Source organism: Periplaneta americana, chromosome 9 (genome assembly GCF_040183065.1).
Source record: "Periplaneta americana isolate PAMFEO1 chromosome 9, P.americana_PAMFEO1_priV1, whole genome shotgun sequence".
Lineage (NCBI taxonomy): Eukaryota > Metazoa > Arthropoda > Insecta > Blattodea > Blattidae > Periplaneta > Periplaneta americana.
This window is the reverse complement of record NC_091125.1, coordinates 93,458,463-93,530,551: the sequence shown is the minus strand read 5'-3', so window position 1 is coordinate 93,530,551 and position 72,089 is coordinate 93,458,463. Positions and strand designations below refer to the sequence as shown.

General features: G+C 35.6%; 2 protein-coding genes and 2 long non-coding RNA genes across 4 annotated transcripts; 2 read left to right on the top strand and 2 right to left on the bottom strand.

The window, feature by feature from the left end:
- The first annotated feature begins 10,129 nt into the window (after nucleotides 1-10,129).
- LOC138706257 (uncharacterized) lies at nucleotides 10,130-14,051 on the top strand. Its single transcript, XR_011333936.1, has 2 exons — nucleotides 10,130-10,319; nucleotides 12,323-14,051. It is a non-coding gene; the product is annotated as an uncharacterized lncRNA (long non-coding RNA).
- A 14,795-nt stretch (nucleotides 14,052-28,846) lies between these two features.
- On the top strand, nucleotides 28,847-31,544 carry LOC138706250 (U-scoloptoxin(16)-Er13a-like). Its single transcript, XM_069835322.1, has 4 exons — nucleotides 28,847-28,921; nucleotides 29,439-29,553; nucleotides 30,706-30,841; nucleotides 31,120-31,544. Exons 2-4 carry the CDS (start codon nucleotides 29,448-29,450, stop codon nucleotides 31,217-31,219), a joined length of 342 nt encoding a protein of 113 aa, XP_069691423.1. The 5' UTR covers nucleotides 28,847-28,921; nucleotides 29,439-29,447; the 3' UTR covers nucleotides 31,220-31,544.
- An 8,493-nt stretch (nucleotides 31,545-40,037) lies between these two features.
- Nucleotides 40,038-48,807, bottom strand: LOC138706256 (uncharacterized). Its single transcript, XR_011333935.1, has 2 exons — nucleotides 48,672-48,807; nucleotides 40,038-42,102 (listed from the first exon to the last, which is right to left on the bottom strand). It is a non-coding gene; the product is annotated as an uncharacterized lncRNA (long non-coding RNA).
- Nucleotides 48,808-55,169: 6,362 nt separating this feature from the next.
- LOC138706253 (U-scoloptoxin(16)-Ssd1a-like) lies at nucleotides 55,170-62,510 on the bottom strand. The gene is made up of 3 exons (XM_069835327.1): nucleotides 62,403-62,510; nucleotides 60,824-60,956; nucleotides 55,170-55,538 (listed from the first exon to the last, which is right to left on the bottom strand). The coding sequence occupies exons 1-3, from the start codon at nucleotides 62,503-62,505 to the stop codon at nucleotides 55,445-55,447; spliced, it is 330 nt and encodes a 109-aa protein (XP_069691428.1). The 5' UTR covers nucleotides 62,506-62,510; the 3' UTR covers nucleotides 55,170-55,444.
- Between the last annotated feature and the right edge of the window lie 9,579 nt (nucleotides 62,511-72,089).

Below are 72,089 nucleotides of genomic sequence, written 5' to 3'. Positions count from 1 at the left end.
ATTCGCCCATACGTGCTACATGCACTGTCCATCTCAAACGTCTGGATTTAATGTCCCTAATAAATGTCAGGTGAAGAATAAAATGCGTGCAGTTCTGTGTTGTGTAACTTTCTCCATTCGCCTGTAACGTCATCCCTCTTAGCCTCAACTTGGTAACTAGTATCTAAATTTCAATTCCCTGAAAAATTTGCCAATGATATAAGCCCTGATCACATATATCAGATTGGTCATGTTATGAAATGACAACATATGAAAGAGAAAAACCACCAGGATCGCCACTGTTGAAAATTAATTTTTCGGCAAAAGCCGCTAGATGGAAGTACTGCTGCAAGCTATAACTCCATGCAGTTCCATCAGGATTATAATAAGACTTCTTTTGCAGTCGCTAGATGGTAGCATAGTGAAATTAATAAGTTGTCTTGAAAGTGCATTAGGCTGATCAATCTTTTGTATGTGATCAGGGATATAAGGAAATTGTCACTTTGTAGATCACACAGCTCCAGCTATAGATCCGAATCTTCATCAGTCGGTTATGATTCCATAGGGCTTTAAACAGAAGAAGTCTGATTTGTACAAGGTGGGGCAGAAACGATTTAAATTTCGCGCCATATCGCCATGTTTGTAGGTGGCGTGCCGAACCACATGCCATTCGGTAGAACGGTTAATAGTCTTAATTAACAATGAAACGTTGATCGAAAGAGCACAAGGCATTTTTAGAAAACAATGATTCCACAACGCGTCTTTAGACGACATTTGAAATTGGAAGGAATGGAAAGATTCCTATACGCCAAACAATATTGAATTGGGTCAGACAGTTTAGAAGTACTGCTTCTGTTGGCAACAAACGGCCTCCTTCGTCCTCGAACAATGAGAGAACACCAGAAAATGTACGAGTGGCAGCCGCATTTCAGCTCAGTCCTCAGCGTTCTTCTCGTCGCCATTCAGTCGCCCTACACTCAACGCCTAGCACTGTTCGACACATTTTGAATGAGGATTTGAAACTCCATCCATTCAAAATTAATGTTTCCGCAATATCCCATGTCTCGTTTCGGGGATGTTGCTTGGCCCCCGCGCTCAACCGATTTACCGGCATGCGACTTTTTTTTCTATGGGGCTACTTGAAGGAGAAGGCCTATGCTCACTGTTCTCACTCAATTCAAGAACTGAAGGATTATATCCGAGAAGAAATCCGAAGAATTCCAGAGAATGTGCTGCGTAAAGTCATGGACAGTGTTAGAGAACGTGCAGAGATCTGTCTAGCGTCGAATGGCACTCATCTGAGTGACATATTAATAAAGTGACTTTGGACAATTAGGCTTTACAATGTAGTTTACCATAGTGTAGATAGTGATAATTTAATTTGCTATTAAAGTTATCTTTTTCAATTTACTAATCGTCTAATTGTTTGTAGTTCATCAAAAACCTTGTAATAAATTCCTTCCGAATCTATGGCACATATTTAGAAAATGGAGAAAAATCAGCACCTTCACATTATAGCTTCATCGTGGAGTAGCATTTTAAATGTTTCGTGTCATTTTGCTTTTTCCAAAATGAAACAATGTGACTCACAACTAAACTCTGTGATGTTCTGTTTCTTACCTTGAAGTCTCAAATTAAAAATGTTCAGAAGTTCAGATGTTCTGTAAGATCAGTGAGAAAAGCTAATATGCACAATCACTCAGTGTTTTGTAAATTTTGTTCGTAATTAAAAATTTAAATTTTTAATTGAGGTAATTTCTTCCTGGCGTTAAAGAACTAGTTCAATTTTTTTCCGGCACTAAGCCAACGTATTTCAGAATATTAGAAAATATCAGTGTAGCCTACATAACATCTAAGTTTTTAATAATTAATTGTACAAGTTTCGGTGACTTTGTGTTAGAGAGGACCAATTTATTGTCGAACACGGGTACGGATCTGGCCCGCGGACCTCTAGTTGGACAACACGGCTTTAGATGAATGAATTCTACAATCTGGTAGAACACCATAGGCCTAACTCATAATCAGTTCAAATGGGTCTGAATTATAAACAAACGACTGTAAACTGAAAGGTTTAGGCCCGATTGTATAAACCATTTAATCTTAGATTAGAGGTTAAATTGATCCTTGTTTTAGCTGAACTTGGAATTTTGTGTTGTATAAAGTCTAATCTGAGATTAATTTGTCTCAAACTAAAGTCAAATTTGACTGAAGAAATTTCTCCGATTAAGTTAGATGATCCAAGTTCAGTTATTTCTTTTCTGTTTGAAATATATGAGTGACAGATTGTGCAAATCCATTATTATTAATATTAATAGCTATGGTAGGTACATTTACATATATTTCTTTCAATTTCTTGCCTTAATACACAAACAATCTTATATTTTATAAGGCTCTATCGTATTCAGCAGTATCAAATAACATAACCTATAATTATATTATGTTTATAACAACCATTAATTATTAATGGGTATGATGGGTACATTCATAAATTTTCAAATTCACTGTATTGCTAAACGAAATTTGTCGTTTTATAAAGCTTTTTTATGTTTAGCAGTATCAAACACCATAACATGATAAAAACTTGGAGAACAGTCAACCTTCTTCTTATTGTCCGCCATTATTTACATTGCAAAAAAAAAACAGTGTTCCAACAGAGTGTACGGAAAGTCGCCAAAAAGTAGTTGTAAAGTCGCTAGATTTCTCATTATCAACAAAGAAAGATTAAATTTTGTCACTATGGGGTGCTAAAAAGGTCACTAAATCCCTATTTAAGCAATATAAAAGTTAAAAGAAATTGTTGTTGAAAACGAGTTAAGTCGCTAGATTGGCAACACTGAACAAACCTGTGTAACAAGGTCCGCGCATCACGTATTTCACCTGTTTATGCGATGTTGCCAAATCCTTTTCACATGAACTTAGATTGCATTTGAACGAAGGTAATTTGATCGCAGAAAAGTTTTGTACAATAGAAGAAGTGTCTGAACTCAGTTCACTTTTAAATCTTCGATCAAAGTTGATCTTTAGTCAGGGAGCTTTATACAATTGGACCTTAGTCTCAAAAAATTATGGCTGTCGCGAATAATTACGGAACCGTGACCAAACCTGTATACAGTATGTAGATATCGACTATGGTCTTCCCAGATAGGTGCCATGTGTATATTGACGTTCAAAGATATCTGATCCTACTAATCGGTAGTGTTCCATAATTTGTTGGTGTAAGTGTGGCTTCTTTAGTTATTACTTCCATGAACAGATGGCGAAGATAATAGTCATTGTCGCCATTCGTACATAAATATACCCGCATAATAATAATAATAATAATAATAATAATAATAATAATAATAATAATAATAATAATAATAATAATAATAATAATGCTTTATTGCCAGAACAAAGATACATATTGATGTTTTTTAATATAAGAACTCTCTAGCACTCCCAGAAAGAGTAAGTTACATACTCGTGCTGAGGGGGTATTCCACATAAGTTAATATTAAGACATTTTATTGAGTAACAGAGTAAAAAGTAATAAAAGAAAAAAAGAAGAAGAAAAAACAGATATCACAGTAATTTAACTTTAAATTTTCTCTGTTAACAGCAATTTTAATAGATTTTTTTTTAAATAAGGTGCATTAGCAAATTGTATGTTTGGGAATTTATCTATTATCATGTTATAAAGCCTTGGACCGAAGTTGCTACTGTGATTATATGCTACAGTTGTAGTACATTTAGGAACTGTCAAGCATATGTTGTCTGATCTTTTGGTTTTATATTTATGTGAATATGAATTAAATATGTTTCGGTTTTTATGTACGAAATTCAGTAATACATTGTTATAAATTTGATGGAAGTCAAATACTTTTCAATTCTGAATACAGCAGCTCTGAGGGATAATCAAGAGGTTTATTAAGGCATAATATTCAAATTCAAATTTCAAATTTATTTACAATTTACATTTGAATTGAATACATATGAATAGATACCCGAAATGAGCATATGCTCGTGCTCGGGTACAGTCCAGTAGTCTACATAAATTTTACAGGGTTCAATTAATAATGCTGATGATATAAATAATAGTAACAACAACAATAATAATAATAATAATAATAATAATAATAATAATAATAATAATAATAATAATAATAATAATAATAGTGATAAAACAAAAATATTTGCAATAATAAAATAAATACTAAGACGGATAAAATAAAATATAAAACCATTAGCGAGAGTTAACACAACTTAAATAAGCATATAATAACCGAAAAAAATGCCAAACTCGAAAATCAACAGAAAAGTTCGTTGTATCGCAGACGACAGCAACCGCCATATTGACATTGTGTTGTGCATTAATGGTAGTAGTGGGGAGCTGAAAGTCTACGTAACTGCCGTTCTCTTCTAATCTTCTCGTAAAATCATGGGAAGTTACTGCTGAAAAAACAAAATGTCTACGAGTCAAACTGTTCATTATTACCAGGATAAATACAAATAATACTGAAATATATTAATCGAGTTTCAGTAATAGATCTCTCCTTTTGTCCAAGAGGTATCATATCAAAATATTTTATGAATGGCGGGGAAAATATAAATTTCAATAACTTTCTAGTGACAAGATATAGCGACAAGTACAATCAAGTGTATCTGTGGCGATGCTAAGGAATCATTTATTGGAGATATACACTGTTAACTTATTAATTAAGAAAATGATCTATTTATATTTATTACAACGTTTTATCTTATAGGGTACATGCATCAGATAAATACAATAAAAATTAGTACCATATAATGCTAATATAGAATTTAATTTTTCATCCCATTCTACTGATTGTAAAACAAAACTGGGCTTAGCTGGAAACCGCTAATATTGTAAATTATGAGAATAATTTATGCTTATTCTCATAATCATTTTACCTGACACTTTTTTAGCCGACCCAACAATGGTGTCACCTGTTGAGAACTAGCGAAACGCTTTCAAAATGTGTCAATTTTTTATATCTTTGGTTCTGACTGATCCCGTTGTTGGAAAGTTCACTTTAACGATCATAAAATCGTAGGTAAGATAACTTTTAAAGTCAGTGTACCTACGCCAGTCACAATACTACATCACGCCGGCACAGTTTTGGATAATATTATTGTAATGGTGTGAATACATTTTTAATGGAGAGTAATATTGAAATAATGGAAGAAAACGGAAGAACCTCGATAGAAGCTCTCAGGAATTTTGGTTCTCCATACCACCTGGATTCAAACCAAAGTCTGCCGTCGTTGTAAGTTAGTATCTACTCTACTAACTGAGCTACCAAGGTTATTAAGCTCCTTAATAAAGTAACATTTAAGGTTTGGGACAACAAACAATCCTGTTCTGCTGAGTGATTAATTTATAAATAAATAACGTATCGCATTACGAATGACTATTTTAAGGCCAATTCGTGAACGTCAAAATACTTAAAATATTAATTACTCACTGAAGAATCTTATGAATTCCTGTTTGTACACTGAAAATATATTCCTCAATTGTGCAATACCTCTCTACTCTTGAAAACAAGTGTACAGTTTTCCTGAAAACAACCCTCATCCATGTACATATATAAGGCAGAACCACTTTCCCAAAATTCAGACTCGCTTCGCCACTCTAACAGTGACCATGAAGGCTAACGTAGCAGTAAGTACTTATTTGATTTGTTTTTTGGTTGACATAGCAGCGAAGTTTGTAAAGCATGAAGTTACACGCATACATTTGTATGCATAATAATAAGTAGGCTATATTATATAATGCTGCACGCATTGCATCCTTCACCTGACATAATCAGGAACATTAAATCCAGACGTTTGAGATGGGCAGGGCATGTAGCACGTATGGGCGAATCCAAAAATGCATATAGAGTGTTAGTTGGGAGGCCAGAGGGGAAAATACCTTTGGGGAGGCCGAGACGTAGATGGGAGGATAATATTAAAATGGATTTGAGGGAGGTGGGATGTGATGGTAGAGACTGGATTACTCTTGCTCAGGATAGGGACCAATGGCGGGCTTATGTGAGGGTGGCAATGAACCTCCGGGTTCCTTAAAAGCCAGTAAGTAAGTAAGTAAGTAAGTGAGTATTATATAATATATATGAAATATGGTTAGTAGTTTTGTAGCTTAGTCAACTGCCCCAAGAAAGGTTGGAACCTCATAACGGACACGAAGAAGGCATCACATTTGAGACAACTAAGCCAGGAGATAATGGGGTAGAGTGGCCAGTTCCTTTATTATATGTATTTATACAGAAAGTTTATCAAATCCATTCATGAGTATCAAATACTGTATCGCTGATTGCTAGTGTTGCTACATATCTAAATATCGTCGGTGGTCTATTGGTTACGATTGTTGCCATTTGGTACAAGTTTCGAGGGTTCAAAATCGGTGAAGGACCATGCATTTTTAATAGCGATAGGTTCCTTCAGGAATTAAGTATATCTAGGGATCTCGTGTAACAGATTTATAGCACTGTCCCTGATAGAGGGTTCCAGGAACCATTTTCTGAATTCGCAAGTTTACCTTCTTTATTTTTCTTCAGACAACCATGGGCTTCGCCTTATTTGCATTTATCTTAATCCCATATTGCTCACAGCTGTCATTTAGCTCCACTAGCATTTGCCTTAGTATCATCTCCCCTTCTGCTAACAAAGCCATATCATCAGAAAATCTTATGCACTTTATTCTTCTTCCTCCTACTATCACTCCTCCCATGTTCTGAAAACAGTTCTTCAATAAATCCTCCAAGTAGATGTTGAAGAGGGTAGGTGATAAAGGGCATCCTTGACGTCCTGCTCTCCCTATTTCACTTCCTTCTGACATTTTTTCTCCTATCCTGACTTTGTTCTTTCTGATGTGAGTGATTAAATTTCACATCCATATAATCAGCCTGCAAGACGATCGTTTTAGCCCAGTTTGCAATTGGGAAACGTAAGACTGTCATCCGAGTGATCCGCAAAACTTACGGTAAAAATGCGTGAGTCGATTTCGACAAAACATTGTATGCATGTGCTGGGTTGCAAGAAAACAGACCTATAAATAACGTATTCCTCCATTAGTTAGTGCACCTTTAATAGTGGATTGTCGGGTTGCAAAAGAGGAATTTAACGGGCCGCAAGTTATTGGATCGTTAACTAAGCATCTTTGGATTTCATAAGTGACGCAATAGGACATGAATGAATAAGAAGTGAACATCGACTTCTTGACTAATGTGAGGAATTATTTTCATTGTTGTCAAAATTTGCAATAAATTTAGACTAAGACGAACCAGAAAGAAATCAGGAAGAGAAGTTTCAGTGAGAAAGATAAATATGGCTATTTGTTATTATAAATAGCGCACGACTGCATTAATTTTATAGAAAATAAAAAGACAGACTACAGAGCACATAACCTCGTCATCAGAGGATGAACTAGAGTCGGTAATAAATAATAACTTCGCTATTCGAAGAATTAATCAATAAATAAATAAATAAATAATCAAATTACCGTATATCGATGGCTAAGAAGAGATACCTCGTATCTACAAGAATGGTAATTTAGTATAACTACATTATTATTATTATTATTATTATTATTATTATTATTATTATTATTACTATTATTATTATTATTACTATTATTATTATTATTACTATTATTATTACTATTATTATTACTATTATTATTATTATTATTATTACTATTATTATTATTATTATTATTATTATTATTATTATTATTTACGAATCGTCCAAGCTTCACTACCAAAACAGAGTATAGGTCTGGCCAATGTTTTATAAATTCTGGTCCGCGTGTGTTTTTGTACTGAGGTTGGTTTGAATATCTGATTAATTATCCCCATTGCTCTGTTGAATTTAATAATTTTCTCATTCAAATCCTTTTCTTCTTCATATGAAATTTGGTAACCGAGATAACTAAAATTTTTGACTTGTTCGATGATCTTATTATTGATGCATATTTTGCTACGGACTGGTTCCTTTCCTAAAAAAAGCCATCACTTTAGATTTGTCAGTTGAAATTTCCATATTGAAACTTTCTGCCATTTGATTAAAGTTGTAAACCAAACGTTGTAAATTATCTTCTGAAGTTGCCATAAACACAATATTATGACATTATGAAAGAACTGCAGATTGAACCGATTACGGAATACCTACAGAAATACAGACAAAACTGGAGATCACATGTCATCAGAATGCCTCGTTCTAGAATTCCACGCCAAATTTTAAATTACCATCCTGTGGGCAAGAGATCCTTGGGCAGACCGTTCAAGCGTTGGCAAGAGACCGTAACGGGCCACTAGGCCCTATACATGCAAGGATGATGATGATGATTATTATTATTATTATTATTATTATTATTATTACTTAGATTAACTACATTATTATTATGTTCACAGAATTGGACAGTGTACTGATATTTTGTTCTCGTATAGAAGATCTTGCAAAGAAGAAACATATATACGTTTGTCTATTTTGAGAAAATAATTTCTAAACATTTTTTTTATTTACCTGCAAATGTACAGATACGAAGTATCACTTTTTAACCATCGATATGCAATATTATTTTAATATCGTAAGCATAGGGCTTATAATACAAATATCGCATGCCTGAATCTCATACAGGTAATATGATGAATCAAAATATATAAACTACTCGCCAATACACGAAATGTACGTAAGATGACTGCCTAACGGAGGGATAAATATTATTATAGGAGGGAAATCAGGTCTCTAAGTTAGTAAATCCTTTAACAACGGATCAATAGCACTAAAGATGTTTCTTGCAACGCGTCTTTCGAACTTATTCGTCCATTAGCAGCTAACGAATAAATGCGTTCTTGCAACACACTAATATTATCTCAAATTGAAATTACAAAATATAGACCTATGGTAATTTAGAATTAGCTAATATTTTTGCAGGAACTACTGTTTCAATTATGTCGCTATTGTTGCTATGACAAAACAGCAATTTAAGGTATTCTTGAGAGTGTTAAGATGTAAATTCGTATGAATATAGATGCGAATTGGCCTTATTCAGTGTTACTATGAATGTAACAGAGATTGTCCCATTCAAAACGGTACTTGATATTTAATTGTATATGGGTACAGTGTTATCAGGTGCTTGAGATGAACAGAGATAGGGAGAATGTAAGTATATAAGAATCTAAATCCATCCTACGAGTGGTGTTGTAGACTGGAGTCCAAAACTTATCTGTGAACAATATCACTCTCGTCCTGTCCTTCACCCTGCAGTCCTCACGAGCGACCATGTGTAATTCCAGGTGATCCTGCTACTGGGCAGCCTGACATGTTGGGCTTCGGGTCAGAGGAGAATAGTGCTTCCCAGGGGCAGAGCGGTTGCCCTCGTACCGCCCTCACTGCCCGTATTTGAGGGTGTGGTGCCGCCTCTTACTGATGCTGTTCCGATTTCGGCACCACCTGTTGCACGAGCGCCAGTAGCTGTATACGGACCACCTCCACCCGCGCCACCTCCAGCCTACGGACCTCCACCGCCTCCACCACCGCCACCACCGCCACCGCCACCTCCTCCACCGCCACCACCAGCTCCAGTACCGGAATACGGACCTCCACCGCCTCCACCACCACCACCACCACCGCCGCCACCGCCACCTCCTCCACCACCACCACCACCACCAGCTCCAGTACCAGAATACGGACCGCCCCCGCCACCACCACCACCTCCACCACCACCACCTCCTCCTCCTCCACCACCACCTCCACCAGCTCCGGCACCAGAATACGGACCACCGCCTCCACCACCACCACCCCCACCTCCGCCGCCACCTCCACCGCCACCTCCACCGCCGCCACCACCACCACCTCCAGCCTATGGACCACCCCCACCACCTCCACCTCCTCCTCCACCACCTCCAGCGCCTGCACCAGCCTATGGACCACCTCCACCACCGCCTCCGCCACCGCCGCCACCACCACCACCACCTCCACCACCTCCACCACCACCAGCACCCGTTCCACTCTATGGACCTCCACCACCACCACCTCCCCCACCTCCACCGCCCCCACCTCCACCTCCACCACCTGCACCTGCTCCTGCCTATGGACCACCTCCTCCACCTCCACCTCCACCTCCACCACCGCCACCACCAGCGCCTGTTCCAGTTTACGGACCACCACCCCCACCACCTCCACCACCCCCACCTCCACCACCACCGCCTCCACCTCCGCCCCCACCAGCACCTGTCCCAGCATATGGACCACCACCTCCACCCCCACCTCCTCCGCCAGCACTGCCGCCACCAGCATATGGTCCTCCTGCTCCTAGGGAGTTTTGAGCGACTTATGAGGTTAGTGTTGTTTGTACTGCTATAAAGGCAGAGTGTGTTTCAAACTATAGTAGGTCTACATAGGGAATTAACATTGCCATAAGAAATCCATGTGTAAAAAAAAATTGAAAGTGGAGTTTGATGTAGCTGGCCATTGTAATAAATTAGTAGGCCTTGTAGAAAAGCAGACTATCTACTGATTATTGCCAACTTATCATACATGATCCTTTGACAACATTATTATCAGTTTTAGGTTAGGTGATTTAAAATAATTATACCATGATGTTACTATTATAATTTCAGTTGTGTGTTTCATTTTAAAAAGTTTTTGTCATTAGGATACATAACTCTTTTTCCTCAAAGAATTCTTTCCATACAGTCCAATAAATAAAATCTTTTCTTGTGTAGTATAATAATCCATTGTTTCAAGATTAATGTCATCAAACAGAATTTTAGTTGGCAATAATCAGTAGATAGTCTTCTTTTCTACAAGGCCTACTAATTATTTATTACATATGCCAGCTATATGAAATACCACTTTCCATTTTTATACACGTATTTCTCATGGCAATGTTAATTCCCTATGCACTATAGTTTGAAATACACACGGTATATAACTCTTGTTGAGGATAATACGGATTTTAAACAAAATTTATTGTCAATGTAAAGTTAGTACACCCTCCTTGGAAATATGTCTTAAATATTGTATAAACTGAAGGGAAGAAAATCACGTTCTTAGAAGTGATTCTTATACATTTCAATCTATATTTTATTGGTGCAAATCCAGCTTGTAATTGATGGTAGTGGGAATAATTTTTTCTCCATAGGCACACTTCTTAAAAGTTTGTCAGTCGAATTTTGTAAGCAGGCCTTGCTATGCCATAACGACGTTCCACATCTTGATATTTCTAAATGGTTAAAGCCTGCTATTTAAAAGTTTCTAATGAAAAAATAAAATAGATTGAGGCACTGTGTTAATGTTCCCAGGAGGAATTTATGCAAAATATTTATCCACAACTAACACTTATAAATATTTTTGTGAAACTAGATCAATAAATCATGAGGGCGTGAGAAAAAGTTCAAAATGTCGGAATAATCAGTACTGAACATTTGCTGCTAGGAAAAACCTGAACAATATTTCCACGTAGAATACACCTGAGGGGTTCGCTGAGATGGAATGAGAGTAGTGTGTTCGGTTTTTATAAGATTTTATTTATCATTGATACGCTTTCCAATCGTTAAGGCTCTAGGTCAGGGATGTCAAAGCACCTGCATTGCGTGCTCCTACTACAAGCAATACAAATTCAACAAGGTTCACTTTTTAGCAAGATAAAGTGCAATATTATTGTCACTCTTAAGGAGATATTGTGCGGGTTCTTGAGAGCACGCAGTGCAGGCATTGCTTTAGGTCTATGAAATGATCATATGCCTAGACATTTCGCTGCAATTAACTCTTGAGTACCACTATTTCAAAATTATTTTCTTTCAAACATCTCTAAACTTTAGAACTTGGTATTGTTCTAGTAGAAATTGTAATTCTGAATCGTATGTCACCTAAACGAACGCTATGCGATGTATTGTTTCTTAGTTATGGTCGTTTATTGGATCGCGATACGTTTTCTCACTCCATAATGTCACAATCCATATCATTCCTAAAGCGATTAATCATCACTCCGACCGCTCATGTCGGAAATGGTTGCCCCTGTAATCTAAAGTGCAATTTGGTTTATTTGGATATCTCTATTAGTTATCTCACGGTTAGAGTTTCTAATTTAGTCTAATTTCGTGCAGTACTCTGAAAGAATTTGTCTCCTCATGCGCAATGAGAACAAGTACGCATTCTACCTCAAAAGTGTTCTGAAACTTGTTTAAATTAGTCTGCCCGTACGGTTGATTTATGCAAAAACATAATAGCCATGAACTCATCCTTCAGGATTGTTGTAAATATTTAATGTTATTCCCCCTGCAGTAAATTGTTATTGTGTAGTTTTTTATATGTGTCTTTTTTCTTTCTCTTTAAGCAGTGATGAATATAATTTACGACAATTCGCATTCGCAAGATGACGTACAAAGAAGACAACCGAAAGAATATTCTTTAATGGACGACATCCGTATATCTGGAGATAGGGCAAGCAACGCATTCTAAGGCATAGATGCAAAGAGTAATTAGAAAGAAAGCATTTTTCTGGAATAAAAACTTCTACTGCAGCTAATGAAAATTTCATTTCATGTAATTTTAAACCTCTGGCTTTAGTCGCAATACCTTGTTATTACTGCCTAATATAATTGCTTGTGTTTTGGGCCAATACAGAACTTGATACCTTCAGCCTTCTAAGCTTTATTGTGACTAGATAAGATCCAGATATCAGATATTGACACATGGAGAAATTATTGTGAAGAAGTAAGGAAGCTTCTCTTGAAATGTGTAGAAAATCTCATAATTTGAGAATTAAGGAGAATTCCAGGAGGAAGAAGAGTAGAACTTATTCTATAGTAATGTTTCATTGAACATCCGCTAAATACTTCCATTAAATTCTTAGTAATCCCTTAAAGAAAATACCGCTAAGAATGTCACAGAGCACTTTTTTGTGTAAAATTTCCTAAAATTTGGATTTATTGATGGGCACAGTTAGTAAGTAAATATATCTAATTACCATATGAAGTCATTTTTAGAAAAAGGGGTTTCGTGAGAATAAGTTATATAAAAATTCAATGATTTTAAAAGTATAAGTAAAATATTGTGAAGAAAAATAAACGACAAAAATAGAGAGCAGAAAATAACTAAAGTGTTACTTCACTTTTTTTTATATTTATGAATTTTGAGTTGCATTTCTTAATTATTTTTAACAACGGAGGAAAAAATTTTCTTTGGCAGTCAAAATAATCTACATTATAAACTATATTTTCTATATATGATCAAAAAAGTGATCAAATATTATCTTTGAATCTCACTTAATTAATCTCTTCGTCAAAATGTGTGTCACTTACTAATATCACTTTTTGTATTTATGAAACTATGGGTGAGAAAACAAACAGAAAGTATGGAGGTTGTGTGAATAGAGTATAGATATTTGTAATTTCCTTGTAGTAACTAAATTATTGTATTGATCTCTGTTGCCATTTGTTAAAAGAATACGTGATTATAAGACCTCTCTCGAGATAATTATCGGTATCCAGTGGTAAATAAACAAGAAGTAAAATAAATATCTCTGAAAACTGGGAGTGTAAGGGTTAAGGTACTAAACAAAGATGCTTATGTAAGACATGTGAGTTTAGAATGTGGTATGATTGAATATTAACACGTTCATGAAGAAAGAGGTAGTTCATTTGGTATGAATGTTTTTGTCTGTTATTAGGTAATTGCCTTAAGTGTATTGTCTCCATTTCTAATTGATTTTTATATATTTCAAGAACGTGTTCGTAGTTTTTGGAAGTTTTAATCATAATCCGGGTAAAAACGAGAGTAGCTGTCTGTCTGCGATGAAGGCAAATTGTACAGTTTTCTCAAGCGTAAACGTAAATTGAAGAACGCGCCCCTCCAGATAGAGCGGATAGTAGAAACCTTAAGGATTGTATTATTGTAAAGGAAGTGAACGCAAGGTTTTTATAAGTTTCGGTTTAAGGTATACTATTAAACATAGAACATGGCTACACGGATATACACATGTAAAATAAATTGATATAGTGTAAATACCTTTTATATTTTGTAACGAATAAACAATTTTTTTGTAGCAAAGTCTACAGAATAGCCTACTTCTACAATTTTACATTACAGCTTCGTAAAACTTTTTCCCTCGTTTCTTCTTCCTCTTTCCAATCCATTTACATATTTATTATTGCTGTGTTTCATTCCCTTACAAACTTTTTACTTTTGTGCGAGATCGTGCGTATTTGCTTGTTTTCCGCACAGAACCAATACGCGGTTAAGTGTGAAATACCACATTCAGTATTCCCAACTTAACACACATAACAATTTCCCTCTTCTTACCGCTTAAGCGCCATATTCATTTTACTACTTTAGGCTTTTACCATATTATTTTTAGAGACGTTTAACATAGTAATAATTATAAATTGGAAACTTACCACTGCAATTTCACCTAAATTGCACTGTTAATTATTGTTTTTAAATATTTGCAAAAATTAAGTAAAGTCTACTACTCCACGAAACTTATTGCATTCCTGATACAAGTAACATTAAGGAAGCCGTGAAAAAATCAACAAGATTCCAGATGCCGATGTTATTACTGCAATATGTTATATAAATAATATTGTTAAAATATTAAAATGAAAAATAAATCATTACATAACCTTACCGTTTGTTTTAAGTTCGCATTTATAGACTGGGGGGAAAAAAAGACAGACGTATATCACGGCCTGCTGGAGTATAGTAAACACAGCAAACATTTTATAGCAACAATGTTGAAGAAAGATATTTTGGTTTTCCGAAGTTGCCGTCATTAAACAGAAACCAACATGGAGATTTCATTGCAACTAATTAGAAATTCGTCTTTCAGGTATGTAATAAACGATCTTCGCACAAAATAATGTACGATATACGAGCGGTATGTTTGTTTTCATGTTCTCGGAAATTAAAAAAGCTCAACTACGTTTCGCTTTTTCAATCTTTTCCTCGAATATGAAAACGTCAACATACCGCTCTTGTAACGTACGTGGTATGTCTAAAAAGTTCGGTGAATGGTGTCATATCAGAACGGCAACTTTGCGCATGCGCATGGTTCTTCGGAGACTTGGGGAGAATTGATACACAGCATGCAATGCATGTGACTGGCAGAGTAAACAGACTGCGACCAGTTGAATGTAGTCAGTATGAGAGGAAGTGTCACAGCGCTATGGAGCAACGTGTAAACATCAATTTCTGCTACAAATTGGGGAAGATTGCAACGGAGACACATGGAATGTTGATGCAAGTGTACGGGAGGGAAGCCGTGAGCAGAAAATATGTTTACGAATGGTTTAAACGCTTCCGTGAAGGGAAGGAAACAATTGAGGATGAGCCACGTTCAGGTCGGCCATCGACAAGCAGAACACCAGACATGATCGAGAAAGTGCGACAAATGCTGGCACAAGATCGGCGACTGACTCTAAGATTGATTGCGGAGGAACTGGACATTAGCAAGGACACGGTGCACACCATCGTCCGCGATGATTTGGGTAAGCGGAAGATCTGCTCCCGATTTGTGCCGCACAAGCTCACAGACGAGCAGAAAGCAAAACGGATGGAAACTTCTGGTGATTTCATTTCCATGTGTGACCAGGATCCATTGCTTCTGAAAACCATCGTCACGGGAGATGAGACCTGGTGCTACCAGTTCGATCCGGAATCAAAACGGCAATCGATGTCATGGTGTTTACCGACTTCCCCGCGACCAAAAAAAAAACCGTCTGCAAAAATCCAAGGTGAAAACACTGTTGATCGCCTTCTTCGACAACCTGCAGGTCAAAGCATTAATGCTGCAATTTACCAGTCCGTTTTGAACCAATTGCTACAACGTATCCGGCAGGTTCGGCCAGAGTTGCACAGGACTGGAAAATGGATGCTGCTCCATGACAATGCCCCTGCACACTGTGCGATCCGTGTGCACCAATTCCTGGCTCAGAAGATGGTAACTGTTCTTGAACACCCTCCGTACTCCCCTGATCTGGTTCCTGCGGACTTCTTCCTGTTTCCCCGCTTGAAGGCGGCCTTACAAAATTCGTGTAGTTCAGAGTTTAACGGAATCAGATTATCAGAGCAGACTTAGGTTTTGCATGTGGTTCCAACAGACGGTGTAGGATGGATTACTTGACCCCACCTTAATTTTTTACAGTGATGTAGCATGGTTCCACCTCAGTGGTTAAAAGTAAAGTTTACGCGAATAAGCCATATTTACTTGAGGAACTCAAAATATCCAGCACGAAATTCGAGCCATTTCGGAGAACGAACTGTGGCGAATTGCTGGATATGGTTTTAGGAGATGTCCAGTAGGGTGGAGTGAAAATATGAAGTATATGAAATCAAAATGTAATATCAGGGAAAAGTTGTGATTTAATATCATAAAGAACAGTGCAAAATATTTTTTCTCTATCTTAATATTTAGAGGTGCCCCAAGAGCACCATGTTTTGAAATTTTCACAAAATTGGAGGTTCAGATTTTTTATTAGAGAACATTCTCCAGCGGTTTAATCTGAACAGGATACTAGGAAAATATTTACAAAACATATGTTAAAAGACTCTGCATATTTTTGGTCCCCTGTTATTTCATTTTGAAATGTCATAGAAACCTCAATTTATTAGAAAATTGGGCATAATTTCAAAACTTTTAGGTATGATATAATTAATACATTTAATGAAAGTTCATTCTTCTTATGCTGCAGGGTATTTAAATCAGAACAATGGCTCTAATTAAGACGAGAAATCTGACCTTCTGCCCTTTATTCGGAATGCCAGAGGGGCTAAACCCATCATAATTACCTACCTATCATGATGTAAAGAAATGTTATCTATGGTCAAATTTGAATTAAAACCTGACTTCAAATCAAAAGAACCTACTGTTGGAGAGATTTTAGAAAGAGTTTCTATCAAAAGTAAGTAAATCTGGGTAAAGGCATCTATTCCGACAGTCAGTCATACAAGAATAGTACAACTGGTTCGTGCTTACCATGATAAATGCAGATAAATACTGTATACTTCAGTACAACCCCAACTTCCAGTCTTCCAAATAAAGTTTAAATATGTGATCTTACAGCGATGCACTAGCTATATAATGAAAAACAAAATAATAGAACAAATACAGAAAAAGACAAAAAAATTATGATCTTAAGAAACTTCAAAACTCTTGGGGTACCTCAAAAATTAAATAAGAAACTCCATATTTTTCACATTCATAAGTTAAGTGAGAAGATCGATTTTTACAACTATTACATTTAGAAAAAAGACAAAAAAAAATTCATATATAGTTTCACTCCATCCTAATGTCCAACCTACCTGATATCACAAGGATGTCATTTCGAACATGAATATTGTGAATTCGGTGAGTAGGCCTACATCATTACGCAATACTAACCGCAAAAGCGCGGAACGAATCCTCCGCATATGGTAGCGTAGTTACGTATGAATCAGCCGCCGTGAGTGCGGTTAGGAGTCTAGCCCTGGCTGGTTCACTCTGTCTATCTATGCAAAGTGGAAGTAACATAGCAATAAGATAAACTTGGAAGAATTTTAGAGGTGGTGCAGAAATAGTGCATCTTATGTTTCGAGATGGACGCTTTTCTTTTTTCGCAAATAATTTAAAAGCTCAGCATGATCCGATATTTAGAGGTAAATTAACCAAGAGAATAGTTCGAGTGTTTAACCTAGTCTTTTCTATACGAATAATAAAATATTTTTTTTCCAACATAAATATGACGGATATTCTTAATGTTAGGTGCATTGTTATAGAAAATGAAAGAAGCTGTATGATTCTTGGAATAAAGATTTCGGGAATTTTGCCAAAGGCTCCAAACATCTTATTGCGTTGAATTCTTGCAATGCGAAGATCAAGCTTTCGTGTTTTACTCCCATTTTACTGAAGTATCTATCTCTATTTTGCTTATGCATTTTATATCCCACCTTCTGGTTTTAAAAGATGAGGCTGCACTTTTTGCGAGCTGAAGATTAGAGAAACTTAACTTAATAAAATAATGGCTTTGCATGATCAGTGATCACTAACTGAGAGAATAAAGATGTTGTTCGTAGATTACTACTTTTATGGGTTCCCTGTTTAAAGTTTCGTGAAGGAACTTAGTTGATGTTTTATAATCTGCTCTTGTGATAGAGCAAATAACTCTTTTTTGCACACTCCGAATGCTACTTAGTAATTTTTTTTATTGAAGACCAAGTGAGATAAGCATTATATGGAAGCTCTTATCATTACATAGAATGTTTTCGTTCATCAACTTTAAGAGGGTGATTTAAACACAGAATACATATTAGGCCTATAAACATGGAATATCGTTGAATGCTAGGCTTCCACATGAACTAGTCCGTATCCACGGACTCTGTACTGAAACACATAGTACTGCCATCTGTAGCCAAACATGTGTAGCTTATTAACCGATAACTGTTGCTCGGTAAATAAAGAAGCGAAAAATAGCCATTGTATCAACAGTCGGATTTAAAATTTCAAAGAAAATGGAATGAGTTAAATAAATTTTTCTGTAATTCATTCTTATTTTGATATCTTAACTCTAAAACAGTGATCATCTGATCAGAAAACATAAAAATACAGAGTGTCACGAAAATAGTGTGCCAACTTCGGTTATGAATTTCTCATACGTAGAGAAGAAAAAAGAATTATATGAACATAGGTCCGGAAATGCCTGGTTGCCGCTCTATAGGGGTTACAAGGAAGGTCATTGTGCACTACAAAACTTAAATATTAGTTGATTAATGTTTCAATCTGTGTACATTTGTTTGCAGGAACTGTTCAAAATGTCCACTAGATTGTGCATTAGATTTGCTGACGATATGCGTTGTTAGCAGAAAAGGAAAGAATAAAAAAGGATATGTTACTGGAGCTAAATGACAACTGTGAGCAGTATGGGATGAAGATAAATGCAAATAAGACAAAGACCATGGTCATAGGAAGAAAAATAAAGAAGGTAAACTTGCGAATTCTAAATGAGACAGTAGAGCAAGTGGACAGCTTCAAATACTTGGGATGTACTATAAGCAGTAAGATGAGCTGGTGCCAGGTAGTCAAAAGGAGGATAGCAATGACCAAGGAAGCTTTTAATAGAAAAAGAGCATCTTCTGCGGACCTCTGGAAAAGTAACTAAGGAAGGGACTAGTGAAGTGCTTTGTGTGGAGTGGGGCATTGTATGGGGCAGAAACATGGACATTATGACGAAGTGAAAAGAAGCGAATAGAAGTATTTGAAATGTGGATATGGAGAAGAATGGAACGTGTGAAGTGGACAGACAGAATAGGAAATGAAGCTGTGTTGGAAAGAGTGGGTGAAGAAAGAATCATTCTGAAACTGATCAGGAGGGGAAAAGGAATTGGTTGGGTCACTGGCTGAGAAGAAACTGCCTACTGAAGGTTGCACTGGAAGGAATGGTGAACGGAAGAAGAGTTCGAGGTAGAAGAAGATATCTGATAATAGACGACATTAAGATATATGGATCATATGAGGAGACAAAAAGGAAGGCAGAAAATAGGAAAGATTGGAGAAAGCTGGGTTTGCAATGAAAGACCTGCCCTTGGGTAGAATACTAAATGAAACCAATTTATACCTAATGGGCCGTATTCATAGACATTCTTAGCGCGGGCTTTCGGTGGATGGTCAGCGAACTAACGTTTTTCGTATTCATAAATCAGTATCAGCGATATATGATATGAATCCCGTACAAGTAACCAGTCGATAGCCGGGGCTAGTTTAGCATGCTCGTAGCGCGGACTAGCGAAATGTCTATGAATAGCACCCTAAATGTTTAGGCCTACCTGTGATTGCGTAGGCCTGTATGTAATTGACATGTAGGCCTATAATTCTTATGAATGGAAAGAAAGCAGAGACCGTCATGGTAATCTAAGTTATAAACATTTAAATTCAGTTTATTAGGTCCTCGCCTTAGCGTCGTAGTCTGAGGTATCATGCCTGGGCCCGCGTTAAGGAATGAGTGCTGGTCCCAGTTCTCTCCGCGCAAGAAATTTTCTCATGAAATTTTAGCCCATCCAGCACCGTCAGGAATTTGGAGAGCTACACTAGGCATCAAAATCCATTTCGAAAATCAGCTATAATCTCTGGAGGGGATTATCATTCTGACCTCACGTTACCCCCTTACTGACTGGATGATCATTCACCTCTGCTGAGACATGTCGACTTGAGGCCAAAATCGGTTGGTCGGCGTTGGTTCTGCATGAACTGTTGCGTCACGATTGCTTTTACTTAAATTTATTAGACTTTTAAGAATTGTTACGAAATAATTGTACAAACTATGACTAATATTCAGTACAACTGGATTCACAACATGCTGACGGCACTGCAGTCACATTTATTGAATATCCTCTGATTTTCCTATAATCCACGTCAGTAAATTAACACAGTAACGAGCCACTTTCTAACAAACTAAGAGATATAATCACAATACGTTCGTATCAGAAAGTAGCATAAAAGAATGCTGTCATCTAATAGGACAAGTAGGCTTACTTCTCAATCACTCTGTGATGCAATCTTCACTTGATAAATGTTTCGACTATCCTTGACACCTCAAAGTCTTAAACGTCGTCTTTGTTTTGTTTTCTAAGAACCCAAAGCAATAATGAATCTCAACTTGTTCGGGCACGCTCCTGAAAGTAAAACAGCGTTATGGAACGTTGCTTGGGAAAGGTAGTTTTCATTTTACTATACCAAGACTAATTATATTTGATAGAAATAAATTATTTTGAAATTCATGTTTAATGTTCCGATAAGCTATATTCATAAACATATATTAGTAAAATTTTATTCTTGTTTTTCAGTCTAAAACTTACCTATGTGTTAAAATGTCAATAAAGTGAAGGCATTTATTGATACGAGTTTATTAATGGACGTTTTCGTCTTTTTCGCCAAAAAAAAAAAGCGAAAACGTTCATTAATAAACATTTATATCTAGGGTGACTAGACGTCCTCTTTTGTCCGAACATGTCCTCCTTTTTAGGCCTTTGTCCGGGATCCGGCGGATTTTTAAATAATCAAGAAATGTCCTCTTTTTCATAATTTGTATGCCTGATATTTTGAAATTATCTGATTTGACGCCTTTCTCAAGTAATTTGCCTGTAAGTGGCAGCAGCATCGACGGAACGACCATAACTCTCTTTGCTCCTATTTGTTATGGTCGTTGTTTTCATTATATATTATTAAGCCTAAATGAAAATAGATATTATCTGTCCTGTTTAATAATACAGTAATTACTGTTTCCTTGACTTTCATATGTAGCTAACTATAAAATCATTATTATTACATTTTTCATCATTATTTCGTATCTAATGTAAATATTTTGTAATAAAATACATATTGACGTAATTTAAAGTATAATAAGCCTAAATCTAAATACATATTTTCCGTCCTCTTTTTTTCGAACAATGTTCTCCGTTTTGAAGCTTTGTGTCCTCTTTTTTTATCGATGTGAATCTGGTCACTCTACTTATATCAATAACATATGCCTTCACTTTATTAATATTTTAACAAATAGATAAGTTTTAGACTGAAAAAGAAGAATTGTATATGTTTAAAACAAATTAAGTTGATAATGTGTTTTATCCCCAAAAGAATCTTATTCGATTAAGAGGAAACACTTTTAATAACTATTTCGTTCACGCAATCAGTGACCAATCACGCATAAGAATTCGCTCAGTTTAAACCAACCAGTTTAACTATCCTCGAAATAATCGCAATTGACTACATATTGTCGCACCTGATTCGCAGTTTCTCTCATGCAATCCCGTTCAGTCTTAACCAATCACGGTCATGTATCATTGTAATAATGTCGAAATAATCTTGTCGCTCCCGATTCGCAATTGTCTGCATATCGTCTAATTCGCAACGTAAGGGATATATTTAGAAGGCAGTGGCAGCTCATCCTCGCTACAGTCCTATGCACAAATTACGGAGGAATATTATAATCTCATTATGAAGAAACTACGAAACAACCAATCAACATACTCATCATCAAATACTTTTGTACTCGTAAAGAATTTCACGTTCATAATAAATTGTACTTTCAATTGGAAGACATAAGATTCATATTACTCGTATAAAGTTTCAAACTTTAATTTAGAATAAAATTAACATAGGTTAAATGACAACTTTCATTGTATAAAGATAATTTTCAGTTTAATAAAATTCAATATCAACCCAATGTTCACTTATTCATCAGTAGTTGAGATTCTGAACACGCGTTTGCGTTTTCGATTGTTCAGCTATCCCGTCTACAATATTGAAAATGTTAATAATTAACTTTTTATCTATCGTCGCGAATGTTGACGTGTTGTCATTAATTCTTAATGATATTCAGTATTTTACCTGTAGAGGCTGGTTAAACCCAGTCATGGCGTGAAGAATTTCAATTACGTTGCTATTAGTTTTATCTGTTTACCATCCCATTTACAAGGCTGTCCGTATTGTATTGTCCTACAACAGAATGTTTGTTTTGTTCCTGTTGGCGTTTTCCTGGAATAAAAAAAATAATAATAGTAATAGTATTCTTTCGACTTGAACTTTTCCTACAAGCAATTTGCAGTAGTGTAAGGATTACGAACCAACATATTACGAACCCAGACAGATTATGTAATCGGCTTGAACAAAATTTCCGAATGCTTTCTTTTTTCCTCCTTCATGCCAAATAATAGCCTGTGTGAAATTATACCACTGGTAGAATTCAAATATATGTCACCGCTTAAAGACAACGCAGGACAAACACAATTCTGATATACACACTTGGACACCGTAGAAGGGAGCTAAATCTCCTTTTGCTTTCTGGAATGGAAATCGGGTCCACAGACTATGCATTGATAGGCATAAATTTTTCACCAAGAAGTGTACAATTTCAGTACTTACCATTGAAAACAATTTGGACCACAAAAACAGCAAGAAGCTCTTTTTAAGAAAGGAAATCAGATGGTCTATTCACTCACAAATTCAAAGCTATAGATCTCATAACTTTTCAAGTAGTTTCCAACAAATATGCTCACGTCACTGCAAGAACGCAGTGAACAGAATCTATGTTATAAACTATAATACATCTTCTGAAGCAAGTAAAGCGATAGGTTTGGAAGTAAATCCCGAAAAGACTAAGTATATGATTATGTCTCGTGACCAGATTATTGTACGAAATGGAAATATAAAAACTAGAGATTTATCCTTCGAAGAGGTGGAAAAATTCAAATATCTTGGAGCAACAGTAACAAATATAAATGACATAAATGACACTCGGGAGGAAATTAAACGTAGAATAAATATGGGAAATGCCTGTTATTATTCGGTTGAGAAGCTTTTGTCATCTAGTCTTCTGTCAAAAATCTGAAATTTAGAACTTATAAAACAGTTATATTACCGGTTGTTCTGCATGGTTGTGAAACTTGGACTCTTACTTTGAAAGAGGAACAGAGATTAAGGGTGTTTGAGAATAAGGTTCTTAGGAAAATATTTGGGGCTAAGAGGGATGAAATTACAGGAGAATGGAGAATTTTACACAACGCAGAATTTCACGCATTGTATTCTTCACCTGACATAATTAGGAACATTAAATCCAGACGTTTGAGGTGGACAGGGCATGTAGCACGTATGGGCGAATCCAGAAATGTAAATAGAGTGTTAGTTGGAAGGCCGGAGGAAAAAAGACCTTTAGGGAGGCCGAGACGTAGATGGGAGGATAATATTAAAATGGACTTGAAGGAGATGGGATATGATGATAGAGAGTGGATTAATCTTGCCCAGTATAGGGACCAATGGCGGGCTTATGTGAGGGCGGCAATGAACCTGTGGGTTCCTTAAAAGCCAGTAAGTAAGTAAATAATACATCTTCTGCCATTTACACTACACCATCAGAATTACATTTGTCGCTGATATAAATTCGTGATAAATGTAAATAAAAATATCATGAAATTAGCCGTGTCAAGAAATTATCGAGTTTGCCCTATAGATAGGAATGCAACTGATAACTTTAGAATCAATTTTTCTTAAATATACTAAGTTTGTAATGAGAAAGTACGTGTTACCTTCGTAACACTCACTCTGGAATATCACAGTACATTGTCACTATACAGAGTGGAAGTAATATAACTATTCATTTATGCATAGTGTTATGCCCAAGGGCAGGTCTTTCACTGAAAACCCAGCATTCCCCAATCTTTCCTATTTTCTGCCTTTCTTTTAGTCTCCGCATATGATCCATATGCCTTAAAGTCGTCTATCATCTGATATCTTGTTCTGCCCCGAACTCTTATCCCGTTCACCATTACTTCCAGTGCATCCTTCAGTAGGCAGTGTCTTCTCAGCCAGTGATCCAACCCATTCCTTTTTCTCTATATGACCAGTTTCAGCATCATTCTTTCTTCACCACTTTTTACAACACAGCTTTGTTTCTTATTCTGTCTGTCCATTTCACGCGCTTCATTTTTCTCCATGTCCATATTTCTAATGCTTCTAGTCGTTTCTCTTCACTTCGTCGTAATGTCCATGTTAATATAATTATATAGATTTTAACAGCTTATTCCATGGCTGGAATAAAACAAAAAAAAATGTAATGCCATATTAGTCCCAAATGAATAAGGAAAATGTCCTCCCAGAATGCCATGAATTTCTTACATTTGTTGGTATGCAGACTTTTAAAAATTATGGTTATTATACAAGAGAGAATTAATAAGTTACAAATTCAAGAAGAGATCTACATTTTTAAATAAGGCACCTCAAATCACCGAATGGTGACAGAGAACATTATCGTCGTGCGCACAATCGAAACAAAGAAGCAGCAATTGCAAAGGGACGGCACTTCTACACGAGTTTACCATTGGCGACTTGACTCAAGCATTGATGTTCTCTTTGTCTATGAATGATGGATTAATGATACACACAAGACTCATCACCTGTGATTATATAGGCTACAATATCGCCCTTTTTATCCTGTCTGCTCGAATCAAGTCGTCAGCTCGTTGACAATTTTCACTGGCCGACCTACTTTATGTCCCATAATTGAATAGCCACCCAGAATGACGTTGTAACCATTAAATACGAAATTCTTCAAAAATTGGGAAAAACTGTAAATACTTTTAATATTTTAGAGCAAGGTTGACAATCAGACACGTGTGCTGATTTTAATACGAGTAGGCCTACAAGTATTACACATAGAGCATCATTAACAACAATTATTCACGAAAAAATCAACTTATGTGAAATGAGGGTTACAACCTTGTTCTGGGTGGCTATTCAATTGTCCAACCTCCAGAAAAATTTCTACATCCAATTGTAGACAGCTGGACGTGACTGTTAATGCTCATCATACACGGGTATCATTTGTTTATGAGTACCCTCTGTTGCCAAATTATTTGCCCAGAAATATCGCACAATAGATATATGTTCGACAATAGTACACTCGTGTAGAGGTGCCGCCATCTTGAAATTGCTGCTTTTTTGTTTCGTTTGTCCCTCTTGTGTGCACATTAATTAGACATCCGGATAATATTGTCATATTAATAGCGGTGATATCATCTGCGCCTCATTAAAAATGTAGGTCGCTACTTCGATTTATAACTTATTTACCCTACTGTGTACCTACTTTCTAGTACGTTAAGCAAATTACCAATACAAAACAATGGCGAATCGGTTACAGCTGCGTGTTCCCAACTGAACTTAACACGTAGTATCCGAGTGTAGGTTTTGTAATCAATGTGGGGATTCACATATTTCCTTTCCGCTTCGGTTGTCTACTTGATTTTCTCCACATAATAATAAAATGATAGAGCAGGTAATATAAAATAAACAGATATACCGGTACTTCATTAACATAACCCCTTAAATACGTTATTACATTATAAATGTGACATAAACTTATGATAAGAAATGCGTAAATATGTACTTGTAGCTAATATAAGTCTATGTTAAATGAATTAAATTTTATAGTTTGTGTAAATAATTTATCATCGTACAGTTATATTCTCACAAAAAATTAAAATTCATTAATTTTCAGGTCCTACTTATCACCGTCTACTTTGCTTAGCGCTAGCACTTTGACGACATATACGACTCTCCTGCTTTCCTGTACTAATAAAAGTTACAGCACAAGACCACTCCTTAGTAGATACACTTCACTCTGAAGAGGGCTGTCGCATAAATATGCATGATGTTCCTAGTGTGAGGTGACATCATTATACTACGTCGTGCAACAATGTTCTAACAGATACACATACACCACAATCACAAAAGAGATGTGGGTTCGAATCCGTCTTGATGGAGTGAAACAAACGTATAATCTGGTGCCCTTGAAACTAAATGTATTTATTTATTTATTTATTTATTTATTTATTTATTTATTTATTTATTTATTTATTTATTTATTTATTTATTTATTTATTTATTTATTTATTTATTTATTTATTTATTTATTTATTTATTTATTTATTTATTTATTTATTTATTTATTTATTTATTCATTTATTTGTTTGTTTGTTTGTTTATTTAATATATTTTTACATATTATATTTGATGAATACTTACAAAACCGAACGGCTGACTCAATTTTTCGTTGAATGTCCCTGTATATTATCATAATTTGTGCAATTTTCAGCTGTGATATTCTGTTTGTGAACACTTTCTCTCTTTATATTAATGCCTTGTCCCACGAAATGATATTCTATAATTTATTTCAGGAAATCTAATTTATTATTTATGTTCATGTTTCGCGATTTTGAGGGATTGAATTGTATTACTCAGTTAGTATTGCATAAATTCCGTGATGGGTTGCTAGTCCTCCATCGGGCGTCTCATGTCGCGGATAGGGGAATGTTCACCAGATAGCCTATAGTTGGATACCGGTGAAATAAAATACTCGGGGCGGACCAAAACTAACTGCTACTGCCTTGTAGATCGACGTTGGATCGCCAAAGGCTAGAGGAAGAAAACCTCGAATAAAAATTACTTACCCTCCAGGTTGGGGGTTGATAAAATGATCCAGCTCCTCATTTATCACAAAAATGTACACTGCTGAAAAGCCCACAATCAACTTTGAATGGAATATTATGGGACAAAACAAAAAGAACAAAAATACAGAACTACAACGGCGTTATAAAAAATAATAACTTATGATGCAGATATTCGATCACTCAAGAAAACTGAATCAGAATTATTGGTAACTGAAATGGACTTTTGGCTTTGAGCAGCCCAAATATCGAGAAAAGACAAAATCAGAAATAACATAATTAGAGAAATTATGGGATTGAAAACTACAATTTTCGACGATATAATAACGAAACATTTGAAATGATATGGACATATTATGCGAAGGATACCGGATAACAGAAAACCAAAAAATGTGCTGTAATGGATACCACCAGGAAAACGCAAGCGAGAAAGAGTATGCTTATAATGAAATGATTAATACATTTTGATTTCACCACATTGATTATAGTGGAGACTAGAGTGGGAGAAGTTGTTCTTTCTCGTTACAGTGCCAACTGTTCCAGTTCCTTGAAAAAACATTTTATTTTGATAATTAAGATAACATTACTTTGGGTCCACCGCTGTGGAGTAAAGGCTGGTTCACAATAAACCGGGAATGGAAACGAGAACGAGAACAGAAATACATTGTAACATTATTTCCGTTATCGTTCTCGTTGTCGTTTCAGTTCCAGGTTTATTGTGAACCAGCCACAAGGGTTAGCATGCCGACTAGAGACCGTGAAACTATCGGCCCGGGTTCAAACTCCGTTGAGACAAGTTAAGGCTGGTCCACAATATACCCGGAACGGAAACGACAATGAGAACGAGAACGAGAACGGAAATATTGTTAAAATAAATGTATTTAAATGCGAGCATTCACAATTCACTTTCACGTTTCCGAGCTCCGGCAAGCTTCTCGTTAATTGTGAATGCTCACATTGAAATGCATTTTAACAATATTTCGGTTCTCGTTCTCGTTGTCGTTTCCATTGCCAGTTTATCGTGGACCAGCCTTTACCTGGTTGAATTTTTTCCGGGGTTTTCCCTCAACCCATTAAGAAAGCCAACAGCAACCTAGAAAATAATGTACAAATAGCGATGAGGAGATTAAACTTGGATGAAGAACAATGGAACAACAGAGAAGAACGGAACAGCGTTGTCGGAAGTTGTCACACAAGAAAACCGAGTCTATAACGTAATAAATATTGTATAAATATTAATAATCATAATGAGGTTAAAGTTGTGGATGTGTTGGCGGCAGCGTAATCAGGATTAAACTATAACCTGTTTATTTTAGGTTTCTAGACTTCATCTTATTCAGAAACAACGTCAGATTTCTTTGACGTGGGTTCAGCACGACGCCAGGTTACATGTAATAATTACACAGGACAGTTGAGATTCAAACCCTCACTCAAAACTGCGTAGCTAGGCAGGTCATACCTCGATCGGCAGAGGTAATGGCGGTGGGGATGATAGTGGTGGTGGGGTGGGGGTGAGGGTGAGGATGATGGTGGTGGTGGTAGTAGCGGTGGTAATAAAATACTATAATTTATAATGACATATTTTTTATTCTTTCCTTGAAGAAGAAGATTAAAAAATCTGCTCATTTGCAAAAAGATAAAAATTTTTGTATCACTATTCTTCCTGAAAACTTTCAGAATGTATTGTAGTCGGCTTCTACACTACAAGAAACAATAATTTTGTTTATACAGTAAATGAGCTTTTTAAAAATAGATTATGAACATCGGTTGACCTTCCGCGGTAAGACATGTGACCATTGTGTCATTGTTGCGCTCTTATGATTGGAGTGTGAAACATGAACGATTCTTCGTGCTGCCACATGAAGTTGGTATAAATGAGTGAACAAACCAAGCTCCAAGCATTTGGCAGCAAGACTGCAGAGTGGAATATACGGAACCAAGGTCTATCACATCCAAGAGCAGAACTCCTACTGTAAAGAACTCGCTGAATAACGTAACTATAAAGTGAAACTCCGAATTACTATATTTGAGTCTTGATCAGTAATACTATCCTCTAATAGTTATCCATTATTATCATTATTATTATTATTATTATTATTATTATTATTATTATTATTATTATTATTATTAATAGTAGATTAATCCATTATTTAATAACAATGTGTGAACTGCGATGCTATTTATTGTCGAAGGAATTTGTAATATTAAGATATTTGCCGATATGAGGTAGAGCATTCGTCATGAGATTACCTGATATTCTCTTTACATTACGGCAAAATGTCGCAAAACGCAACAAGTAATCAGTCCGAGAGCAATTCGAACTTGCGCCCTAGAGCAGCCTCGGATTAAGAATGAGTTTGCTGTCACCTAAGATTTGCATCCTCTTTATCTACATCACCATCAACATCATTCATCATCATCATCATCATCATTAGCAGCAGCAGCCATATCTCAAATTAAACAGCCTTTTGTCCTCACCTTTGCTTCAGCAGATCACCATGGTTCGGACTTGCGTGTGTATGCTCCTGATGCTGTGCTCTGTAACATTTCTTCAAAGCCGAGTAGAGGCAGCAGCTGCATTGGCCATAGTACCAGAGAATCCCGGTGAGTCCTAATTCATCCATACATTACGAGAGGCTATTGTTTTGTATTTTTTATACACGAAATATCTTCATTTCTTTCCTTAAATTCTTATTTCTTTACTTCTGTCTTTCAAAGTTACTATACTTCATTCTCTGTTTATTTCAGTCTTTCTAATTCACTCTGTTATTTTCCATCTCACTTTATTCCTTTTTCCCTTTCATTTATGTTTTGTTTCCTTATTTCTTTCTTCTCTCTTTCTTTCTCTCCTTTCTCTCTTTCTTTCTTCTTTTCTTTCTCTCTTTCTTTCTTTCTCTCTTTCCTTCTTTCTTTCTTTCTTTCCTTATTTCCTTTCTTTCTTCCTTTCTTTCTTTCTTTCTTTCTTTCTTTCTTTCCTTCTTCCTTCCTTTCTTTCTTTCCTTCTTTCTTTCCTTCTTTCTTTCTATCCTTCTTTCTTTCTCTCTTTCTTTCTTTCTTTCTTTCTTTCTTTTCTTCTACATTCCTTGCCGTTTCCATTCTGTCTTATTTTGCCCTCAGTTTGTACTTTCTCTCTTGCTCTCTCCCACCTTTTCATAATATTTTCTTCTCTTTGTCCCTTTTCATTTTGTCTTTCTTTCTGTTTTCTTCCTATTTCTTTGTTCCTTTTTCTCCCCTTATTGTTCGTTTATGCTCCTTTGTTTCTCTTCCTCTCACATCCATTTTCTATTTCTTCGCCTCTTTTTGTCTTTATTTACTTCTATTTTTCTTTTTCTTTGTTTTCTCTTTATGTCGATTTCTTTTTCCTTCCTTGTCTATTTCTCTGTATTCAATTTTTCAATTTTTCTTTATTTTTACATTTATTTTTCTAACCGTGAAGTGGTTCAGTGTCAGTATGCTGGGCTTATCAGCCAGGAGTCCGGATTCAAAACCTGGTAGATCCACTCTGAATTTGTAACTTGTAGGAAGGGTGCATGGGATTGGGAACACGGCACGCTATGCGAACTCTCGCCCGCTCGCTCCCTAGCTTTGGGAAGGGAACGGAGCAAGCTCCACCCTCTCCCGAGTGACGTTATGCACCAGTTCTCTTTACAGAATCGACGGGCAGAGTAGGTGTGGGATAAATTCTTGAGACAGGAATAAAAGTAATATAATTTGGGAGCCATACTGTGAATTCGTGTAATTCATTGCTGCACACAGATCATCCCGGAAAATGCTATGACGAGGACACGAAGAAGGCTTACGCACCCGGCGAGTCTTGGTACCCCGCAGGGCAGTGTTCTCAGAGTACGTGTCGGGGCAAGCAGAAGGACGGCTACCACATCGTTTTCGTCTCGTAAGATATTTATTTTACTTATACGCCTGTAGACACATTCCTTATGGCTGAATTGAAGATGCTTCGTGTACAATAACAATCACTCTGTATACACAACGCTACGGAACTATGGCGTTCATAATAAGAACGGCTTATGTTCCATTCCATCACTGATTGAACACTTTAGCCAGAATCTGTCGGATTAAATCGAAGATTGTAAAGTTTCACTTAATCTAATTGCTAATGTAATTAAGGTATTTGTAGCACGTAATTTACGTTCTTCTCAAATATAATTTTAGGTGCGGTGTTGTGGCGCGTCCCCATGGCAAGCCATGCGAACTCCAAACTGATGAGTCCAAGAACTATCCCGACTGTTGTCCTCGCTACGTATGCAATTAGCCTGACAATGTGAGTTTGTGATCACTGATTGCTGTACGTCAATGTTGTAAGAAATACGAAAGCAGAATTAAAAACATGGGAGCAAAATTGGATAAAAAATAACTTTATGCAAATGTGTTTCTTATACCTAAAGCAATATGAAAACAATAGAACTTGGTTTAAATTCAACAGAGGGAGCCACATAATTCTGCAAGTAATAAAATACATCAGTATTCGACATTTATGTAATTTGTCCTAAATGAATTATTTCTGCCTAGTTTTTGCGGTAATCATTCAATTGTGTGCAGTAATCTCTGGAATCTGAAATAAATTTTCTAGCATTGTTCATGTATTATAATTATTACTTCACAACACAAGTTACTAACGTTCAATGGTCAAACAGGGTAATGTACTCGTATTTGAAGGGTTCAGAACCATAGTGGGCCAAGCGCCATTTACTAATACCGTAGAAAAGAAGGGTTAAAATTAAGTTATTACCATAATTCAATGGAAACATAATATATAGCAAGTAAGATAAAGTATACACATTAAAACTAAATTATATATCAATCTTCATTAAAATATGGTATTCACTTAACTTTAACCCTTGTTTTCTCAATTTTTTTTAAATAAATGGCGCTTGGCCCACTATGGCTGTGAACCCCTCATTTATCCTACAAGACGAAAACTGGTGACCTTTATGTGATTAAATTCGTATTCTGTACAAGAGCGCGGACATTCGGCTACCCAATAATTCACAAGAATAGGAGTGGTAAGCACAATAAGCCTCAGCCTGCAGTGTTGAGCCTTCGTTCGGGTCCCGCCTCCGTACAAAAGAGAGATAGAGAAAAACATAATCAGTTCATGCGTGCCTCTTTTATTTACCAACTTAATAATAATAATAATAATAATAATAATAATAATTATTATTATTATTATTATTATTATTATTATTATTAACAGCCCGTGAAGGGCCTAGGTAACCAGCCGGCTGCTGGCCTCACGCCCACATGTCGAAGCAGAGGTGGATGATCATTCAACCAGAATGGAGGTATCGTGTTCTTAGCACGATGATCCTCCCAGCCGTTGTAGTTGGCTTTCGCAACCGGATTTTACTATCTATCGTAGCTCCCGAAGTGCATCATGATGCTGGGTGGGCACCGGTCCCACACACTGGCCGAAATTTCATGAGAAAATTTCTTCCCCATGAGGACTCGAACCAGCGCGCATTCCGTAACACGAGTCCTAGGCAGGATGCCTTAGACCACGACGCCACGGCGCGGGACTACCAACTTATTAACTTTCTTTATTACTTCAAGCTGATCAGGCCACATCCAATGCATTTCCTTCTTGACCTTACATCTGACTTTGTATCTGGATATGGGACCGTGCAGTTCAATGCTGTTGACTGTAGGCCTACCAGAGTACAGTGATCCTTTATATGACTCTGTTACAAAGTTATCATAGGATAGAGCACCAACATTCTCGGTGAAAACATATTTGGTCTCCCAAAATTATTTCTGTGTTTATTTTTTAATTTAATCACCAGTGTTTACCTTGGGATAGATTACAAATATGCAGGTTCTCGTTGACCAAGTTTTCCAGTGTTTATTTCATCATCTAGTGCCTGCTGTAGCGTTTCACTGAAATACCTTCCCTTATTGCATACCGGTACCACAGTCTAGTATATACAGTCACGAAGCTTGAGTTGTGAGGTTGCTACTGTCGATGACACAGCTCATCTGCACTGAACCTTGGGGAAGTTAGGGGTGTTGTTTAGAGGGGTGTGAGGCTAACTTTGGAGCAAGCGGCTGGCTAACGGTACTTCTGGTGTGAATACACTCTGCTTAATCCCCTTTCTATTTTCTCCAAAAAATATTTCTCTCTCTTCATTTGTACTTAGAAGACGAAGGTGAACATTTGCTTAATAGAATTGCTGGTGTAAATATATATTCAAAGTTAAGACGTAGCAATATAACTTCCATGTGTAAGTGTACTCCATAGTAACGCGGCGCAGAATTGGTAAAGCAATGTTTTTATAATGCATGCTACATTGTATTTCTAACTTTCTCTCCATCCACTACTAGTGCGAACTACTACCCCAACTCCGCATTCCTTCCAGGGTAGATGAACTGTGTCACTGACTGTAGGAACAATAGACTGTGCCGGTACTATTTCGCATTGTCTGTAATGAGGCGATATTAGCGATCCTAGTGGTTAGCAACTATCTATGGATGCATATTTACTACGTATTGAGCTTCGTGACTGTTTATACTAGACTGTGCCGGTACTGTCTTCTCTCTGGAGAATCCTTTTGATGTCTTGCCATCTAAAAATGTCAACACATTATGGAAATTCAAGACGAGTGTAAAAATTAGAATAGTAGATGAATAAACAAGGTTAAAGAAATTTCATTCATAAGCCAACTACGCAGGACTTAAAAAAATGAATTATTCCATGTAAATTTAAAGTGTGTCTGTAGTAGATCTAGTAGTTACATCTCATAATAATATTATAGCCTATAATAACTGTCTCGTGTTATTTAATAAAATTAATTATGTTTATTTATAATCAAATTTAAATTCTTATAATGGAATCTATGTTATCATGCAGACTTTGTAGCAGTACAAAGTAAACCTGAAGTCGAACCAAAACAGAACTGTTGAGTCAATTTTATAATTTATAAGACAAGAGGATGACCATTAACATTTACAATAATTGTAGTATTAATTATTACTTTTAAGGAAAATTCCTTGAGAGTCGAGCCCTGGAATTGAACCCGAGATCTTCAGATCTAGAAGCCAGCATGCTGACTAGACAACGAAGGCGTCGTAATTTGTATTTACGGAAGAAATAACAGTCTTTAATATTTTAATTAATTTAAATGACGATCATCCAAAAAAGAATATGCAAAACACAAGTGTTACGTGCATTAACAGAGTCACGAGAATAGAAGAAACTTGGCTATTATTTAATAACACACTTACGACACTTACAGTACATAACAATAAACTGTTATGAAAGTTCATATAGTGTATAGTTAAACGTTTTTCGATCATTTTGCATGTACACTGTTGTAAACAAAGTACTGGAATAGGAATTTAACATGGGAAATAAGTTATTTGTAAATAATCTTCCCAGTATGTTTTATAGGAAAAATTTTATAAGGAGGAATATATATTAATGTCCAAATGCACTAACAGTTACTTTATTTTTCTAGTAAGATCAGAGAAATTAATTATATAAAATTCTTAAATGTAATTTCATTTCTTTTGTCTAACTTGTTTCTTCTATAGTCAATTGTTTCTCATTTCCTTTGTATTTACAGTACCATCGAATTTCACACTTTTACAAGGGGTCGTGGTACAAATAACACAATGCTACTTAAAATCAGTAAAATTAATTAAACTTGATGACGAATTGTAAAAAAGTAATGAAAGAATTATGAAAGAAGAGTAGTACCTATCAAAATAAAAATATTAAAAATTATTATTTACCATCAATAAATTTATCTCATGTTCCTCATTTGTTATAAAAGTATCACGGCCCCCATCACTGAAATAGGATTACTGATATAAAAATTAATAAAAAAGTAGCATTGATATATTTCTCTGACAGTATATAAAAAATAAATTTGTTATTGTTGTATTGATTCGTTTTTAAATATTCCTAAAACATCTCGTATAATATTTTTCTCTTAAATGGGCAAAGCTGAGGGTTTTTAACTTATCGCCAGTTATTAAACAGTTCAGAAAATCATTCTCTATGAAGTCCTTTGCCTGCCCAAAAACGCCAGACAACTAAGACAAGATCTGCGAGAAAAAGAATTCTCTGAATGATGTTCATATTCTCACTAAAGCAAGAGAGTAAACTCTTTTCTCAAGTAACTTCATTTGACATGTGGGTCCGAACGAAATAAGACTTACCCTGCAGCGGATGACGTGATATGTTGAAAAGGAATGCTGTGATTCCACCCATTTGGACTCACCCTGCATGTTCTACTAGCACCGGCCGTTGTACAGTAGAGATTCCAACGAATATGAAAACCTACCTCACGTGCTAGGGAACTGTTTCCAGGGACAACTTCTCCGGATTAAAAGGGATGATAATATTTTAAGAACTCTATTGGCGAGTAGACTCCGTGCCAGAAAAAACTAGAAGTCTACTTAGTTAATTGTGTCGCGGACAACAGCAACTGTCGTATTGATATTATATGCATTAATATAACAAACTAAGCTGAATTAATAGATCCGACCATCCGCTTCGAATATTACAACACACAACCAGAGAAAGTTAATGCTGAAAAACAAAACAATTATACGGATCAACCATTCCTTATATCCGGAATAAATACAATATTCATCAAATTTCAGCTATAAGTATTCCTTTTTTTGGTGCTAGATATACCACAACAAAATTTATTTTTCAATGGCAATGAAAATATAAACTTGAGAAATCTCTCGAAACAGAGATAGTGACGACAAGTATAATGAAATATTCTGTGGCGACAGTAAGATATCATTTGTATGGAACATAGAGTGCTTAATTATTAAGAAACTTATATATTTATATTGTCTGCTCAATGTTTTATTTTTTAATATCTTTCTTTTTCCCATTAATGAAAAACCATTGTATGAAAATAAATTATTGTTTTAGTATTCTGTAAAGGCAAACCCCGTTGGGGTCCGATGTATGAAATGAAAATTGCATTTAATTATTTAGAGTCGGCAGACTCGCTGGCCTGCCTGATCCGGAGCTGCGCTAAAGCTTGAGTTGGATCCCCCGTTTGGTCTGATTGGTTGGTTTCTTCCGAGGGTTTCCCCAGCCGTGGGGCGGATGCCGAGTGGTCTATGGCGAGACCTCGGTCTCACCTCACTTCATCCCCGTTTGGTCTGATTACCTGGTTGTGTTTTTTCCGAGGTTTTCACAACCATAAGGCACATGCCAGGTAATCTGTTGGCGAATCCTCGGCCTCATCTCACTACATCTCGCCAAAAATTGTAAAAATTGTAATCTGGTAAAATGTTGACTTGTTCCACATCTTAAAGCTTCATTGCTAATGTAAGATCTATGGAATACAATAAATGAAATGGAAAAGAAGAACTGAGTAATATTGACAATTGAAGTTGTCGCAGCGCTGAATCTTACAAATTTTCGTGTCTTACATTTCCTTTCGAATTACCCTTCAGCATAAATGTATTAACGACAGAAAGAAGTTTAGGATTAATTTTCGTAAAAGGAAACGAACATACCAAGTTTTCATGATTGTGTGTATGTGTATTTCTCCGTTACTGTATGTTTCTCAGTAATACATTATGACACAAACATTGTTTGTTAAATTGGAGTTGGGGTGGTAGCAGTGAGACTGGTGCTGGATATAATATTTTATTTAATTACAGGTTTGTACGCTTTCAACTACAGAATCTCGACCATTAGTACAGAATTTTTTATTGCCTAAAACTGTCATTAGGAAGAGTGGAAATAAAGCCCTGAATATCTGGTTTTCAATGGAAATAGTATTGTAGATTACATAAACGATATTTTCCAGATTGTTAAAGCAATAATAAACGTAAGCGTAACTAAATTATTTTAACCCGTAAGTCAGGCCTGCACAAGGTTTGCGCTCTCCGAGCCGGCTCACAGCTCATGAGCGGAATGCATATATTAGCTGCGCTCTCTATAAGGGTGGACTGGAAGAAGGGGTGATCTCGTACAAAATGTACACAAAAGAAAGTACTAGTAAGAGTGTTCATGAAATGAATTCCCGTTCAGTGTTTACAAATATATCTTGGACTATTATTAATTAATAAAGGAATATTTATTTTACAGAAATAATACAAACTCTATAGCAACTTAAATATACAATATCATTACCAACTATACCAACTGCGCCAACCAGGCCAACCTGTAAATCGTATGACACTGTTTGAATTTGTGTTGAAGGAATTTATTAGCTATGATAACTTTAAACTTCTTTCCAATTAAGACAAGATCTTGGAACCTAGAATTAAATTCATTTTGAATTTCAATTAATTTTTATTTTATTGGGTTATTTTACGACGCTGTATCAACATCTAGGTTATTTAGCGTCTGAATGAAATGAAGGTGATAATGCCGGTGAAATGAGTCCGGGGTCCAGCACCGAAAGTTACCCAGCATTTGCTCATATTGGGTTGAGGGAAAACCCCGGAAAAAACCTCAACCAGGTAACTTGCCCCGACCGGGATTCGAACCCGGGCCACCTGGTTTCGCGGCCAGACGCGCTGACCGTTACTCCACACGTGTGGACGAATTTCATTTAATATTTGCACAAAATCGTTTAACATGGCTTCATTACGAGCAGTTTCTATTGTTCGAAAGTGAGCCATATTACCTTCCTGTAAGTTTATGACTGAAATCCCGTAATTTATTCAAATAACCACAATGAGCTGGCCTTTTCCCTGAAGAGAGATATTTAAATTGTTGAAGATTAATAAATTCTAACGTATCCTACCTCATGTAATAATGCAACTTTCAACTCCTGAACCTCTTTACTGCGATCTTCATCAACAAAACCATCGTATCTGTATGTGTGGACTAATAATGACGCATTATATTATGTTTTCCTCTTTCTTTCAAACTTTTGTGGGAGATAAGTATTGACTCCAGCTGCTGTGGAAAAAATAATCATTCTCCCATGCAATATTAAAAGAATTTGCCTGATCATCACTTTTCCGTCTTTTAGATTCCTCCAATATGTAGCCGTAGATAGGCAAAGTGAAATAGCTACTGATAATACACACTACACCAGATAGCTGCGTGGACTATCGTCTACCTATAGCAGGCGTAAATCATTCTGACGTACCTTTCCGGCGAGCTGTTAGACGGCTCTCCCGTTCCGAAGGATCGGCAGCGTTCGATGAGCGCCGTTTGTGCAGGCCTGCCGTAAGTGGTGAGGTATTTTTCTAGGCACGTAACTGGTGAGGTGGGGATTGCACTTACCCCAACTTAGAAACTTGTATCGTAGCACTCAGATAATCAAACTGAATTTTCAATTTATATAATCAAGTACTTTTATTTGTTTTAACTAGGTTTTCTTCAAAATTAGGGAAGCAGGCAACATAATAAGCAATGAATAAAAATATATCTCCACACATCCACCTGACGCAGGCGTCACTTCTTACAATGGCTGGGGTACTCACAAACTACCTCACCAATTACGGGTTAAGAAATAAATCGAAAAGTGAATTCAATAAGATAAGAGCCTTTCTCTTTCCGATTAATTCCAGTGCTATCTTCATAATATGAAGAAATATTATATTATAAGGAATGAGATTGTGAGGTCCACATTACACGAATGTAATTGCTGACATGAAATATAACGTATACATATAAGTACTGGAACAGTAATACATAGTCCTATTTGTCTGGCATCAGTGGAATTCATATTATGTCATATTAATCCTCAAATAATACCATAAAGTCAAGTCAACCCACCAGAAATGGACTACTTACAGAGACATACTAGTTATTTATGCTCCGCTCGCGTCGAAAACTGCACGTGGTCTCTTAATGGCCATTATATGAGAGTTACATATAACTGTTTTTTTACTACGTGTAATAAGATTAGACAAAAATTAATTAATTAATTAATTAATTAATTAAAAATTAAAATTAATGTTTAGATACATACTTCTTTATATTGACAATATGGAAGTATGAATATAGTTTTAGATAGCTGGAAACAAAACAGTGACGTTTGAGACAGTGGGAAACAAAAGAACGCAAGTGATTCTTATTTGCAGTTCCTATAGGTTCGAAAATGGAATCACAGTTCGTTTTTGTAATTTTTAACGTTAACTGAAATGTGAAATAAATTACAGACACACGAAAACACACCCCAACGAGATTCTCAACACACAACTCAATTTCAGAACACACACACTCTTTGACTCTACATTATACCACACGAACACACCCTCACAGGAAACAAAACAATAGGCGCCAAGACCAACAACGACCAGTTCTGAGGATGACCCATAAATAGGTCGAAACATGTAAACAAGGTACGTTAGAATTTAACAAAAGAAAGTCTTATCATACATTATTCCGATGTGATACAGTGTTAAAAGTTGTGTAATCAAGATGTATAAAATAAATTATTGAATAATGTTTGACTCAAGCAATTTTGATGAAATGGAAATAATGACAAGTAGCTACGAGTTACAGTTTTACAGTAACAGGGAAGTATTATGATATTTGCAAAGAATACATGGATTCACGCCCAAAAAACTGTAAGTGTCCATACTTTCAGTACAGAACATTGGGTTTAACAAGTCTGGAAAAATGTGGGATGAAATAGCTACATATCTTAATCTCTCTCACCCACATTTATACACCGACCACTGCTTCCACAGGAATTCTGTAACTATACTGGCTGACTGTGGTGGAGATATTACAACTTTAAAACGACATGGAGTTGGAAGTCGACAACATTAGCGAAGGATTACAAATAAAATAAATGTATCTAACACAATTATGAAGTCTAAATAAAATCAGAACAATGAAATGAATATAATATTCCATCAACATCAGGTAATATACTGAAAGGAGGTCAGGATTAGGTGTACGAGAAATTGTGTTCCAAAATTGTATTGTTCATAATATGTATATTAATATAAGAGTAAATATGTAATTTTGTAGTTTTTTTCATTTTAATTGTGTTTACTAGACTTTTGCAGTTTGATTAAAGCATTTAACATCTCGAAATCAATGCTATTTATTGAAATAAGTAATCTGTATCGAAATGAATGTCATTTCGTTCGATACAGATGATCATTGCATAATAACTTCATTTCAGTATGGTCGCAGAAAAAGTTTATTCAGAATTTACGAAAAATTAAGAACAATGTATTACAATAGGAGACATATATGTATCTTTCCTACAAACCTAGATTATCAAATTGTAGAGATTTTCCTTAAAGAGGGCGAGAACCCTAGAACTGTCAACATAATACAAAGACCAAACAAAATACAAGATCTAACAATGTTGTAACATACAAAAAGAAGAGCGTAAGTCCTAACACTATATTAATTTCTTTTTATTAGCTGTTCATAAAGAAGACAGAAATAAAGGAAAATAATTTAAATTGTCGATATACAGACAGATTTTGAGATCTAGTTAGAAATATTCTGGTACCATAACTAAAAGTTGATGACAAACAGAAGTCCTCAGAGACATTGATACAGATATAGATAAAATTATTACAAAAGAGATTATTGTCGGACAAACAGCCTCAAATAGCTACATTGATAGCACACAGAAGCCCTCTGATACATCAATATACTGTACGTGCCACGATGTAAGGTTAGTGGCATGGAAAGATTCTCGGACAAATTGATGCAGATACTGGTACCAGGGAGTAAGACTGGTGGCTTCGGAGATATTGATGCAGACACTGTTGCCACTAAATAAGATTGGTAGCACAAATAAAATCACGGAGATATTTATGCAGATACAGGTGCCATGAAGTAAGAATGGCGGTACAATTAAAGTCCCCGTGAAACTGATATAGATACTGATGCCATGAAGTAAGATTAATGACATATAGAATGTATTCGAGACATTGCTCAATATATTGGTGCCACGAAGAACAATACTTGGTACAGGAAATGCCTAGGAAACATTAATGTAGATACTGGTACTACGACGTGAAGTCAGAGGCGTATAGAAGATGCAGGAGACATTGACGCAGATACTGGTGTCACAAAGTAAAGCTGGTGACTCACAAAAAATTTCTGATTGATGAAGACGTAAGGTTAGTAGCATACAGATAGTCTCGGACACATTGGTGCAAATATAGGTGCCACAAATTAAGGTTGATGGCACATAGAAGGTCTCGGAAATATTGAAGCAGATGTTGATGCCACGACGTAAGATTGGTGACAGAAAGAATGTCCCGGGGACATGATGAAGATCCTGCTGTGAGAGAGTAATCCATGGTGGCACACACAAGAGTTAGGATACATTAAACGAGATTTTCTGAATGATACATAGAAGAACTTAAAGATCCTGTTGCCAACAATTGGTGGCACATAGAAGAACTTGGAGATATTGCTAGAGATCTCTATAGTTTACTGTTGATAACTCAGAAGAAGATGCAAATATTGACATGTATATCTTAAAGGCATTATTTAATGTTGGTAGTACACATAAGACATCTGGAGCAATGATCAAAATCTTCCTTCCAGAAATACACTTTTATTATTTTAATGGCACACACTAAAGTTGTGGGCAATAATGAGGATTCTGATACTCGTTTATTAACCTCAGAAAAACTTGGAGTGATGATTATTCATAATTTAATGTTTGTAATAGAATAACTTGGAATTTGGAGACTAAAACGATGGCCCTGTAGCCAAAACGTAATATTATTTTAAGAATACATGAGAATTTAGATTCCTTATCATCGTACAATAGTGATAACATACAAATTAATTTGAGAATATTAACATAGTTTCAGGTGCCAACGTTTAATATACTGTAGATAGCATACAAAAGAACTTGATATTGGTGGAGATCCTTGTATCATCATTCATTTTGTTGATAGTAATAGATAAACTTAAGGACATAGATGTAAATCATTGGCACAAGGAAATGAGACATAGACTATAGACGGAGTGCCCTACAGCGCTGTACTCCGCTGTGCAAGCAGTTGTCCATGCGCCTGTTAATACATCTTCAGAATCAGAATTCAGCAAGATATTTTGTTGAGACTTCTTCTCTCAGGATCGGCGGGATTTCTGACTGTGATCGTTCATAGAGTGCCCTATGTGGCTGAAAGTGAGGATGACTCCATTCGATTCTCTTGCCTTTGGCACCTCCGACGTTGGCTCCATGATGAGCTGTAATATTATGGCATTTTCTGAAAATCATTAAAAAATAAAAATAAACTCTTACTCATACAGAAGAGACAAAGAAGTACTTTTAACAGTGAGAAACTTTTAAATAGTTCATTATATCAGCGATTTGTCAAGTAGTGGTCTTATTGACCACATAATTAAGATGATTTGCTCACAGGGCGTTGCAGAAGTTTACGCGATAGCTAACGATAAGTACAAATTGCATGTAATAAAATGTCTTGCATATGTAAGAAGAAAACTGTTAATGAGCTCATTTCGGAACCCACTCAAGCTGCTCACACATCTTTCGAACAGATCTACAAGTATTAAAAAAAAACTCGTTCATACTACCCGTAAGAATCAGAAAATTTACTTGGAATATTCCACTAAGAAACAATGGTAAGTACGTACTTGCAAAGACTTAATGAGTTGCCATCTTCCACAAATGCCTATCGTGTGACGTAATATGAAAGACAGATTGTGACACCTGAGTAAACATTATCTATTCAAAATCGGATGCTAATAAATTGTCTAATAATCTGTTATTCATGCTCCAATTCCGCAAGCCTCTTATTTAGCATGGGTAGCTTTATTGTTTTCGTATTTGGCTGCCTGCTTTGGAGATTTAACATTGTGCGCAGCTGAAGGAGAGATTTCGACATTAGCTCATTAACAGTTTCTTTGTAACTGATATTTGTATATACTCAATGTGGTTTCAGCACGTCTTTGAAAACTGGCAGAAACGCTGGCACAAGTGCATTGCAACCAATGGAAGCTACTTTGAGAAATGCCATAAAATTGGAGGATAAGTAAAGTTCTGACATCACAAAAGAATCGTGATCATTCATTATTGAACAGCTGTCGTGCATATAATATAAGAGGCAAGGGAATTGTCAGCCTAATGAATTTCTTTCTGTGTTTATTTATACGAGTAATAATAGCTGTTCATTTAATATGATACTCTTTGTCGAACTATGAAATAAATGAGGAAAATACTATTTTAGGAATAAGAATATTACATCAAAATTCCACCTTTCAAGTTCGATTATTTATAGGGATCTCAAATATAGAACAGGTAGGAACTTTGTCTAACAATAAGCATAAAGATTGTTACATTGCACATCGGTTATTTAATTAGCTTATAACTACTCGTATATATTATTTTTCGAAGTCTCGTGCACAGTCATTTTGCCTAACAACTCACAACTTCTGATGCAGAATAGATAATTAAGGAGGACAGGTAATTATTATGAAAGCATAATATGAAATTTAGCACTCACTACAAGGGCGATATAATACTTGACATTAAAATATTAAGTAACCACTTCAAAGAGATTTAAAGTGGGTAAAATCTTGGGACCAAGCAGGAATAGTTCTTATATAGCCTATATAAGCTCTTAATCTTGCACATACATACGTACATACATACATACATACATACATACATACATACATACATACATACATACATACATACATACATACATACATACATACATACATACACACACTCAATTAACTTGTCGATACACAAGAATGGAATCAATTATAAAAGAACAATATGATAAACAAACTGTAAATATAGAATAAAAGAAAACAGATGGTTAAGCAGATATAAAATTTAGGTAGTCGGTCTTACTAACAATATAATCTAACGGTAAAAGAATAATCAAATTACACATATGGTTCACTTTAGGTATAATATAGATATTTTAAGTTTCAAGGTATAGGATAAAAATTGGCTAAGATAAGAAGTACTTCATTTTCATATTATGGAAACACGTAAGATAATCATCAGGAATAGTTATTATAAGCAAAGTGTGACACAATATTGTAATTTTAAATGTAAATTACCTAAGGCATGTATATAGAAATTTCAAGATTATAGGTATAGGTTAAAAATTAGTTACGGTGATGTGTAAATTCAACTTTCATGTTATGATAAAGCAAATTGTAGCATAATATTGTAATTACAAATATAAATTATTCAGTATAATGCATGCAATATTACCATGTAATGGGGCATGCAGTTGATGTTCTCAATAAAAAAATACGTACGTACATACATACATACATACATACATACATACATACATACATACATACATACAATAAAACATGGGGGGTAAATGTCCATTGATAATGGAAACTATAGGCAAAAATTTTCTTAGGATTGTGAAGCTATGAACTGGATTAGTTTCACAGATGCAATCTCTCTTACGGTAGACAATGACTTAATACACACTGGCTATGATCGGTTCGTTATCGATTATTCCTGAATGAGTAATTCTGGCTCCCCCCCACCCCCCAACCTTGCAGTTGCGCGACGTCATATGTTACGTAATTTGTGACGGGACATGTGTTGTTTGTATGTGCCGTATGGTGGCAGTACCTGTTCTGTCATCTCATATTAAACGTTTATGTGAAGAGGTAGTGTACGGTACTGTAATTTCTTATGAATTGTTAAAATTATATCAGGCAGATCAGACTGTTAGACACAGTGACCAAGGTATGGAATAGTGAGTTACGATCGGTTTATTTTGCATGGAGGATCAAGGAATACTTTTCGTGTGATATTGTAAGCAGTTACGTGATTCGGAAAAAAGATCCAGGGTTCCTAATTTCCCATGTTGTATGAAATGCAGAGCTTATAAAAAGTCGTCAATTATTGTGACAGGCATTTGGACTGAGCGCGTAAATTGCGTTTCAGAGTTTGTCGTGGTTTATTTAAACCCCTTTTGATTGTTCGCGATAAATATTACCAATGTCTGTGTTTGACGCAGAAGTCGCTCTTGGTGCAGTAAAAATATTATAAAAAGGGAAGATCGGCGTAGTGAAAGTAATGATTTGCTTGTGTTAGAATTTTTGTACCATCAAATGGAGAGGGTTGCTGGAAGATCTACTGCAGATATCTTCCTTACATTCCTTATTAGTGTCGCCAAAGTCTGTCCAGGATATGACTTGGAACTTCTAAGGTCCAAAACATGTACCGTGCAGGCGAAACGTTACTGACGTATGCTAAAAATATATTATGGTGTGTTGGAGGAGGGAAAGTGGTACTCTCGGACATTTTACCTATTAGCCGATTAATAAGAGTATTATTTATTATTAATTCTGTTCATTGGTTGGTTAGTTTAGTTACTTCGATAGTGGGTGTGTTAGTGAGTTGATTAGCATGCATTTTTTCCGTAGTAGGTCGGTCATTTTCTTAGTTCCACTCGATTAGATTTTTAAATACAGTTACTTGATTTATAGTTGGTTATTAGGTTAACTATTTTAATTCCGATAAATAAGTTGTTGTTTGTTTATTAACGGTAGAAGAGTTCGGAGCAGAAGAAGATATCAGATAACAGTCGACATTAAGATATATGGAGCATATGCGGAAAGTAAGAGGAAGGCAGAAAATAGGAAAGATTGGAGAATGCTGGGTTTGCAGTGAAAAACCTGCTCTTGGGCAGAACACTGAGTGTGCGTGCGTGCGTGCGTGCGTGATTTTTAACAATCTTAATTAATTGGTGGGTAGATTTATTAATTCATAACACTGAAGATAGGGGAAAAGGAATTATATAAGTGGTGGTGCTGTTGATAATCCTACACTGTCTCAAGTCTAGCATTATTGGCTAGTCCTATAAATTCGTAACTCAACCATGGGAACAAATTAATTACCCGGTATCAAAAAAGTTACTTTAGTCTCCTACATTTCGTGCTCCGGGAGGATTATAGTATTTATAGTTTTAGGTTTATTTAGTAAATTTATTCTCGTCTATTTTCAAAAAAATGTGTTTCAACAGTTTATTCTTATGTTTTTCTTAGTGTTCCATGATAGTTCTACAATAATCCCTTGTTATGAACAAATAACACTGCTTGATATTTGATATTAGAGGAGAAAAGTTCGCTCCGGCGCCGGGGAGCGAACCCAGGTCCTTCGTTCTACGTACCAAGCGCTCTGGCCACTGAGCTACGCCGAATTCAATCCACAGCACCGGATCGAATCCCTCTCTTCCAGTGTTTTTCCCTTTGTGGCCTGACTCCAAGTTCGACATGTATGTTGACATTTATATTAAGTTAACTGCCATTATAAAAGGAGCGCACTCATTGAGTGACTTCGTGGCCGGGATTCCACAGTAGTATGCACTATTGCTCGAAGATTCTACATAAAGATTAATTTTTTGGTCCTACAGAATACATCTGTTATGGTAACAATGGATTCGATCCGATGCTGTGGATTGAACTTAGGCGTAGCTCAGTGGTCAGAGCGCTTGGTACGTAGAACCAAGGACGCGGGTTCGATCCCCGGCGCCGGAGCGAATTTTTCTCCTCAAATATTAATTGTCAATATTACAGATATTATTATGTAGGACAAATTAATAAATCTATAATATTCTCATAGCTGCAGTGCATATATTTGTACAGATTACTGTGCACGTAACTGCGGAATCCCGCCAAACAAGTCACTCAGCTGAGTGCGCTCCTAGTATAATGGCAGTTGACATTGGACATACACGTCAACATATATGCCTATCTTGGAGTCAGGCCACAAAGGGAAACATTGAAGGAGGAGGGTTCGGTCCGGTGCTGTGGATTGAATTCGGCGTAGCTCAGTGGTCAGAGCGCTTGGTACGTAGAACCAAGGACCCGGGTTCGATTCCCGGCGCCGGAGCGAATTTTTCTCCTCAAATATTAATTGTCAATATTACAGATATTATTCTGTAGGACAAATTAATAAATCTATAATATTGTGTAATTAGCCTTAAATAACGTATTGTAAATGTTAATAAAACAGCTACAATCATATTTTAATAATTTATAATAATGTTTCCTGATTGCCAAAATTGTAATTCAATATTAATACTAATACATACTGTAAATGCATAAGTGGTGTAAGATTATTTATGCAGATCCCTACAATTTCACTAACACGTAACAAATGTTTCATTACTGAAAATGATAATTTTAACATTAATTTGAAAGAGCCATTCTCTATTATTGCGCTGTTCGGACGAATTTGCAGCGAAAAGTAGAAATATAGTAGGTCTATATTCATTTCCCTTAGCAAAACGATTTATCTTCAGTCGATATTAACTGAGCCGCTTCGTTTGTCAGTGTATTCTGCGTAATAGAAAGATTAGAAAAGAAAATAATCGCATTCAAATAAATCCGCGTTAATTTTTTATTGAAAATTATTGTATTTCATATGCTTTTCTCTCGGATAAAGTGGCTCGTACATACTAAAAACGAAAAATATCCATCTGATAGTTAATGAAAAATCACTCCCTAGATATAGGCAGACTGCAAGACCAAATTTTTCTCATTAGTGATGCGCATATTTCTACTAAAATCTCCAAATGGATTTTTACAGCATCACAACATTTTCCCTTTATCTTATAATGATAAAATGAGCATTCTCAATTTATACCTGAAATCATTACCAACCTTTGCGATTTGAATTTGTGTATATAAATTCTTAAACTGTACCGAAATATTTTATCAACAGTAATCTCACTAGACGTTTTGATTTATCTAGAGAAAATCAAAACTCGAGTGGGATTTAATTGACTATTACACGATTAGAAGAAAGTATATAAAGATTAGAAGTAACGAAGTACTCCAATACAATAAAATATTAATTGACTTACGAAAATACAACTGTCTTCAAATGTATTATTGTACCATCTCAACATTACAAATATTACGCTAGATGCATGCTAGATAGCAGTAGTGAGCAATGCCTTCTCGTCGAGAAATTCTCGATGTATTATACACGACGACAATGTTACTAGTCAAGAAGGCTTTGTTGATTCAGTTTCATTTTTATTAAAATGCAACATTCCACTTCAATTATCCGAATCCCAGTAATCAACGTCACTTGACAGATGATTTTCAATAAATCTTAATATTAAACAATCTCTGATACGTGACTATCCATAATATCATATAGCAGAAGCTATAACATAACCTAACTAATATACACAAGTGTTAGAAAAGTTTGAATTAACGACGATGACATAAAAAATAAACATGAATAATTTTAAAAGGAATAATTATTGAATGTACAATTTTCAAATTTGAATGTGGTTGGTGGTTCAATTGATGTTATATTGGACGTGTGCATAATAGAAGTGGAACTCGTTGATTTAGGTCTACATGATGTATTCAACTTATTCAGGATTTCCGAATGGTGCTCTTCATTTATTTGTAAATCGGATTTCAGAAGATGCATAGGTATGATCAATGATTTTTATTAATTCTTGTTCTTGAATGCCAATGCGAGTCATATTTGAAACTGCTGTGCATCAACTGGAGTGGTTTGTAATTATATATATATATACTTTTTTTTTTTTTTTTTGACGTCCAGACCAGCGCAGTTTCAAATGTTGGCAAACAATGAAACAAATGCTAGGGACGCGATAAAATTAAACAAATGCTAGGGACGCGATAAAATTAAACAAATGCTAGGGACGCGATAAAATTGTGCGATAAGCAGCCATGATTGGTTGAAATACGTCCTTTCGTACCGTTTTATTGGTCAAAAGTAGTATGACGTAGTAAGAGTGTAATAGTCTAAGTAAATATACAGAACTGTTTTATGAACCTTTTCAGAAATTGGAGGTCGCTGTTGTCATGTTGCTTGGATTCAGAGATATTGTTGAAGAGAAAAATCCTTGCCTCTACTGAGACCAAATCTTGGAGCCACCCGGACTGTAGACTGAGGTAAGTATATGATTCCGTCTTTGTAATGACATCTCTTGTTTGTTTCGTGAGAGCACTTCCGGTTTTCTTAACCGCTTTCCTGCAAACGTGTCAACAGGAAACCAATAAGAAAGAGCAAAGACGATTATGGCAGGAAGTAAGGTACCTTGAAGAGATGTGACCGCATCTGATGTAGGCTACGTCTCTAAAAATAATTAATTTCAATCATACAAATTGCTCTCATACAAATAGTTGCAAAAAAGGACATTTCTTAAATAAACAAATAGAGAAATCAAACAAGCTTTCCTAATACCACAGTACTAGAGACAGAATTTTCATACACTATCAAATCGTAAAATATGCATGCATCCATACACTACCAAATGGCCAAGTATGCACAATGAAGGCAAAAAAAAAACACTGAAAATATGCACTGTCAAAATTGAAACTTACGTTTTATTTTCGAATGGCACAATGTACTACTAACAGTCTTTTCAAATTTCTAAGATATTCTTTTCCCATGATCCACTCTGCCACAAGATCTCTTCTCGAACATTTAATCGGGGGCATTACAACACTTCACAGATCACCATAGAACACAAATACAGTAGCTAATTCACAAAACACCTGTACATGTAGCCTACTACAGACTTTCTACCTATCTACCTTTTCAAAATTAAAGGCATTTTAGGGGTAGCATGTTAGTGTTATTGTCGCCAAACTACGAAGTATGGAAGGGAGCAGAAGAGGCATCCTTCTAATAATAATTTTTAGACTTGTATAGAACAGGAGTGTGGAATTCCAGTGTAACAATACAATGAGAGGATTAGCTGGTAAGGTTCAAAGTCCTCGGGTAGAAACCCTGCAAACCATTAGCATTTCACTTACATTTTTCAGTACATATACTCAAATATTGTAAGCTCGGAAATACCAAACTCTACGAGGCAACATTTATAAAATGCAGTATCATACGATTTAATATAAAATGTGCAATGAAACTATAAAAATGTATGTAATATACAACGTAAACCTCAAAATATGTATTATTAAACTTAAAATCTAAATGAATTTGCCACTAAAAAGACCAAAACATGCAAATATGCACGGGGAAAATATACATATTTCGAATCACTGAGCCATGAAACGGATATTTACAAAGTTTGAGAATTGTAGCAAGCTTATATGAAAACATGCACTTGCATTGAAATCCTGTCTCCACACATTACTTTGAGGACTTTAGAATGTAACCTAATGCAACGCTGAATTTGTGATCATATGCTGACAAGATAAGCTTACCCATCCATATCGGACTCTGTAATAAATGTCATAGTCTTTCAGTATCTCAACTTAATTATAGATAGTCCACTCTTGTACGTATTTCCTGCATTTAATGTCTTTATTGGTCTCATCTACAGTATGCCTTATTTGGGTGACTTCTTTCTCAATGTTTAATCAGATACCAATTTTGGTAATCTCTCCTCCGGAAAATACTATTTTCACTACAATCGAAACCGCTAAGCAGCAACCCGGCTGTCAGCAGAGCCATTCCCAGACTCAGATTACGGAGAGAGCTTCTATCGGCGATACACAGCGCAGTCTCGGTAATTACAAATATAAGCAGTTAAAACATAATGTACTTGTATAAATTAAGAAAGGAGATTCTGAAACCGTCTTCATTCATGCTTGAAGCACGTTTTTTTTTTAAATGACTCATAACTTGCTTTAGTTCTCGTTGTAAATTAGAGATGATGTTTCCCAAATGCTATTTTTTAATTTTTACATTTTAGCTTTAAGAATTTCTCAGAGAAAAAAGTAGCAGAAGATTGTATTGGGGATCAAGGGTGCCACACAGTACTGTATGAGTTTCGTTAATAGAACGGTCGGATGTACTGTCGCGGAATCCTATTGGAAAAAGTCAAAAGCACGCTTCCTCTCTAACATGTGCTACAATACATACAGCCGACTATTCTGTCGACCAACTTCATAAAGAATTATCAGTACGAATGTATGGACTTCTAGATTCTCCGACCTAATCTCTTGTGAATTTTCTCTGTGGGAGACTCTAAAAAAACAGAATGTAAAAAATAATTTACGTAACCTGAAATAACTGAAAAATAGCATCCGCGAAATCATTGCCTCGATTGTTGCATGGCAACTGCAGTGTGTTATGCGTCACTTCTTAAACGGTTAAAACAAATGTTTGGAAGAGGAAGGCAGACAGTTCAGTACCTTCTTTTTCAATTTGGTAAGTTGTGTTTTAACTGTTAACATTTAGGAATAATTCGATCCTCCCAAATACTAACATTGTAACTCAGTTTTTTATGGTTTTCAGTTATGCTAGTTAATATGGTCTTAAATTGTTTCTTTTTCTTCCAGTACTATCATTATAGCTCTAAACCTTCCCAATCATATGTAAAATCGTATTGTTACTCTCTGTATACACTGATTTACACGATCATTTTAAAACTTCATTTGCTTCTCCTGAAAAATGGAAGAAAATGAGTTACAATGTTAATACTTGTGAGGATCGAATTTACATTAATGATTTATAGTGTGTTGAATTAACAATACTGCTCTAAGTATTACCGACAGCAAACTCTCTGAGTAACCGAAATCGGCCTAGAGCCGTGTTGCGCGTTACATTTTCTCTGTAACCTATTAATTCAGTAATATGCAGTTCACAAAAATTCTGAATAAATGTGAAAGCTTCTGAACAATATTTTGAATGTTTTCGTTATCAGAAATTCTTTTAGGAAACCCAAAGAATGACCTTTTTGTAACAACCTATTGTTAAAATACTTGGCTAAAAATTAGACTTCCCCTTTTACAATTAACTACATACCTCCTAGATAGTTTTCTAACCACCGAAAAAAACCATTGAGGTATTTCTGTATTTGAATAAAATTTTTCCAGCTTAATGATAATAAATTGAAAGATAGCATATTTTTTTTGTTCACAGAGACATATTAGAAAGTTGTTAATTCTTTCGGTTGTAAACTAGCTAAACTGAAACTATTGTCCAGAGAATCTATTACATCGAAAACTTGTCGTTGCGTGTAAGCTGCAATAGTAGATTCGAATACTACCTAGAAAATTGACGTTTGTCCATTGTTTAATGTTGATGTCCTGTATTGGTTAGGTGGAGATCGATCGTTCCAGCCAAATTAACGGGCGCTACATGCAATGAATTTCTAGTATATCGATATTTATAATAAAATAATAAAAAAAAGTTTTTTTTTTCCACACCCTGTACATGAATCAATACTTTTGTGAGACCACAGCCATACGTTTTAGTTAGATATCTCCAACAACTTTTGTTTTTGGTATTTTTTTCATAAAATGTATATACAAAGAGATATTAGCAATATTCCATACTTAATTAACACACTGTAGTGTTAACAGTGATCTAAAACTTGTTGAAAATGCATATTATTTTAATGTACCGAAGTACATATGATATTTCCATGCAGATATTCTGCGTCATCATACGATGAAAGAGTAATGGAACGGAGAAAAATTCTCTCCGGCACAGGGATTTGAACCCGGGTTTTCAGCTCTACGTGCTGATGCTTTATCCACTAAGCCACACCGGATACCCATCCCGGTGTTGGACAGAATCGTCTCAGTTTAAGTTCCAACTCTTGGGTTCCCTCTAGTGGCCGCCCTCTGCACTACGTCATAGATGTCTATGAACGTAGGACTGAAGTCCACACATGTGCTGAGGTGCACTCTTTCATCGTATGATGACGCAGAATATCTGCATGGAAATATCATATGTACTTCGGTACATTAAAATAATATATATGATATGCGTAAATCACTTCGTGATTTAAGACGGCGCTTATTCCGTCGGATCCCGGCCAACTAGTCACTCACAACGAGTGCACCTCAGCACATGTGTGGACTTCAGTCCACGTTCATAGACATCTATGACGTAGTGCAGAGGGCGGCCACTAGAGGGAACCCAAGAGTTGGAACTTAAACTGAGACGATTCTGTCCGACACCGGGATAGGTATCCGGTGTGGCTTAGTGGATAAAGCATCAGCACGTAGAGCTGAAAACCCGAGTTCAAAACCCGGTGCCGGAGAGAATTTGTCTCCGTTCCATTACTCTTTCATCGTTTGTTGAAAATGGCTAAAAAGTCATTGCAATAAGCGTATATGTGAAATGTTTGTCTAAAATGCAAGTAGTTGGTCATTGATCATACGAAGAGAGAGAGTTCAGCCGGCGCTTTGGATAGGATCCTGGGATAGCTCAGTTGGTTAAGAGCACTCAGCACGCCAAGTTGAGGGATCCTGGGTTCGAAACGAATTTTACGGGAACGAATTTTTCTCCATTAATAGTATTTACGTGTTGACTACACAAAGTCATGGAATACAAAATATTCAATAGAGGAGGCCTAGTAAACTACACCCAGGGTGTAAAATCGTTGATAGACAGATGAGATAAAAATATGTGCAACCAAATTCTTCGTAAATGTTCATACTGAGGTAAGAAGAAATTGAAGCAATAAATGAGAGTCCTATGTAAGTGTTTCATTTCTTTCCGTTTTAATGACTAACACAGTTATTTACAATTACTATACTGGATTTTTTCTAAAAAAAATCAAACAGACATAACTGGTGCGTATGATGGCAATCTAAGTGTAAAAAGAAAATCACCGGTACTTGTAGGTGAATGATTGCAATATACGTAGTAGTACGAGAGTAAATAGAAATACATTTATGTTCATATAAATTGCATACACATGTAACAATATTCTATCCCATATTTTTTCATATTAATGAAAATCATTATTATACATATTATTTTCCAAATTTATATTTTTTTTTGTCTTACTATGTAAAAAAGATTCACCGTCGACTTTGTTGTCTGAATGGATATTGTTATTAATTTAATTTTCCACCAATACCCTGAAGATAAATGCAAACAAGACGAAGACCATGGTTAGCGGAAGAAAAAAAGGAAGGTAAATGTGCGAATACTAAATGAGGCAGTAGAGCAAGTGGACAACTTCAAATACTTAGAGTGTACTATAAACAGTAACATGAGCTGCTGCCAAGAAGTCAAAAGGAGGATGGCAATGACAAAGGAAGCTTTTAATAGAAAAAGGAGCATTGTCTGCGGATCTTTGAAAAAATAACTAAAGAAGAGACCGGTGCAGCGCTTATTGTGGAGTGTGGCATTGTATGGGGAAAAAATAATTGAAATGTGGATATGGCAAAGTATGGAGCGCTTGAAATGGACAGAGTAGGAAATGACGCTGAGTTCGAAAGAGTGAGTGTAGAAAGAATGATGCTGAGACTGATCAGGAAGAGAAGAAGAATTGGTTGGATCACTGGCTAAGAAGACACTGCCTACTGAAGGATGCATGGAAGGAATGGTGGACGGGAGAAGAGTTCAGGACAGAAGAAGATATCAGATGATAAACAACATTAAGATACATGGATCGTATACGGAGACTAAGGAAGACGGAAAATAGGGAACATTGGAGAATTCTGGGTTTGCAGCTAATTACTTGTCATTGGGCAGAATACTATGAATGTATGAATGAGTATGGAATAAAGATAAATCAAAATTTTAACTATAGTAATGAAGATATTAAGAAATTCGTAACTTGTAACTGAAATTAAATTAAATGGGATATATTTAGAAAAATTTGGAAAATGTTAATTATTTAGAAACTGAAGTGAATAAGGACGGGAGGATGAGACATGAAATAACTGGGCGAATATATGTATAGACTACTGGCGCTGAGTGTTACCATCTAGTAAAAGGTTCATTATGGAATGAAGATATTTTAACTGCAACAAAATTGTGTGAGAGTCATATTTTAAAACAGTTTCGAAATAATGCTTCGAAAACATGAACAATGACATGAGATTTCTTCGCAGCTTAGTATAGAAAATAATAATTAAATTAGAATAAAGAATGAAAAAATAAGAAACATTTTGGGAATTGAAAAATTGCAAGATAAACTGGAAAGCAACAAATATGTGGTTTGGAGATGTTGTGAAGTTAGATGGTAAAAGATTATGAAAGAAGACAACGCCAACGGCATCAAGTTATTGGAGGGAGACCTCTTGGAACATCTAGGACACGATGGAAAGTTGAGGTAAAATAGGATGTGGGAGGAAGAGGAAAATCGTGTATGGAAGTACTGAACGAGAATTATGTGGAATGATGGAGAAAAGTGGAAGCCAATATTTCGTACTCGACCCTATAATCGGGGACATGAGAACGGATGATGATGATGATGATGATGATGATGATGATGATGATGATGATGATGATATTATTCTAAGAAATTTGTACGAAATAAATTGAAGTAGGAAAAGGGTGAAAAGAGAACCTTATTTAAGAAATAACGTATTTTTACATTTTTTTTATTTGCTCCATTTTACAAATTACTTGTACAAGTTATGTATTTTAATTTCTAAGCTAATGTATTGCTAATATGTTTATTACATTAAATAAATCCGATATATTTCGTACGAATTACAAACAACATAAATCCATTTTTGATGCTAGTCTTAAAAAGATAATAGGTTGAATGGAAAAGGTGAAAATAGGGGGAAGAACTTGCATAACATTTTCGTTATCGATAGATATAATTCAATGCAAAGCACGGTTGACCATCAGGGTTGGCTGAAGCTTTCTGTGGACTCCACATTTTACTTGGGACATCCAAGTGCGGCACAACAGGCCGGGTATGGGAGTTGGGCAGACTGTTCACTGCACTTAGGTGGTCCAGTTAAAATGGAGCATCTGAAAAATAGATAACAATATCTTAAATCAAATCAGAATAAATCAAACACTGCATTTTATTTTATACTTCACAGTTAACCACACTTCTGAAACAGCCGAAGTAAGGTTTCCAAAGTCAGTTGCAGGCTCTACTCGCCGAGATGAAATCAGTAAACTCGCTATTAGAAATGAACTTGGAATATTTGATTCAAAAAAAGAAAAAAACAAGAATTGGTGGAGTCATATTTTAAGAATGAATCCCAGATGTCTGACGAAACAAGCTCTTGCTTACAAACCCACTGGACGACGAGACGTCGACGCCCGAAAAGAAGATGGGAAGATGATGAACCTGTGTAATCGGAACTGATCTTTGGTCCAACGTGCTGTTTATGATTAGTTAACCACACAGCTAGTCTCCTCATAGCTTTGATACACATTTGTCAATGCTAGCACTATTGCTACAATAATTGTACGCTAACGTTCAAAGATATCCGACATACGATTTTATGATCGTGTAAGTGAAATTTCCAACCACAGGATAAGTCAGAATCAAAGTTATAAAACATTGACAAACTTCGAAACAGTTCCGCTAGTTTTCAATAGGTGGCACCATTATTAGGGCAGTTAAAGAGTCAGAGAAAATGATTATGTAGATTAAGCATTAATTATTATCACAATTGACAATATCAGCGGTTTCCAGCTAATCACAGTGTTGTTTTACAATCAGTTGAGTGGGATGAAAAACTGAATTCCGTAATGCGGGAATATTTATCTACAATTGGCAACAGTGACTAATATCTTCATAGAAGTAATAACTAAAGAATCTACATTTACATTAACAAATTATCAGTCACTTTCGATTAGTCGGATCAGATATCTTTGAAATCAGTGTACGTAAAATGTTTCAGAAGCGACTGAAGGGTTGAGTTGTAGCAGTGGTAATGATCTGGATCAGCGTTTTTCAACATTTTTCAACATATGGCACACAAAAGGTGTAATTTAAAATTCCACGGCACATTCATACAATCTAAACCAGTGGTTTCCAACCAGAGGGGGGGGGGGATTTTGAGAGTTTTTAGGAGATAATATATTTACTGAATGTTAACTTGTCGCGTTCGCTTAATATTGACTCTTTTTGACTCGCTTTTTGCTACTCTTTTCAGTTTTACTTTTCCAATTTTTGCTACGGAAAACTTTACAATTTTCAGTTTCTCGCGGCACACCGGTTGAAAATGGCTGATCTAGATTATGGAGTACCAACGCTCACAAAATTGGTCAATCACATTGAAATATAAGAAAAGGTATTACTAAGGAACATGGCTTTTTGACCATAGCCTTTTTAGAGCTTTTTCAAAGTGTACCTAATTGTTCGAAAAAATATCAATGGCTTCACTTCAGATTTTAAAAGTGACATTCAGTCGAAAATGTTTTAGTATTAGAAACTTTAAATGTACATAGTCCATTACATTACCGAACCCATGGAAGACGACGTACTCCATCTTGAGAGTCTTGCGAAACCGATTGAGAATAATATAAGAGAGGAAAAGACCTTTGGGGAGGCCGAGACGTAGATGGGAGGATAATATTAAAATGGATTTGAGGGAGGCGGGACATGATGATAGAGACTGGATTAATCTTGCACAGGATAGGGACCGATGGCGGGCTTATGTGAGGGCGGCAATGAACCTTCGGGTTCCTTAAAAGCCATTTGTAAGTAAGTGTACAACAATACTGAGCGCATGGCGCTGTAGGCAGTATGCACAGCTCTTCCACCATATGGACTGCCTTAGTGTTCGGTTTAACGAATGTTCGATTTGTTTCACTCTTTTTATGCGAGGACGACTACGGCTTTGGAATATAAAAGGCAGATCACGTTATTGAACCATCCAGGTATTACAATTAACTATCTTCAAAAGCAAAAACATGCAACGTAAAACTACATCTTTCAGGAATCTGAAGGTACTTTTTTGTTAAAATGGCATTTTTTCTTAAAACTAACATTCTATTTTCTTATAAATGATTTCTAAATGAAATAATAATGCATCTGCTTACAGTAGTTAAAAGCATTATTTAGGAACAACTGTCTTTTTAGGTAAACATTTTGAGTTTAAAGTATAAAAGATACGTGAAATGTTATTTGCTCTTTTGTTTTGTAATTAATTCCAATTCTGTAGGTCGCAATTGTTCACATATATTTCACATTTTGCATTATGCTTACTTCCTTTGTTATTACAGGTATTCATTTGTTCACTTTTGTAATACTTATGAAGTTACTGCAAGTTGAAAATATTAAAAAAAAATACATTATCATCATCCTTCAGCGTATTAGTTCTTGAAGAACTGTTACGGTCAGAACGAAACACTGGTGTTCTTAAGCCACCTACTACTTGGCGACCAAAGATCTTTTGCTACGTGGGTGATATTGCATGATGGCTTTAGAAATCCGTGTTCTAGATATCCTAATAAGATGTTCCTGTCAATTTTTCTGGTAATTTTGGATATAGTTCTTTGTTGTAGGCCTATTAAAAATGTGTCGAATCAATTGTAAGCGTACTTGTAAATACTTTTTTTTAATAAAATAAAATAAATTTCCTTCAGTTGTTACTCCGATCGTATGCTCAGAAAATGCCAGTTTCATGTATAATGAAGTGCGCCTAGTGTTCTGTCTATCCTGCAAAACATAAGGACAACCGCTTGAAATTCAAACATTCGATCGAATGCTCAACCTGGCTGGCTCTTATCAGACCGGTCGAATCGAAACCGGTTCTAAACCCCAATCTGCAGCTCTCTGCTCCATCTGATCCATAGGTTTATTTTCCTGACCAGGTAGTAATCATATGGGCTCATGTCTGGTGAATTCGGTGAATGTTCGACTTCTCGGTCCCAATTTCCCAACAGATTGACAGTCACTTAGCAGCAAGCATTACTGCGTAACGAAATAATCACGAACATAAAAATGCGTGGTTGTTCACAATTCATTGCTGAGAGCAAACTGTGTCCCAATAATGCACTTCAATATGCTGTGCAAGTAGTTGAAGTGTGCACGAAGATAATTCATTCACAATCACGACTTACAATAGTGATTACCTGCAATGGATTCTCCATTGCTTAGCCACTTGGTGAGCGGATAATTCTGAATGTCGCTACTCACATCACTGCCTACTTTGTGGTACCGGTATTCAAAAAGCACAAATTTTGCTGCGTTTTTTTTTATTTTATTTATTTATTTATTTATTTATTTATTTATTTATTTATTTATTTTTACAGCCATTCGACGGTACAATACCAACTTCCGTGGAAAATGCAATGCATATCCAACGTACAGAGTTTCAGAAGAATTCTTTCAGCTGCAATATGAATATACACACTTTTAACAATGGGTCCAGCGTTGCGAACTCTTTCAGATAGGTTCCAACTAACAAGCTCCTAAAATCTTCTCAACTGGTGGGTAAATCTGGCTGGAAAATTTTGCATTTAATCCTATAACTCTGTTTGTTGTGAAGAATTGATTTTTTGAGTCACTATTATATTCATTCATTGTGTTCTGCCCAATCCAGTTTTTTTTTCTATTTTCTGTCTTCCTCTTTGTCTCTGCATGTGATCCGTATATCTTAATGTTGTCTATCATCTGATACCTTCTTTCGTCCCGAATGTTTCTCCCCTTGACTATTCCTTTCAGTGCATCCTTCAGTAGGCAATTTCTTCTCAGCCAGTGGCCCAGCCAATTCCTTTTCCTCTTCCTATTCGGTTTCAGCATTATTTTTTCTTCACCCACTCTTTCAAGCACAGCTTCATTTCTTTCAATATTATATAAGCTTACTATAAAAAACCAAGAATTAGCAATTTTGACATAATTGATACGACATTGAGCAGATGAATAAATCATTGGTAGGGCATATCTCTTTCTGTCCCAGTTTAAGCCATGCTTTTATAAATCATGTGGCACATTAGGTCTTTTTTGCATTAATTAACGTATGGAATTCTAATTAACTCTATATAAAAAAACTGGTACCTACTTCAGGACGTCTTATACTGTGATATTTTCAGATGTCGATACTATCTTTGATGGTTCAGGTTCATCACTATTGCTGCTACTACTATTGTTAGCTTTTACGAGTTCTTACATCGCACAGAACAACTTCATGCGACTATGATTTGTAACAATGAACAATCTGTCATTCATCAAACATTTACAATTTGATTTCCTTCTGAACAATGTGTAAATTGGACGTCTTCTTCTATAAATACTGTGCTATTTTCAGATGTCGATACTATCTTTGATGATCCAAGTTCATCACTATTGCCGCTACTACTATTGTTAGCTTTTACGAGTTCTTACATCGCACAGAACAACTTCATGTGACTATTATTTGTAACAGTGAACAATCTGTCATTCATCAAACATTTACAATTTGATTTTCTTTTGAACAATTGAATAATGTATCCAATTAGTAACGTCATTGCTTAAAATAATTGAATCAATTTAAAAATCTGCCAGATTTCCGGCTTTCAGCTGACAAGGATATTTTTAGGATTTAAGGAATTCAAATCTGCCAGAATCAGTCTGAAATCGACTGAGTTGACAATACTGAAAATATCTACTAGCACCCTGTTTCTCTCCGCTGGATTTCCTTCAATTGGAAAGGCTTTGCCCCAGCTGGCAATTGTCAGATATGGCAGGTTTTTCCATTTTGCAGGCTCCTCGTAATAGTCTATCTCAGAGCAGCTTGCTCTGTTACATACTACAAGCTTCCGACGATCACCACTGTGTAGTATTGCTTATTTCCAGCTTTTTTTTTCAGGATTGTCGGATGCGTTATGAGTAGAATGTCAATTTGTAGTAAGATGTTAAATTGCTTACACAATAAATTTAGCTACAATAAATTCAATGAGCTTCACACAGACATGCATGTAGCATTATAATCTAGGAACAGTGTATAAGAGGACATATTTATAAGTAAACTATAGTCCTTATCACATATATATCAGACAATCCATTCCCGTGTTATGAAATGGCAACACATAAAAGAGAACAACCACTAGGATCTCCACTGTCGAAAATGAAGTTTTTGGTAACTGCCGCTAGATGGAAGTACATGCAAGCTACTATTCCACAGAATTCCATCAGAGTTAATGCGTGACTTATTTTGCAGTCGCTAGGTGGCAGCATAGTGACACTAATAACAGTTGTCTTTGAAAGTGCATTAGGCTGGTCAATCTGTTAGTGAACAGGGCTACAGTGTATTGCAACGGTCCACGAAGTAACTGTATCTGCTATGTATAAAAAAGCTTTATTCGCAACTTACCCTTCAATAAGAATAAAGTATTCGTTCGATTCCTCGCTACAGATGTATCTCACGCACTTCCCAGGCACTTTCCAGGACTCTCCCACTGCGTATGCCTTATTGGTTTGATCGTCGTAACATTTTCCAGGATAGGCTGCGAGAAATTAAAGTGACATGATAGGTGCCATTTTCATGGTATTATAAAATTTCTTTGCTCTTGTTAAAGTTAAATTTCTGACCGAATTAAGGTCTATAATATTTTACTATTAGTTTCTACATCATATTAAACATTTACTCACCAAGTAGGATGATACATGTGTACCTTACCTAATCTAACATGATTCTTTCCTCTAACAGGTTTGCGTTTGCAAGAATGATAGAGAATTTTCGCACCCTTCCGATACGCTAAACAGTTAAGCTGTGTTGACGTTAGTAGCGACATATTTGGTGATGTATGTTAACTTTCGTAAAACTTCGGAAAGAATTATTATACGACATTTCCCGCTCCTTTAATATTTATCATCTCGTAGCTCCTATAATAGTCGATCAATCGCGTTGTATTTTTTTAATTGATAGCTCAATGTCTAAGAAGACATAAAAATAATTCTGAATGAAAATCTTTTTTCTTAAGTAAAATAAATTATACTAATTTTAATGTGATCTCTTCAGAATAGACATTTACACCTTCAAAAGTTGATAAACGATAAGCTTTTTTGTTTCCTACGTTAGATGGGGTGTCAAAGCGAGAGAAATATTTAGAAAGAATGGAAATTACTTTTAAAAGTGATCCTACTCAAAATCCTTACTGTTTACTGAGTTCCGGAGAGTTAAACAAACAACCGTTTTCGTTTGGCGGAATAGTCACGAATCAACCTTTTTATCTGTTGGAATTTCAACGAAAAGTACTTTCCTGAGCCTTCTTATAGGCCTACTTCGGCCTGAACAATTTATCCATCTTGAGCTGTTCTAAGTGGTATATCTCAAAGGAGATGTCATGTTTTAACACCGAATTAGACCTACGGTAAACTCCGTTCGCCACCATGTTATCCGCATAGAGACACCGGGTCCGCTATAGAAATATCGTGAGGTGAATGCTTTGAGTCGATCTTTCATCAATGAGTCAATATAGTGCTAACAGTTTAGCGGACCAAGAGGATGTGAACACTCTCTAGGGATAATGTCGAAAGAAACAAGTTGAAAACGCACGTTCAATTAAGACGCAAGCAGTTTTTGCGTCCACATGGTGCGCCATGTTGAATGCTATCTTCATATATAAAATACCAATCCAATACTTAAGCCTACTTGATTCTTAAAATTGTGGTATAATACTCCATAGACACTCGTAATTGCGATAAACTCGGTCGTGTAACTGGGTAATTTATGTAAGCAGAGCCAGGCATCTATGTCTAAAATTTAAATTTAAAAAAGTGCTGAAATCTTTATGGATTAATCTGGTCTTACATTATTTTGGACAAAGTATGTTCTCTTAGAAAAATCTATTTCATTGTCTACAGCAAGTCGTTTTACTGAACGTTCTGTATTAAACGAGCATAAAATATTTACTTTTCTAGTATTTCCGTTTGCGGAAGCAGAGTCTTACCGGGATTGGGTTTGATCGAGATTCTTCCAACAGACGCTTCCACCGCGGTGTTGTTGACGGCCGCGGCTGCCAGTATCACAAACATATACACAAAGAACTGCATGTTGAAGGAACCTGGAACAGTAATAATTATTTGTCATAATCAGGCTTCGAGACTTTGGACCCGATACAATAAGTTTACTGTGCATGCACTATAGGTTGTTGACTCGCTGCAGTTACTGTAGATAGAGATGTGTTGAGGTAACAACGTTGCTATTTAGAGTAGAGTACGGTAGTATGGGGAAACACACATACTGTATGTACATTCTGAAAGTAAATATACATTACACAATGATAATGTCAAAAGATTGTGAAAAGCATTTATTCTCCTGTGTTTTATAAGCATTTGTGTTTAATTATACACAGTGTTAATGGTGGAAATAAGCATGTAGCAATTTTAATTTTTTCATTTACCCTATTGGTCGTCTTTAAGAAGTGTAGTTACAGTACGGAATTGCAACAATGTACCTACTACAAGTTACAGTCTCAGTGTCTCAAACGTAAATCTTTTTCGGTTATCTGCCAAAGTTTGTACTGCAGAAAGCTGCGCTCTACGTCGCATGTCATGATAGGAGCAAAGGAAAAAAAAACATCATTGCAGTCTCTAAGAGACAGTCCTTTATTCTCGGGTAACTCTATGTCCAATAATTTGCTGTTTATGTTACACAATGTTCCATATCCGTTATTTTTACATAAAATTGATTTTCACTTCTGTTTTACACGTTCAGTAACTGGTGTACTTGATGTCTCATTAATTCTCTGCATCATTTTCTAAATTAATTTGAGGCTTCCGCCATCTCTTGCTCTGACTTTTCTAACCGTGTAATAGTTTCCGATACAGTTTGTATGAAAACCAAATTATTCGTCAGAACCTTCAAATCCAGAGCGTTTTCCTTTGCGTATTTGTTGGCATTCATTCTACAGTACCCCCACCTACTGTACGCTTTACCATTATACTCAGTACGCTGTTATGCGGATTTCCCACTGAACTGCTCTATTGGGTCCGAAGTCTGGAAGCCTGGTCATAATCTTGCATGAGAAAGCTAGAAAATTGTTTAAAAACTTAATTCTAGTCCTCCGCTGTGGAGTAAGGGTTAGTGTTTCTAACCGTGAAATGAGCAGGCTCGGGTTAAAATCCTAGTTGGATTTTTTTCCAAGGTCTTTCCTCAACCACTTGAAGCAAAATTGCTGAGTAACTTTCAGCGTTAGACCTCGCACTCTTTTCGTCTTCATTAATTTCAGTTCCATCATCTTTAATAGTTACACCACAGTCTAATACTTACAGTCACGCAACTCATACGTATAAAATATGCCAACATTTGACAGCTGGCGCGACAGTAGCCCTCTAGCGGCAGGCAAGTTAACAGTGTGCACACGACATATGATAACACATCAGAAAACGGGTTTTGCGTAATTTATTTTATATTTTTATGCTATACAGTAAGTGTATATGTTCTTATTAATTTTACTTTAGAATCCTAGAAGAATTTCACACGCAGTTAATCTACAAGTTTCAGAAGCTGGGAATAAACGTAATTCTTTCTGCTCCTTACAACTGAATCTTGGCCCTGATCACGTATCATGCTTTGAAATAATATAATTGTTCGTACGTGGACGGTTAATTCAATTCATTCCTAAATATATTTATGAATCATTGGAACTCTATATTTACTGTGAGAAGAGTCAAAATTAGTAGCTTCAAAATTGTAGGCTATATCTCGTAGGGTATATCGCGTGGTGAACTCCTCTCCCTATTTCCTGAGAAATTAACTATTTTCCATACCACAAATTAGGGTAAACTCGGCCGCTGAGGTAAACTTGAAAATAAAAAAAGGGGAGGATTTAAACCTTAATATGACATTGATTTATGAAGTTCATTATTTTTCCATTTCTTAAGAACCGGTATTTCCTTTATTATTTTGAGTCACAAATAGTGCTGATATTATGGTGTAAATTTTTATGGCAAGTTTACTGCATTTTAAATTACATTTCCAGTTTTCACACATAAGCTTAATTTTAACTTATCCTACCTATATAATACGTAATTTACATGCACTTTCTGTTAATATGACGTAGGTGAGAACAAATAAATGAACACACAATTTTGTTGAAAAATTTGTAACTTCAATATTAACTCCGAAAATGTAGGCCTAATTTTATTTTCAGAGCAGAAGTGGTGTAAGTTAAAAATGGGTAATGAGGGTTAAAGTAAACATTCTGTAAAATACAGCGCAAAGTAGCAATTAATATTGAATTTATTTCAACTATTAGTAATCAGTGAATAGCACGAAGGATATATAAATTGCTACTTTGCGCTGTATTTTACAGAATTTTTACTTTAACCCTCATTACTTAATTTTGACTTACACCACTTCTGCTCTGAACGGCTCAAATAATCACTGGGAATGTAAAATCAACACCAATAACAGTTAACAGTCATGCAAATTATTACAGAAAAGATTGCTTTTTATATTAAATTTAAAAAGGCTCTTTTATTTCTTGATAACTTAATACGTCTGCCACATGAATCTACACCAACACATCAGAAATTTTATCGACACAGTCCGGATTTATTCAAGAGGTGAATATGTCGCAAAAGGATTACAATACTCCATGAATTCTTGAAAAATTAACACCATGATCCCTACTTGAATGCAATATAACATTCAACTTCTGAAAAATATAAAGAAATAAACACGAACACAAAAATTATGGAATTACTTGCATTAAAAACTCTAGATACATTATTCAAAATCGGAATGGTTACACATTTACACATATGGTCTCTGCAAAAAAATAATATACTGTAACAGGTATCTACTTTCACATACAAATAGGTAACTGATAACTAATAAATGTTTTATAGAATACAATACGTAGGCTACCTACAACGTGGATTATTGGTTATGACTGATTTATGATTTTCTCTTGGTCTTTAGGGAATCTGAAGAACGACAAATTCGGAGATTTAAACTTGTTGTTACTGCAATTTTCGTCATTGCACACATTGCCTTTGTTCCGACACATGATTAAAACGTTTATAACATCTCGCATCCCTTTAAAGCACGTGCTGGCTGAACGAGATTGTATCAACCCTATTACCAGTGCCTTGCCTGCCGCTTGGGCGCTAGTGTCGCGAATGTTGGCAAAAAAAGTGTTGAAGTTGCGCGACTGTAAGTATTAGGCTGTGGTTACACGTTGACCAGGGATTCGTGACGGACGTGATTCCGAGATTCGCCTACAGATGTCTTCTGTCTGGGGGAGCTGCACAAATCCCAGAGAGCCGTAGGGGCTTATAGAGTAACTACGGTAGACCGGAAATGTAGCTCCCTCGGACAGATGGCGCCTTAGTAAGGCGCGGAATCTGGGGTGCCGCGATCTTCGAATCAAAGGATGTAGCAGAACGTAAGCACGTGAATTGCTTACAGATATCATTTATTTAAGGCGGCGACATATTAACAAGGAGACCAGGGGGGGGGGGCGGCGTTTCAACGTGCGTGCGGGCTTCGTCAGAATTGGATTCAAAAAGCGAATCGATAAAATGGCACTAAGTAGTGAATTACGTGTTTACTTCATCCCAATGTAAGGGAGGTTGCACAATAAGGCTAAGATTGCGGTGCTTGTATACGGTCTCTCCGAAAAAGAAAATACCTCTTTATCTCTGTAGCTAATTTGCCTGTTTCAGGTGAGTAAGAGAAAAGTATAAAGAAAGTTTCGAGACCTTTCATTCTTTTTCAGCTTTCTGATCCTTGCAATTCCTTTCAATTCTCGGCAAGTAGCAAATTTAGATGCAGTATAGTATTTCTTACTTCAATAACACACATACACAAACAAATAATTATTCTCTGTCAATATAGATGGATAAAAATGTAGAGAAGTTTATAGTATAGGCCGAATATAGAAGTTACACGTCCAAAAAATAATATATCAACTGTAAACATACTGTTTTGCATCTGTGAGTAAGTATAACGTTGGAATGTGTTGAGTATTTTATATTGAACAGTCATTGTACGAACTTTGAACATAATAATATGTTATGTAGCAGAGTCTTCTTGACAAGTAATCTGGATTTTGACAACGGGTTTTGTTTCTGTGCTCTCTTCTCTATCCAGTCCAGAGCGCAATACAACCTACTAATTCCTATTCACATCCTCGTATTTCCTTTTACTACTTTTTGGTCAAAAGTTCCTTTGGTCCTACGAGATGCTGTCCTGCAGACATATCCTTGAGTTTCAATTGAGACATTAGCCCGTAGAGACGCATGTCCACAAAGGACAAAACTTGTCGAAGAGGCTCGTAGCTTCATCCGAAGCCACTTTTATCCGCGTATCTATTAAATGATATTCCCTGTTTGAATTCATTTTCAAATGAAGAAAAGTTAAGAAATACTATAGTATCTTAAAAAATCTCACATTTGTAGGATTTGAAATGCTAAGTAATCCAAGTGTTGAAAGATAAATAAGATGCGTTACTTTAAGAAAGAAAACTTGATTAATTTCTCTCCAAAACTTTACATAGAAAGAAAATTGTTTACCTGAATGTCAAGTTGTGTGGATAATAGAAGCAACGTTTCTCTCTCTATATATAGTGGCATTTTCATTTGCTGCTTTTTCATGCATAAAATACCATCTTTAAATTACATTAGCATATGTTAAACGAATCGTTAAAAATATTTCTGAAGTATCTACTAAACCTTGAATAAACAAGGATATAAAATATTTGTTATTATACTGTACAGTGCAGAAAACGGTATCACACATGTTTCTAAGTAAATGATAGTATACTTTGTGCAGTTTTAATTGAATTATGCCTTATTAAAATATCTGGAAGGTTAACTGAATGTCTTCTATATTATATGACTTTGACGTATGACCTACAGTTACTAGGTGCAAGAAATAAGAAGCACAAAACTTATACCACCTACAGTTTCATTAAAAGAATCTAGATATATTTCTATGTATTTCATCCAATATGAATGATTTTGATGTCATGCAACGTCATAGTCTTCAAAGTTTATAAGTAAGTTATATTCAAATCACAATATTTTCAATATATGATCATTTACTTATGGGTTTGGAAATGTTGCGTCTTTACAAAATAAAGAGACTTCTGGGAGCAAGATTGTGGATAAATTCATTAATATTTTACTAATAACAATAATACCGTATAATATATGTAATCAGAAAATGCGTCATTTATTAACACTCTTTGTTCTCTCTGGCATTTGTTCCTCTTTGAGAAATACTTCATTGACACATACCCGATTGTAACTGTTTTCATTTTGACAATAAAACGCCATTAATGAAAAACAGAGTTAAATAAAAACCTGACAATGGATTTGAGGAGAGCCTCATTATTCGTGTAATGTCTGTATGGAAATTTGGAGTAATGGAATTAGGGTGGTCCACTTCTGTGGAGTAACGGCTAGCATGTCTGGCCGTGAAACAACGTGCCCGGGTTCAAATCCTGGGTCGGACAAGTTACCTGGTTGAGGATTTTTCCGAGGTTTTTCCTCAACCAATTGAAGCAGAATTGCTGTTTAACTTTCGGCGTCGGACTTCAGACTCATTTCACCATCATAATTACATTTGGCTCTTTTCCATATTTCGGGTTTGCCCTGATGTACGGTGGGCTGCGGGCCGTCACCGAACTTGGACCCTGTGGCATTAGCTGCTGTTGGTAGTGCTATGTAAGCTTTCCCTGAGGACTCGTGGTAACTCGTGGGATCTAAGTTTGAGGGATCGCGGTGATTCCTACGCGGAAAGTAAAGGGATTCTTTAGATTTTAGGGGAGTTCGGAGGGGAGGTGGTAACCAGCGCCATATTCACCTTTTTTCCCAACTGAGATGGTGTACACTGCGCCACCGACATATGTAAAGTGCGCCAAGTAGGTGGTGTAAATAACGTCACCGACATATGTAAAGTGCGGCACTAATATTTTCCTTCCCACTTTCCGAGACTTAGAACTGGCTATGAAATTACGTAGGTGTGGTTTAAAATGTTAGGCTGAGTAACTTTGTCACTTATAAAATGGTTTAAAAATGTTAGGCTTGGTAACTTTGTCACATAAAATGGTTTAAAATGTTGAGCTTAGTAATTTTGTCACTTATAATATGGTTTAAAATGTTAAGCTTAGTAATTTTGTCACTTATAATATGGTTTAAAATGTTAGGCTTAGTAATTTTGTCACTTATATGGTTTAAAATGTTAGGCTTAGCAACTTTGTCAAAATGTTAGGCTTGGTAACTCTGTCACTTATAAAATGGTTTAAAATGTTAAGCTTAGTAATTTTGTCACTTATAATATGGTTTAAAATGTTAAGCTTAGTAACTTTGTCACTTATATGGTTTGAAATGTTAAGCTTAGTAATTTTGTCACTTATAATATGGTTTAAAATGTTAAGTTTAGTAATTTTGTCACTTATAATATGGTTTAAAATGTTAGGCTTAGCAACTTTGTCAAAATGTTAGGCTTGGTAAATTTGTCACTTATAAAATGGTTTAAAATGTTAAGCTTAGTAATTTTGTCACTTATAATATGGTTTAAAATGTTAAGCTTATTAATTTTGTCACTTATAATATGGTTTAAAATGTTAAGCTTAGTAATTTTGTCACTTATAATATGGTTTAAAATGTTAAGCTTAGTAATTTTGTCACTTATAATATGGTTTAAAATGTTAAGATTAGTAATTTTGTCACTTATAATATGGTTTAAAATGTTAGGCTTAGCAACTTTGTCAAAATGTTAGGCTTAGTAACTTTGTCACATAAAATAGTTTAAAATGTTAAGCTTAGTAATTTTGTCACTTATAAAATGGTTTAAAATGTTAGGCTTAGCAACTTTGTCACTTATAAAATAAACATTTTTCTGAACTTCATTTCTTTTTCATGACAACTGTGAGAGTTTAGACACAAGTGAATGATAAGAACAGTTCTACGAACCGTTAGCAAACTGTACATATATATGTGTATATATATATATATATATATATATATATATATATATATATATATATATATCGATAGAACAGTTGTCACCAACAGTTGGAAAACTGTACCAACCTGTAGATAGATTCAATATCAATAGAACTCCCTCGATTTTGTTTACTGTATTACTCCTGGCGCAATCCACAAACCTAGATGGTGTAGTTTACAAATCTTCGTACCGCGCTGTACATATATAATTTTCATTCAATTACAAAATCTGGGTTAACCGTGGCGCATATTACATTACACCCGTTCGGAGTCTATAGCGGGGGGGGGGGGGACTTTAGGGTATGCATATTATTCCATTCGTTGTAATTTATGTAGCCTACATAATTTTACAAGTTTTTATTGCTTTTTTGGCATTCCTTTTGTTTTACATATAATTGTGTACTTTTTTTTTGCATTTGTCATACAATTTGTTGGTTACTACTTTTTGTCACTCATATTGTATATACAACTTCATACACAATTTCTTTTCTTTTACGCATTCTACAGTTACTCATGTATTATTGTGCACATTGCTGTCTCGCGTCCATGTCAAAGCACAACTGAATAATATTATTATTTTTCTAATATAATTATTGAATACCTCCCATGGACTATGATAACCCCTTCCAAGTAATCTATAAATGTATGCCAATTTCCTTTGTGCGAGATCGTGCGTATTTGCTTGCTTTCCGCACAAAACCAATACGCGGTAAGTGTGAAATATCACATTCAGTATTCCCAACGTAACACACATAACAATTTCCCTCTTCTTACCGCTTAAGCGCCATATTCATTTTACTGCTTTAGGCTTTTAACATATTATTTTTAGAGACGTTTAACATAGTAGGCCTAATAATTATAAATTGGAAACTTACCACTGCAATTTCACCTAAATTGCACTGTTAATTATCGTTTTTAAATATTTGCAAAAATTAAGTAAAGTCTACTACTCCACAAAAGTTATTGCATTCCTGATACAAGTAACATTAAGGAAGCCGTGAAAAAAAATCAACAAGATTCCAGATGCGGATGTTATTACTGCAATATGTTATATAAATTATATTGTTAAAATATTAAAATGAAAAATAAATCATTACATAACCTTACCGTTTGTTTTAAGTTCGCATTTATAGACTGGGGAAAAAAAAAGACAGACGTATATCACGGCCTGCTGGAGTATAGTAAACACAGAAAACATTTTATAGCAACAATGTTGAAGAAAGATATTTTGGTTTTCCGAAGTTGCCGTCATTAAACAGAAACCACCATGGAGATTTCATTGCAACTAATTAGAAATTCGTCTTTCAGGTATGTAATAAACGATCTTCGCACAATATAATGTACGATACACGAGCGGTATGTTTGTTTTCATGTTCTCGGAAATTAAAAAATCTCAACTACGTTTCGCTTTTTCAATCTTTTCCTCGAACATGAAAATGTCAACATACCGCTCTTGTAACGCATATTACTATTACGTAGCCTACGGGAGTGGGCTCATTCAACTATATCGGATATTACATATGAATTTCCATGGCAACTGAAGTCGAATTTTCGTTCAACAATATCATTTTATTTTATTTTTTCTATTAGTATAGGTTGAATATAGGCTTTACACGTAAAATAATATGTTTGAAGGTTGCCATAAATGAATACCTATTTTCATACAAATAAAAACAGCTAGCTACATTTAAAATGTTCATAAAATGCACAATAAAATATTTTAACATACAGTAATCTGTGTCGCTGAAATTAGCACATGGATAATTAATTCCAGTGTTAATGAAGAATAGTAAATCTTTTTTTTTTAATATTTTGCAAGTAATGTCAAGTTTATTAAATTAATGTTGTGTGCTGTAATAACACTTATTTTACTTTTATGACTCTTAAAAAGTACTAATATTTTCCATAAATATACATCAGCCTATATAAATATTAATGAGTGCTAATATGGACACATATTATAGCTGCAGATAGCTAATGGTCGTAACTGGTAGTTGAAACGTATTCTAACCATTTGGATTTAATGGAATCTAGTACGTAATTTTATCATCAGTGCACCGTTGGAGGCCAAAGTATTTACATATAAAAGATTAATTTTGTCATAAAGAAAGGTAGGGATTTCTCCTTCAGATTCCATGAACTAACAAGGGACGTGAGATAGATCACCATGCTTATATGACACCGGTACTAGAATGAGTGGGTGTAATCCTAACGCCGTTTCACTCCGGAAAAGACCCTAGAAGTACTTAATTTGAAAGGTGACTAAGTAAATTCCGAGACTGTTTGGGTAGTTTGCAATTATTAAATTTCACCACCACCCATGATTGAACTGGGGATCTCCCATTGCGCAGTCAGTTGCTCTACCAACTGAAATACATGGCTGACACTTGGCCGTAAATCTTCGTCATCTATTCCCTCCATAGAGTTTGTTTTTGTTTTATTATTTCAATTACATTTTCTATTTTTAATTCCTTCGTTTTATCATTTCTTTTCTTACTCATTTGTGTAGCGTGCAACTTATCTTAGGAAATATGAAGGGTTCAGAGCCATAGTGGGCCAAGTGCCATTTATTAAAAACGGAGAAAACAAGCGTTAAAATTAAGTCATTACCATAATTTAACGAAAAATGTAGCAAGTAAGATAAAGTATGCACATTAAAATTAAATGATATGTCA

Coding starts and splice junctions, on each gene's coding strand:
- LOC138706250 (XM_069835322.1), top strand. CDS start 29,448: ATGGTTCGGACTTGCGTGTGTATGCTCCTGATGCTGTGCTCTGTAACA. Junction 29,554..30,705: donor CATAGTACCAGAGAATCCCG/GTGAGTCCTAAT, acceptor TGCTGCACACAG/ATCATCCCGGAAAATGCTAT. Junction 30,842..31,119: donor TACCACATCGTTTTCGTCTC/GTAAGATATTTA, acceptor ATATAATTTTAG/GTGCGGTGTTGTGGCGCGTC.
- LOC138706253 (XM_069835327.1), bottom strand. CDS start 62,505: ATGCAGTTCTTTGTGTATATGTTTGTGATACTGGCAGCCGCGGCCGTC. Junction 60,957..62,402: donor CTCGATCAAACCCAATCCCG/GTAAGACTCTGC, acceptor AATTTCTCGCAG/CCTATCCTGGAAAATGTTAC. Junction 55,539..60,823: donor TACTTTATTCTTATTGAAGG/GTAAGTTGCGAA, acceptor TCTATTTTTCAG/ATGCTCCATTTTAACTGGAC.